General features: G+C 43.6%; 2 protein-coding genes and 1 non-coding gene across 3 annotated transcripts; 2 read left to right on the forward strand and 1 right to left on the reverse strand.

Moving 5' to 3' along the window:
- Nucleotides 1-2994: 2994 nt before the first annotated feature.
- Nucleotides 2995-23892, forward strand: OVCH2 (ovochymase 2). The gene is made up of 14 exons (XM_068987987.1): nucleotides 2995-3082; nucleotides 5936-6045; nucleotides 7711-7802; nucleotides 9988-10160; nucleotides 10518-10613; nucleotides 10845-10996; nucleotides 12139-12336; nucleotides 13468-13483; nucleotides 15165-15255; nucleotides 15904-16028; nucleotides 16792-16932; nucleotides 17307-17437; nucleotides 22889-22982; nucleotides 23711-23892. Exons 1-14 carry the CDS (start codon nucleotides 2995-2997, stop codon nucleotides 23890-23892), a joined length of 1689 nt encoding a protein of 562 aa, XP_068844088.1.
- Nucleotides 23893-23916: 24 nt separating this feature from the next.
- CYB5R2 (cytochrome b5 reductase 2) lies at nucleotides 23917-57667 on the forward strand. Its single transcript, XM_068987988.1, has 11 exons — nucleotides 23917-23920; nucleotides 33814-33866; nucleotides 34389-34469; nucleotides 50116-50259; nucleotides 50505-50577; nucleotides 53582-53688; nucleotides 53962-54091; nucleotides 54617-54700; nucleotides 55397-55482; nucleotides 56508-56607; nucleotides 57495-57667. The coding sequence occupies exons 1-11, from the start codon at nucleotides 23917-23919 to the stop codon at nucleotides 57665-57667; spliced, it is 1035 nt and encodes a 344-aa protein (XP_068844089.1).
- Nucleotides 33673-33779, reverse strand: LOC138093330 (U6 spliceosomal RNA). The gene has a single exon (XR_011146063.1). It is a non-coding gene; the product is annotated as a U6 spliceosomal RNA (small nuclear RNA).
- Nucleotides 57668-60948: the final 3281 nt, after the last annotated feature.

The raw sequence follows: 60948 nt of genomic DNA on the forward strand, positions 1-60948 counted from the left end.
TTAGAGGATATTATGCTTAGTGAAATAAACCAGACAGAGAAAGACAAATACTGTGTTATCACTTATATGTGGAATCTAAAAAATAAGACAAATGAATATAACAAAACAGAAACAGACTCACAGATACAAAGAATAAACTAATGGTTACTAGTGGGGAAAGGGAAAATAGAAGGGACATGATAGGGAATTTGGGGGTACAGCTACTACATATAAAATAAATAAACTACTAGAAGGATATATTATACAGCACAAGTAATATAACCCATATTTTATAGTAACTTTGAAGGCAATGGCACTCCACTCCAGTACTCTTGCCTGGAAAATCCCATGGATGGAGGAGCCTGGTAGGCTGCAGTCCATGGGGTCGCCAAGAGTTGGACACGACTGAATGACTTCACTTTCACTTTTCACTTTCATACATTGGAGAAGGAAACGGCAGCCCACTCCAGTGTTCTTGCTTGGAGAATCCCAGGGACGGGGGAGCCTGGTGGGCTGCCGTCTGTGGGGTCGCACAGAGTCGGACACGACTGAAGTGACTTAGCTGCAGCAGCAGTTAAATGGAGTATAATCTATAAAAATTTTGAATCACTGTGTTGTACATCTGAAACTAATATAGAGAGTCAACTATACTTCAAAAATATATATAAGATTATAGAGTTGTAAAAGATATAAAATGGGCCAAATATAAGTTATTGTTGAAAAAGAGTGACGGGTATATGGAGGTTTATTACACTATTTTCTCTTCTTTTAAAAGAGATTTTAAATTTACCACCATAAAAAGTTAAAATGATAAACATCCAAGTAGAAATATGAGCAAGGGATACAATAATTGGAAAAATAAATACTAATTACCACTAAATACATCTGAAATATTTGATGTCACCAATAATTAGGCAAACTAAAAATTAACAACAGTGACTTACGGTACAGGTTATATCTTTGCACATAATGAGAAAGTTGATACATCAGTTCTACAATGTATTAGGTACCTAGACTTCTATCTTTCCACTCAGTGATCCTTACCTTGCTTTGGGGCCACAGAATGATTGCTCCAGCTTTGACCATTTTGTTCATTTTTCAGGAAGGAGGAAGGGGGAAAGTCTAGAGCCAAAAGATTTACGTCAGCTAAGTTCATCTAAAGTTTTTTAGAGTATCCGTTGAACCCTAAATCAACAAAAAGAACTCAGTAACAAGGCCTGTTCATATACAGAGGAAGCTGGAAAATGTCATTTGTTTTGTGTTTAAATTAGGCACTTTGAAGAACCCAACAAAATCAGGGGTCTGTTACCAAGAAAAAAGGGGTAAATATACATAGGATATACAACCAGAAAACTTCACCCTATAATTTCAGATTAGTCATTACTATTGCTACTTTATGCTTGGTTATATTTTTATATTTATATTTTAATATTTTTCTTTATTTTATATTTTTTATATTTTATATATATTATATATTTTTTTTCTTTATTCATCATGGCCTCTTATATCTCTCTCCTTCCTTCTGGACTTAGTTTCTTCTGATGTACTTTCTTCATTTATTGGCTCTCTTATCAATGATTGCCGATATTAAATCCTCTTAAGTGTTTTTTTTTTCCCAAAAATATCTTTGCTGCTGCTGCTAAGTCGCTTCAGTCATGTCCAACCCTGTGCAACCCCACCGATGGCAGCCCACCAGGCTCCCCCGACCCTGGGAGAACACTGGAGTGGGTTGCCATTTCCTTCTCCAATGCATGAAAGTGAAAGTGAAGTTGCTCAGTCGTGTCCGACTCTTAGCAGCCCCATGGACTGCAGCCTACCAGGCTCCTCCGTCCATGGGAGTTTCCAGGCAAGAGTACTGGAGTGGGGTACCTTTGCCTTCTCTGAAAAAAATATCTTTATTTTACTCTTATTCTTAAAGGATCACTTAGTTGGGCATAAGACTTTAGGTTAATAGTCATTTTCCTCAGCTCTTTGAAAATATTATTTTCTTACTGTTTGTGGATAAAGCCTCAAATGATGTTCCAGTGTCCTTCTTTTCATAAGGAAGTCTTGACTCTTCCCTAAATTTGCAGTTCTCACATACTTTCAGTTTTAAAACGTCTTTGTTTGCATGTGTATTAGTTGTCTGTGTTATATTTTTATAGACTTATTTTGTAGAGGGGTATAAGTTGCCACATGAAAGAGAATTCTAGTTTGAAATTGCTGTTTGGGGCAGGTAATTTGTAGGAGTTGATAGAAAATTTTTCATATTGCTATGTGGTCATATAGGGCATTGGCCAATCCACAGGTGCCTCTTACATAGTGACTGCCTCCCAAAAACTCAGCCAAGGAAAAGGAAGACAGATAAAATCAGAGCTGCCTCCCCATGCCACATCATCTACCAGGTATAGAAACCAAGGTAGTTTAATTTTGCCTTCCACAAATACAAAAAATGGTGAAAGAATGCAGTTCACAAATACCTCAATGAATAGTATCTTAAATTGATTTCCTGAGTGTGCTACCAGATTATCTTTTTTCTAACACATGGCTATAAACACCCATTTACATTTGGAAAACAAGAGAAAGACAGATGCTGCAGGATATTCTGATGGGATATTTGCAAGCATGTAGGTGAGTCTATCATTGCAAATGAAGACAACTTTGATATTCAATCCTTTTGTAGAACATGGTAACCTGTCCCAAGAAGCAAGTACTGTTTGCAAATGGAATCCTTAAGTCACCAACCTCTTGGCTTGCCAGATAAACTCTGGGGGAAGCAATGAATTGATGTGGGTGTAAAGGGACATGTACTATTGCTTGATCAAGACTATGCTTCTGTGGTTGACTCCCCACATCTTTCAAAGATCTTTGCAAGAAACCACATTCAGAAACATCATTTGGACATGGTTGAATGCCTCATGTTTTGGTTAATAAGTAACCTTCTTTTAAGCTGGTATATTTCTGCTCTCACAAGGCTTTCTATTTTGGTTCTCTTCAGTCTCTCTAAAATTTCAGGGAAAAATTCTGAGTTTCAAAATGCATATAAGCAAGAAGAAGCTCATTTTACTATTTGGAATAGTCTTTTTGGAACAGAGTAAATCTGCAACTCTCTCTCTCCCCAAAGGTAAGTTCTAGGAAGTCTATCAGTATCTTTGAAGAAATGACCTTTGCTGGCAGTGGATATCACAGTTTCACTCCATATTCCTTTGGGAGAACAGAAGAAGCAAATATATTCTGGAGATTTAGTTAGATTTCATGTAATTAATTTGGACTTCTCTCCTGCAATCATCATATTAAACTGAATAGAAAATTTATGGAATACAAAATACAACCTGGATAAGTTGCACAGATCTGGAAAAGACTGGTATTATTCATTTATTTGAACACATTCCACAATCCCATCTCCTTTAATGGAACAAATTTGAGAAATCAGCATAAATTGGGGAGCATTTGTAATCTTTTAAAAAATTATACTTTTTACTGTAGTTTGGTCTTCCCTGGGGTTGATAAAGAATCCACCTGCAATGCAGGAGACCTGGGTTCAATCCCTGGATTGGGAAGATCCCTTGGAGAAGGGAAAGGCTACCCACTCCAGTATTCTGGCCTGGAGAATTCCACGGAGTGTATAGTCCATGGGGTCGCAAAGAGTCGGACACGACTGAGCAACTTTTACTTACTGTAGCTTACTGTATACAGGATACTGCTATAAATAGTAGATGTGAAGTCTGTTTACTGCAGTATATTTTGTATATAAATGATGTTTTTTTCTTCAAGTAACATAAGCTGAGAACAGTTCTTGGCAGTCTTCTTCATAGACAGATTTGTACCTCAAGAATCATTGTATTTTCTACTTTTCCTTCAGTGAGTTCAGGAAATACTAAATTTTATGTATACAAAGGTATTTATGATTCAGTTAACTGAAACAGCTAGAATATAAGCTTTTGATTCAGTGTTATGCCTGCTCTGGATTCAGAATCAAAAGACAGTGTTACATCCGTGTTTTGTCATTAATTAACTGTGCATCTCTTTGATTCTTCATTTTCCCATCTGTACTGTGGGGATAATAGTGCTTGATTTATAGTCAGAGAATGGAAATTAAATGAGAAGCTATTTGAAAAACTTTTGTATATTTTAACATATTTATCTAAATAGCTATGCTTTCATGGGTATTTTCTCAAGAAAAATCATTTGTCCATCCTTCCAACTTTTCTAAGTGTTCACTGTATGCTAGGAATGTGCTAAATCTTGGAAATACAGAGATGAATAAAACAGATTTTTTTCATTTTCTTAGTAAATGAGGGATACAGGCAAAGAATTTTCTATCCCACTATTTCACGGTGAAAACTATAAAAAGGGAGAGGAAAGGGTTTTACACAAGAGAGACACTTAACACAGTTTGAGGAAATCAAGGAAGACGTCTCAATTGAAGTGATCTCCAAGCTGAAGAATAGGGATTAGAGGATTCAACTAGGTAAAAAAGTGGGGCAAATATGAGGCTGGGCATTCTAGGCCTTCCGAGAGAACATGTAGAAAAGAGGGACCTGCAGTAGGGACAGAAGGTGGATCTTCCCTGATTACCAAGCAGAATGATAAGTATATGGAGGTTCATTTATACTGTTCTCTCTACTTGTGGAGAGATTTTAAGTTTTCCATTACAAAAAGGTAAAAGCATAAACCAAGTAGAAATATGAGTAAAGGATACAAAACTTCAATACATGAAAAAATAAACACTAGTTACTAGCAAATAAATTTGAAAAATTTGATGTCACTGATAATTAGGCAAACTAAAAATTAACAATGCATTTTAAGCATCTTAATCTTGCCCATCTCTTAGCTGAGGAGTCCAAAATTAAAAAAAAAAAAAAAGGCAGAACAAACATTGAGAGTAACTAAGTAAATGCAGCTTTTCAAGGATAAAATTCTTTTCCATAAAAAGGAAAGGGTTCTTTTTCCCATTACCTAGCAACCCTTCTACCCTAACACCATTCTGGTATGTGAATTAGGACACTGTCTCCTTTCCAGTCCACTATCATTAAACAATCTGTTACTTTCCACTCTTAGAGAGCATTAAATCTAATATTTGACTGTGCCGGGCACTGCTGACCATCATCTCCTGGGTCAAGCAGAGGACAAGATGCTGACACAGATGCAATCAAAGGCAGACTACAGGGGCTTCCCTGGTGGCTCAGTGGTAAAGAATCTGCCTGCCAGTGCAGGAGACATGGATTTGATCCCTGATCCAGGAAGATCCCACGCACCACGGAGCAACTAAGCCCATGCGCCACAACCACTGAGCCCCTGCTCTAGAGTCTGGACGACACAACCACTAAGCCCGTGTGCCCCAACTACTGAGGCCTGCATGGCCTAGAGCCCGGGCTCTACAACAAGAGAAGCACAGCAATAAGTCTGTGCACTGCAACCAGAGATACAGTGCCCCCGCTTGTCGCAACTAGAGAAAAGCCCACAGGGCAACAAAGACCCAGCACAGACAAAGAAATATGTAAATAAATAAGTAACATTACTTTTTAAAAAAGTTTAAGGCAAATTATAGTATTACCCATTCAACCAATTAATTGAGCAAGATCTGGGCATCAGTCTAGTGGGTTTGAAAGAATAACCACAATGGAATGTAATAAATGACACAGAAGCACAGAGCGCTCTGAGGAGCCTAGAAGGGGCCAGATGGCTTAGAATCAAAAGGGGACTGTATTCGTGCTAACCCAGCAGAGATCTACCTCTGAGGCCCTAAATCTTCATATCAGAAAAGTAGATCTTCACGATATGCAGGTTCCATGTGAAAAAGCTGAACAATTGCTTATACTGCAAATCACAGTAAATCCCACAATTAATTTAAAGTCATTTTGTACTATTTCTACATGCTCTATGTCTTACAGTATTTCTTGCTCCGAAGAGTTTCCTGTATACCTCAGAACTAAGAACTATCTAATCTCCAAATTTTTGTCTTTCCCCTCCCCAGTTCCCACTTGTGGGCAGAGTCCAGTGAAATCACAGTCTTTGAATTACCTAAACATTTTCAGTCGCATCGTTGGGGGAAGGCAAGTGGCAAAGGGTTCCTACCCTTGGCAGGTGAGTCTCAGGAAACCTTCTCTGGTGGGATTATGAGCTGCCTCAAGATTGGATCTCTCAGCATCCCATGCTACTCATCAGTATGCTCCATTCTGCTTAGTTCATCAGTAGAGATCTCATGAGTGTGTACAAGGATCCAAGAGCCTCCTGATTTTCATTAGTTGACTTCTAGAAAAGATGTGTTCAGAATAGTTACAAGCGCTGTTGGCTCACTCCAAAATTTAGAAATGCCATCCCAAACTTTCAGTCCCTAAGACAAAACTCCCACTTCAAATTTATAAGTTAAAAAATAATTTTCTGATTCAATAAACATATTTAAAATATACCTATCTTGTTATAGTTAAAGATGATGAGGGAAGTCAAAGGTGTCATATCCATGGGTCTACTTTATGTTTGGGATGTAAGGTTCACACCTATTTCATAGGGCCTTTCAGGGAACAATCAAGAGTTTATAGTATATAGTTAGTCTCCTTAGTATACAGTTGGTGTCCTAAGAATTCTGTGTCAATGTAATTTCCTGGTCCTTCTGTGCCTATAGAAATGAGTTTGTGCTTCTGCCCCTAGACTATGGTTTTCTCATTTATCCTCTTTGAAAGTCTCCCAATTTTCTTGACCCTGGGACCCATCTTGTCTCTTGATTTTGTAAGTAGAGTGATAGTTTTTTGTTTTCACTTCTCTTGAGTCAGTCATATTAACTTTTAGATCAGTGGCTATTTAGCAACGATTTGTTGATTGAATTTTTGTTCAGTGGGTTGATGGAATGGCTGAATCATTGTTATTTGATTAACTGATGAATTAATTATTTGGTTGAAGAGTTGGTTTATCAGTTTCTTACTTGGTCAATTAGTTGGCCAGTCAATTCAGAAGTTCACATTTAAATCATAGTCAGGGATGATTCACTGACTTTTACTTACTTGTACTTTATTCTATTTTAGCCTTTTCTCTGTATTATTTTTTTATTTGCTCATAGAAAAATTTTTGATCAAAAAGGAGACAATTCAAAAAAATTGCTTTTTTCTAATTCCAACAATGGAAGTAAAAGTATTTATTGTACCCTCTAAGTCATGTTGGAGTCAAGCCAAGTATCATGAGCAGGATAGGACATGGGACAGGATAGGACATCTATTTAGAAATAGATCTAAAAATAAGATTGAAGAAATTGTAAAGGTTAAATAGTTAAAGACTGTTAAGAAAGCAGTAACTCCAAACTATTTTTCTGGGATGCCTAGAGGAATTGGAACAGACTTTGGAAGACTCCCTTAGCCCTCACCTGTCTTTATCCCAGACTTTTTCATCTGGTCTATGCTGTATCTTATGTCTCTCTCCCTCTCTCTCCCTCTCCCCATTCACAGATATCATTCATATTGTTAGAGTAACAGACTGGCTGAGCATTATCATATAAATAAGTACCCACAGTTTTTGCTACCAACTTGCTAAAGCCTCAAGTTAACTAACTCTCTTGTGGACCAGGGGTGGGAATATTCTGAGTCCAGCTTTGCCCTTCTTTCTGAACTATAGTGTGATTGGTCTACCACTTCACAGTTCATGATTTCTGATATTTATGAGTAAGATATCTGGGTCTCTTTTTCAGAAGATGCTCAGTCTCCAGGTCTGGGGGGATCCCAGGGCATTAACTTGCTCCCATTTAAGGTCTTTGCAACTCAGGTGTCTCTGAAACGAAGGCAGAAGCATGTCTGTGGTGGGACCATCATCTCCCCACAGTGGGTGATCACGGCTGCTCACTGCGTTGCCAACAGGTAAGGAAAGTCCAGCCGATTGATAAAGGTCAGATTACATTTCTTCTTCCTGGGAATCAGCAGCAATAACTCTATTAAAATATGGGATGGTGCAATGTATGCTTTAGGGGAAGACATGCTGGTTGCATAAAATAAATACGGCTCAAAGACATTGTCAAGGGCTCTTAACTTGATAGAAAACATGCATTCCTTATAGGAGTGAATACTTTGATATTTAAAATGATTGGATTAATAAAGAATAATATCCAAGTGAGAAAAAAAAGCATCACAAAGATAGATTTGTGAAAGTTCTCCCGTAGTTTTCTTAAATTCCAGTGAAAAAATCATCCAGCTCATTATGCATCTTAATAAATGAATAAAAGAAAACAAAAGAAGGCCAATAAAACATGAAGAAGGCTTCTGTGGCTTCCTTCCTATTGATCCTGGCTCTCTGAACTTTAACAATTTCCATCTTTTATCCATTCTCTTGTGTGCTCCAAATGTTCTATTGTTGCCAGTGTTCTTGATACGCATAAAGCAGCAGTCAAGATCATGTCCCCCTATTTTCCCTCTTTCATTTCATGTCTGCAAACATCTCCTGGGTATTTCCTTAAAGCTGTACACTAATAGCTGTCAAAGATACAAAGATGACTCAGAGGTGAACCCTGCCCTTCGAGAGTTGATAGTTTAAAGAAGAGTCAACTGATAATTTCACTGTAGTGTGGCATGTGGTTAGGCTAGAGAGATGCTAGGGAAGTATGCCAAGAGAAAATGATGCCTTTTCCAATGTTGTATTAAATCCTCTCTTCTGGATCCCCAGAGATCCCCTTCTAGATCCCTAAGGTCTTAATCCACCTCAACGCCTGCTATCAAGTTCCTTTCAGATAACTTTGCAGCAGGTAGAAGTAATATAGGTCTTCAGTCTTCCCCATGTTAGATCTCTAAAATACAACCAATACAGTATACTAATGCATATATATGGAATTTAGAAAGATGGTAACAATAACCCTGTATGAGAGACAGCAAAAGAGACACAGATGTATAAAACAGTCTTTTGGACTCTGTGGGAGAGGAAGAAGATGGGATGATTTGGGAGAATGGCATTGAAACATGTATAATATCATATATGAAATGAGTCGCCAGTCCAGGTTCAATGCATGATACTGGATGCTTAGGGCTGGTGCACTGAGACGACCCAGAGGGATGGTACTGGGAGGGAGGAGGGAGGGAGGTTCAGGAAGGGGAACACGTGTATACCTGTGGCGGATTCATGTTGATGTATGGCAAAACCAATACAATATTGTAAAGTAATTAACCTCCAATTAAAATAAATAAATTTATATAAAAAAAACACGAAGGAAGTAAGGAAAGATGCCCTCTTCCCAGTATGGTAATCAGTCCCAAAGTTCTGAGTGTGCATACTCTCTGGGATATCACAGTTATGATGCTACTATGTCTTTCATGGTATGCATTAGGTATTAGATCTCTGACATTAAAGCAGGCTGTCTTCATAAGAATCACCAAATACTCCCAAAGGATATCAGTGATACCCTGTATGCGAGACAGCAAAAGAGACACAGATGTATAGAACAGTCTTTTGGACTCTGTGGGAGAGGGCGAGGGTGGGATGGTTTGGGAGAATGGCATTGAAACATGTATATTATCATATGTGAAATGAATCACCAGTCCAGGTTCAATGCATAAGACAGGGTGCTTGGGGCTGGTGCACTGGGATGACCCAGAGGGATGGTATGGGGAGGGAGGTGGGAGGAGAGTTCAGGATGGGGAACACATGTACACCTGTGGCGGATTCATGTCAATGTATGGCAAAACCACTACAACATTGTAATGTAATTAGCCTCCAATTGAAATGAATAAATTTATATTTTAAAAAAGAGACCAAATTAACCATCTGGGGTAGCTTTAGATCTCTGAATTACAGTGTATACACAAACCCTTGGACACTTAACAAATAACATTGCAAAGTATTCAGTTTATCTTATTATTAGTTCCACATGAGGCCACTTTCACTAGTCCCCCACTCACACTGGGAACCTCTACATTTGGAATCATTCTTACTTTTTTGTTCAGTAGCTGTACACGTGCATTCTCCATCCATCTCATTTTGAAGAGGTCAGTTTGTCAACCATTACAACTGTACTCAGCTTCAGTGAAATCCATCCCTTTTACTCTTTCCTCCTCATAGAAATACTGTATCAACTTTCAACGTTACTGCTGGTGAATATGACTTGAGACATGTGGAGCCAGGGGAGCAAACCCTCGCCATTGAAACCGTCATCATACACCCACACTTCTCTACCAAGAAACCAATGGATTATGATATCGCTCTTTTGAAGATGGCTGGAGCTTTCCATTTTGGTAAACATTTGAAGTTTACTCTGAATTGTCCACCCCATGTTCTCCAGAACTTCTGTTCCGTAGCACAGTTCCTAAAGTATAAATTATGTAGCTTGTGCCCAAGATCTCTGGATCATGGACTTTGAGACAGAAAATCAAGGTGGGGTTCCCCTACCTGAAACTTATTTTGCTTGTGACTTTAGAGATACAATTAAGTGGAGTCAAGAAAAGGTCTGTCTTTCTTTGATAAGAGACCCCTGGAGGTACCAGAGACATCGCAAGGCCTTGGGGGATCCACCTAGATGCCCATTGGTGAGTGGCTTGTGGTGTCTCTCCTACATGAATGAAACAAACCCTGCCTTGCTCTTTTTTTTTCAGATCAGTTTGTGGGGCCCATGTGTCTTCCAGAGCCAGGGGAACGATTTAAGCCTGGATTTATTTGTACAACAGCAGGCTGGGGCCGCTTGAATGAAAGTAAGAACTTCCATGTTCTGCTCTTAATCTGATATCAGAACTTTCTGGTAGGTAATCAGAAAATAGAATTTTTAATCTATTTGTAAAACACCGTGTGTAAACATTTTTAAAAATAGAGAATGCCACATTGTACTTAAAAATTCAAATCTTTCCAAAAGACACAAGCCTGAATGAGGCATCTTCAATGCAGGGAGGTGAAAGAGTACCTTGCCGGGGTTTTGTGTTTTCTAGATGGCATCTCTCCACAAGTCTTGCAGGAAGTGAACCTGCCCATTTTGACCCAGGATGAGTGTATTACAGCTCTGTTGACCCTAGAGAAACCCATCAGTGGGCGGACCTTTCTCTGCACAGGCTTCCCAGATGGTGGAAGAGATGCATGTCAGGTAGGCGGGGGTGGTGGGGCTGACAGGTCCCAGACAGAACTTCCCTCAGCTTTGCCATCAGATGAGAGGCTGAAATAAGGCTATAGGAAAGAGTAGACTCTGGGAAGAAGGATCAGGAGTGAGAAGGGAGGTCAAGTCAAAATAAAGGGACAGTTTCCTTCACTGTTCACCTGAAATTATCATAGCATGTTTAATCAGTGACCTGGGTTTGATCCCTGGGTTGGGAAGATCCCCTGGAGAAGGGAAAGTCTACCCACTCCAGTACTCTAGCCTGGAGAATTCCATGGATTGTATAGTCCATAGGGTCCAAAGAGACAGACCCGGCTGAGTGACTTTCACTTTCATACCTCAATACAAGATAAAAAGTTCAAAAAAAGAAAAAGCCTCGGGCTCCAGAAAGATTATAAATCTGTTTAAAATATCGAAAGTATTCATAACTATTAGTGACATCATAATGATATTTCCAATGTGTATATGTTATCAAATACCTAGTTTCTAAACTTTTTGATGACTGTCAGTGATATCTCTTGGTTATTTATTACCAATAAATAGCTGCGATTGATGGGGTCACAAAGAGTTGGACACGACTGAGTGACTGAACTGAACTGAACTGAACTGATTTGAAAAGACAAAAAAAAATTAAAGGGACAGTTTAAACAACCTGTTTTTAGCAAAGACTGATTTCAGAGGAGGTCTTTCCAAAAGACCAAACACTGAAGATGATGCCAACAATGAACTCAGAGTTCCCCAGCCTGAAGGACAGGTGGCTCCTTCCTACTTAAGAGATTTCCGGTTTGTGTATAATGGGAGCTTTTCTTTCTCTCCATCCCTCCTGCTGACCAGGAACTAAGGTCAATATGACTACTGGACAAAACTTCTCTGAGTCTGTAGGATGAGACGGGAGAAGGAAACAATGTGATGTCTGATGAAAGCCCCAGATGGGGAAGAAGGAGGTGGATTTGGTGGACTCCAGTGGTATTTCTGGAGCGAATGGGAATTGTGCTTGCCTGTTCTCTCAGGTCCTTGAGTCCAAAGTATTAGAAGTGAAGAAATTCATTGATCAATTCACTGATCCTTGTCTAGCATCTTTGTGGGGCACAGACACTGACAACGATGGTAACAGAGATCTTTTCTCCCTACAGGGAGACTCAGGAGGTTCCCTCATGTGCCGGAATAAGAAAGGGACTTGGACTATGGCTGGTGTGACTTCCTGGGGTTTGGGCTGTGGTCGAGGCTGGAAAGACAATCTGCAGAAAAATGATCAAGGATCCCCTGGGATCTTCACAGATCTTACTAAAGTGCTTTCATGGATCCACAAACACATCCGAATTGGTAATCAAGCCAAAACATAAGGTCAAGAAGCTAGGGAAAAAGAGAACATCAGCAGAGTCTAGGCAAGTCAAGACCGTTGAGCAGACAGACTCTGCCTTCATTCTTAGTGTCTCACATAGGGATTGTGGTATTCACTGAGTCTAAAAAAAGGGCAAATGATGATTCGCACAGCATACAACTATTCAATGAAACATGATACATCCATCCTAGACTTTGTCAAATTTGCATTTAATTGAAACTGTCTCAGCTGGTGGTATGTTTCCACCACTTACTTCTCACTAACTGTGCTAGCAAGATTCAGCAAGCTATAGCATGGGTCAGTGGTTATCAACCAGGGGGAGTTTTGCCCCTTCGGGTAACGGTGACTGGAGACATTTTTGGTTGTCACAACAGGAGAGAGAGGAACCACTGGCATCTAGTGGGTAGGGGGCCATGGATGCTGCTAAGCACCCCACAGTGCACAGGACAGCACCCCCACTCCCACCCAGCAAAGAAGGGTTCAGCCCCAGATGTTAATAATGCTGTGGCTGAGACGGCCTGACATAGAGCCAGGTATTATAAATCTGAAAAGGCCATGGTCTATATACATCCTTCTACTAGACTGACCAATTAGTTAATTGAAACTTCATTTTTTGCTTCCAAATCCAACTTAACTGGTGGCTTCCAACCTCACTAGGACGTCTATTTCTTTCTAAAGGGGTTAATTCAAACTAGATCAGGAAAAACTTGTGATTGTGTTCAAGTATATGGAACACTGGCAGGTATTTGAGTCCTCAGTTCAGGTCGTAGCTATCTCAGCAACTCTTTTGTGATTGTGGGTACATTATTTCCATCTCTACCCTCTCTTGTCATGAAAAATTAGAAGAGTACCCCAGATGACCTCTTCTTGCTTTGCGTAATCCCCAAGCCAATGAACCCACTTAATAAAGACAGTGAATCATTTTCTTAAAACACAAAGGCCCCTCTGCTGCTTTGTCAATCTATCCCTTCTGTTCTTTCCATAGATTATATTTTCATTAGTTGCAAACTGACTTAAAAACCTCTGCACTTTTGCCAGGGAGATGCTAACTTCTTGAAATATTGTTCAAGATACCACAAACCTTGAATCCCATCTTTCTTTTTCTTTCCCAGGGAAGCAGAGAAAGAGCTCCAGAGGTGGGTATTTTTCATCGCCTGCTCTTCTGGGAGCATGAATTAATCTCTACTATTTCTGAAGATTGGTTCCCTTTATAATCAAAAGTCTTCCTCTGCAAGAGTTCTCCATACTCACTATGTATAAAAACATCACTTGGAGCACTCAGTCATTCATCCCCAGCCAGTGAGGGCCCACCCTCACCAGCAGGAGCCCCACATTCCCTCCCAGTTCACTTCTTGTCAATCCAGAGCTCCAGCTCAATTCAACAAACAGTTGTCAAATTCTCAACTTGCATCTCAGACATGAGGGAGGAGGTGAAGTGGATAGTGGTCAGGTTTCTGAGCTCAGCTTGTTCAAAAAGCACAGGAAACCCACCCCAGGGTTACATTGCAAGTCTTCAGTGAATTCACTCTATGACTGGGGGCAAGCTCCTTTCTACCTCTGAACCTGAGTCTCCTTATCCAAAAAGGAAGCAGTTTGGACCAGATGGTCTCAAAGGCATCTTTAGCTCAGCAGTTCTGTGAGTCTGTGGAACTAACTCCAAAGAGCAAAGTCGGAAAAGAGTACCCTGAGAGCTCAGTGGAGAGAATGGCTGTTTCTAGCTGGAAAAAAAAAAAAAAAGACAAAAAGACAAGGGAGGCTTTGGAGCACAGACATCTTTTAACCTGAACCTTAGAGAATAAAGGATGAACAGAATTTTGTCAGGTGGGGATGGGATACAGGTAAAGAAAAATATTCCAGCTCAAGGAATCATTATTATGAGAAGATGGATACTAAAAGATGAAGATAGGAAAATTTAGGGTGTAATAGAGACCCAGTAAGTCAAAGCAGCTAAAGTGTAGGATATGTGAGGGGTTTTATGAGAAAGAAGATTAAACATATAACTAGAGACCAAATTATGGAAACTTTGAACACCAGTCAAAAAAACTTAGACTTTATTGAGTAATAGGAGTTGACTAGATAAGTAGATTAGAGCTATAGTGAAGTCCTGTAAGAACTGTACATAGGGAATAAACTGGAGGAGAAATAATGCATAGTAGAATTATGAGATTATGCATTAGTTCAAGAGATAAGAAAATCAGGCTTGATTTAGGGCAATGGCCAGAGAATGAAAAGGAGGGCATAGAAATAGGATGAACTAGGACTGGATAGTCACTAAAGTTAAGGTGGTGAGAAAAAAGGAGTGGAGGATGACACCAAATCTCTGAGCATGAAGAGCTAAGAACACAAAAAGTATTCAAATCAGAAGCGGAAGCAGTTTTGCAGAAAAGGAATTGTATTTGTAGCACATTAAGTTTAAGGAGAAGAGACCTAGGAGGGGGCTGAAAAATCAGAAGCTTAGGTAGAGATATAATTAAACCTGAGAGTGTGAATGAACTAGGTCAGAAGGCTCACGGAGAGAGAAATGAAAACTCAGAACAAAACCTAGTAAATACCTGCATCCATAGAGTGGATCTATGGGGTCAGAGAAAGAAGAGTAAAGGAGAAGAAATCATAGAATCTCAAAGTTAAGCAAGATCTACAAGGAACCAAAAAGAATAAAGCATCACAGAAGCCAAGACAGGAAAAGATTTCATGGAGAAAGGAAGGGCGCATGAGGAAGAGTCAAGAGGTGCCAGTGTCTGTGTGTATTCTGGAGGGAGAGGGCTGCTGTGGCTAGCCATCGCTGTTAGTCCTAATTTTCATGGCTTTCCCTCCCAGCCACGTGCAGTGAGCAGGATCGCGTGGTCAGAGCATCGGAGGGGGAGCTGCACTTCCCAGAAAGCCCATTCCTATATTATGAGAGCAAGCAGTGAGTAGTCCCCACTGCCACCCCTGCTCCAACTCCCACCTCCATTTTTTTTAACTTGTTTTATATCGGAATAGAGCCGATTACTAATGTTGTGATCACTTCAGGTGGACAGCAAATGGACTCAGCCATATGTATACATGTATCCATTCTCCCCCAACTCCCTTCTCATCTAGGCTGCCACATAATATTGAGCAGAGTTCCCTGTGCTTATATAGTAAGACCTTGTTGGTTATTCATTTTAAACATCTCAGTGTGTACAAGTCCATCCCAAACTCCCTAACTATCCCTCTCCTCCATTCTCCCCCCACCACCCAGTAACCATAAGTTTGTTCTCTAAGTCTGTGAATCTGTTTTGTAAATAAGTTCATCTGTATCATTTCTTTTTAGATTCCACATATAAGGGATGTCATACACTATTCTTCTTCTCTGACTTCACTCAGTATGACAATCTCTGGGTCCATCCATGTTGCTGCAAATGGCATTATTTCATTCTTTTCCATGGCTGAGAAATATTCCGTCATAAATATGTACCGTATCTTCTTTATCCATTCCTTTGTCCCACCTGCAGTTTGACTCTGCCCCACTCATTGGACTGTGACAGCCACTTTCTATCTGAAAATAACACCCTCTCAATGTGTCTACCTGCAGACGCTGTGCCTGGACCCTGTTGGTACCAGAGGGAATGCACGTGCTCCTCAGTTTTTCCCACTTTGATGCAGAGTCTTGTGACCATAATTACCTGTCGATATATTCTTTAGAAGACACACTTATTGGTGAGTGGATTTGCACATTGTCAAAGGGACACTATTCCAGGAAGATTTAACGGGGCCTGGTTATAATATGTCTAGCCCCAAGGCATTTATAAACAGCACATTTCCTGTCTCCACTGTTGAGACTTAGAAATGATGGTGGAAAGGAACGAAATCTGAGCCTGTGTGAGCGCTGGAAGGCCACAGTGCATTTCACTTACTGCCTTTGCTTCCCATGGAACCAGGCTTCCTAGACTCATTTGCCAGACCTGGAGCCCATCGGGAGTAAAATGCAGGTCTACAGCTGTGCGTCTCAGGGCCTCTTGGGCAGAATGCTGCTCTCCTGAGCATAAAAATAACCTTTACCTGCCTCATCCAGCTCAGAAGGAAGACAGCAACAGATAACCACAAGTAGGAGACAAAAGTTACTTATGTAAGAAACAGAAATGGAGGCGCATTCCTATGGTTCTAAACTGGAGATAATATGGCCTGTCCCTACTTTCCCCCAGGAGACCTTTAACAACGTCTCAGGAGCAATTTTTGGCTGTCACAACTAGAGGGAATTTTGCAAAACAATTTTGCAGCCAGGATGTTGTGAAACATCCTACAATGTGCAAAATGGCCTGAACACACAGAACATTCCAGTTCAGAACATCAGCAGTACCAAAGTTGAGAAGCCCTGATTCAGACAAGCCTGCACTATCATGAATGTTCAGGTCTCTGTAAGTCTTTTAATGGGTGCTGTTTTCTAGGCTCTGAGCAAAGACTCTTCTTTCTTATGTTGCAGCGAAATTCTGTGGAGAGAGACTGGCTTCATCAGTTCTTGTTGGCTCCAGCGCTATAAGGCTGAGCTTCATCTCTGATAACACAGATTATGCCGTTGGGTTCAATCTCACCTATAAAGCTGTTAAACCAAACTACCTTCCTGGTAAAACTGTTTACTCTTATCATACACTATGCTGACCTTTTGCAGAAGTTGAGGCCCCATAGGAATTAGATGATGGGTAGGGAAACCACCCAAGGCCCACTGAGCTCCACAGCAAAGAAGAGCCCAAGGTCAGTGAGACACGGGGTACAGGGGCTGTTCGTGAAGTCTTGAAAATGCATGCTTGTTGCCCACCCACATTAGCCAAGAGAGCTTGATGACTTCTCCAGAACCAGTGCACAGACCTCCTCTTTCTTAATGGCTCTGCCTGAAGAGTTAGTTCAGGCATCTTTCGTGAGGGGCACAAGGGTGAGAACAAAGAGGTCCCCTCTGTCCATGGTGATGTCACTGCTTAGACCTTCTCCTTTGTATTGCAGATTCTGGCTGCGACTCCTTAACGATCCTGTTTGAAGAAGGCCTCATACAGAGTCCTCACTATCCTGAAGACTACACCGACATGGCTATCTGCAATTGGGTCTTTCAAGCCCCCAAACATTACCTAGTTAAGGTACCGTTACTTGGCTGTGGATCTCCACAGAATCGCTTACATGAACACCATGAGGGCAGAGGTTTTTATCTGATGCGTTTACTGCTGTATCCTTTGTACCTAGAACCTAGTACCTGGCACACAAATCTCTTGATAAATACTTGATATCAGACCGATGTATTCTGTCCTGCAACTATCCACACTTGCCACTAGATGGCAGCTGTGCGCTTTCAGTTCAGTTCAGTCTCTCAGCCGTGTCCGACTCCGTGCGACCTCATAAATTGCAGCACAGCTGCTTCCCTGTCCATCACCAACTCCTGGAGCTGACTCAAACTCGTGTCCAGACAGTCGGTGATGCCATCCAATCATCTCGTCCTCTGTCACCCTCTTCTCCTCTTGCCTGCAATCTTTCCCATCATCAGGGTCTTTTCAAATGAGTCAGTTCTTCACATCAGGTGACCAGAGTATTGAAGTTTCAGCTTCAGCATCAGTCCTTCCAAAGAATATTCAGGACTGATTTCCGTTAGGATTGACTTGTTGGATCTCCTTGCAGTCCAAGGGACTCTCAAGAGTCTTCTCCAACACCACAGTTCAAAAGCATCAATTCTTTGGTGCTCAACTTTACAGTCCAACTCTCACATCCATACATGACTACTGGAAAAACCATAGCTTTGACTAAACGGACCTTTGTTGGCAAAGTAATGTCTCCCCTTTTTAATATGCTATCTAGGTTGGTCATAGCTTTTCTTCCAAGGAGCAACGTCTTTCAATTTCATGGCTGCGGTCACCACTTGCAGTGATTTTGGAACCCCCCAAAATAGTTTCTCACTGTATCCTTTGTTTCCCCATCTATTTGCCATGAAGTGATGGGACTGGATGCCATGATCTTAGTTTTCTGAATGTTGAATTTTAAGCCAACTTTTTCACTCTCCTCTTTCACTTTCATCAAGAGGCTCTTTAGTTCTTCACTTTCTGCCATAAGCATGGTATCATCTGCATATCTGAGGTTACTGATATTTCTTGTGGCAATCTTGATTCCAGCTTGTGCTTCATGCAGCTCAGCATTTCCCGTGATGTAATTTGCAAAAAAGTTAAATAAGCAGGGTGACAATATACAGACTTGACGTACTCCTTTCCTGATTTGAAACCAGCTTGGTGTTCCATTTTCAGTTCTAACTGTTGCTTCTTGATCTGCATACCGATTTCTCAGGAGGCAGGTCAAGTGGTCTGGTATTGCCATCTCTTCAAGGAATTTCCAGTTTGTTGTGATCCACACAGTCAAAGGCTTTGGCATAGTCAATAAAGCAGAAATAGATGTTTTTCCGGAACTCTCTTGCTTTTTCCATGATCCAGCGGATGTTGGCAATTTGATCTCTGGTTCCTCTGCCTTTTCTAAAACCAGCTTGAACATCTGGAAGTTCATGATTCATGTACTGTTGAAGCCTGGCTTGGAGAATTTTGAGCATTACTTTGCTAGCATGTGAGATGAGTGCCATTGTGCAGTAGTTTGAGCATTCTTTGGCATTCCCTTTCTTTGGGATTGAAATGAAAACTGACCTTTTCCAGTCCTGTGGCCACTGCTGAGTTTTCCAGATTTCCTTGGTTTATTGAGTGCAGCACTTTCACAGCATCATCTTTTAGATTTGAAATACAACTGGAATTCCATCATCTTCACTAGCTCTGTTCGTAGTGATGCTTTCTAAGGCCCACTTGACTTCACATTCCAGGATGTCTGGCTCTAGATGAGTGATCACACCATCGTGGTTATCTGGGTCATAAAAATCTTTTTTGTATAGTTCTTCTATGTATTCTTGCCACCTCTTCTTAGTATCTTCTGCTTCTGTTAGGTCCATACCATTTTTGTCCTTTATTGTGCCATCTTTGCATAAAATGTTCCCTTGGTATCTCTAATTTTCTTGAAAAGATCTCTAGTCTTTCCCATTCTATTGTTTTCCTCTATTTCTTTGCACTGATCACTGAGGAAGGCTTTCTTATCTCTCCTTGCTATTCTTTGGAACTCTGTATTCAAATGGGTATTTTTTTTCCTTTTCTCCTTTGCCTTTCACGTCTCTCCTCTTCACAGCTATTTGTAAGCCCTCCTTAGACAGCAATTTTTCCTTTTTCTTTTCTTTTTCTTGGGGATGGCCTTGATCGCTGTCTCCTGTACAATGTCACAAATCTCTGTCCATAGTTCTTCAGGCACTCTATCATATCTAATCCCTTGAATCTATTTGTCACTTCCACTGTAAAATCATAAGGGATTTGATTTAGGTCATACCTGAATGGTCTAGTGGTTTTCCCCACTTTCTTCAATATAAATCTGAATTTTGCAATAAGGAGTTCATGATCTGAGCCAAAGTCATCTCCTGATCTTGTTTTTGTTGACTGTCTAGAGTGTCTCCATCTTTGGCTGCAAAGAATATAATCAATCTGATTTTGGTGTTGGCCATCTGGTGATGTCCATGTGTAGAGTCTTCTCTTGCGTTTTTGGAAAAGAGTGTTTGCCGTGACCAGTGTGTTCTCTTGGCAAAACCCTGTTAGCCTTTTCCCTGGTTCATTTTGTACTCCAAGGCCAAATTTGCCTGTTACCCCAGGTATCTCTTGACTTCCTACTTTTGCATTCCAGTCCCCTGTAATGAGAAGGACATCTTTTTTGGGTGTTAGCTCTAAAAGGTCTTCATAGAAACATTCAACTTCACCTTCTTCAGCATTACTGGTTGGGGCATAGACTTGGATTACTGTGATATTGAATGTTCGCCTTGGAAACGAACAGAGATCATTCTTTCATTTTTGAGATCAGAGGCAACTGTGTTCTTTACTTTTTGCCATTTTGTCCAACTGTGCACTTTACTTTTTGTTGAAAAGTTGCCTTTACCTTTGTACCAGGTTAACTTGTTCCATCAATGTCTAGTCCTTTCAAGAAATAAGCATTTCTTCCTTATGAATTAAACTGTTACCAAAACACGTTGTGGGACGTAGATAACAAAAGTGCAGTGCAGAACGGTTTCAGGGACTAGCATAATGTGTAGCAGGAGGGGTGACAGAAGGCGAGGCTGAGATCAAAGCAGGGAGGGCTTTAAGTGTCAGGATACAGAATCTATCAGCCTTCGACTGCGGTGTTTTGGACATCTGTTTGTATGCTTGTTCACTTAACACTAGCGTGCTGTCTGCAGACGTGCCTTCAGGTAGATGGTACTGCAGTCAGGGTAAGGTTGGAATTAAGCATTTACTTAGAACATTTTCTCTTTAATTATTGAAAGCAAGAAAGTATATGAAGGAGAGAAAGTCGATTATAAAACAATGGGGAAGGAGCAAGGGTGAACAAGACTCAAAGTTCTTGTATATATGAGGCCAAAAAAATAAAAGATCTGACCCAGGAAGAGCCAAATTGGTGCAGCGTTATGACAGTCCAGAGAAGAGAGCTTTTAAAACAAAAACCAAAACAAACAAAGAAGTATGGCCAGTAGCTTGAATTTCCCACGCGAAGTTAGAATTTGAAGAGGAGCAGGACTCCCCCCTTCTTTGGCTCGCCTTCCTCTCCCCCCCTCCCTCCACCACCTCTTCTCCTGATAGATCTTGATCTCCTTCCTGCTTTTCTCTCTCCTTTCCACGGAGAAACCATTGCACAGCTCTGAAACCTTTTGTTCTTCTCAAACATGCTTTTAAATGTTAACAAAGTAAAAAGACAGAACTTTTTTAAAACGTAAAGAGAACTGAGCACCTGCTAGTCCCCACCTCAACCCCTCATAACGAAGGTAGAATAATTGAGATGGACAATTGAAAGGAGGTGGAGGTGGTGGCAGCTGAAAGGTCAGGTGAGGTCAGATGTCAGTAGTAGAACAAGATCACACAGGTTTTAAATGTGAGAAGACACAGAGGAAGTAAGGCAAATGTAGCTGTTGTCTTCCTAAAAGTTCCTGAAACCCGAGCAGAGTCAGGCAGACCGTTCAAAAAGCAGTGGGATTAAGGGAAGCTATGTAGTGACAGGGCTTTCCTCGTAGCTCAGTTGGTAAAGAATCTGCCTACAATGCAGGAGACCCAGGTTTGATCCCTGGGTTGGGAAGATCCCTTGGAGAAGGGCATGGCAACCCACTCCAGTATTCTTGCCTGGAGAATCCCATGGACAGAGGAGCCTGGCAGGCTACAGTCCATGGGGTTGCAAGAGTCAGACACGACTTAGTGACTAAACCACCACCACCTTATAGTGACAGAGGAGAAAGATTAAGTATGAGCATATTTCCAAAAAGAGGAAGAAGGCAGAATTTAGCTGAAAGTCTAAACATACAAGTGTTAGAGCTAGAAGTGATTCAAAAACACCTGTGCGACCAAGTACATGAGTGCTGTGCATCAGTGAAAAGACGCACTCATATCCGGCCAGCGGCAGCATCGCCTGCAGGACCCATTTGAGACAGTCATTTGTAAGTTGGTACGACAGGTCATGACTATGTGCATACCATCTGATTCAAAGAGAAAAGAGTCTATTTTTATTATTCATCGTAAGTTTTATTGCTTTGCATGTTCTGTTCACCAACTTTGAACATTTTAAATTCTAAGTTTTAAATATTATCAATATTAAACAAAATAAGTTTGTTGTTATTGTTTAGTTGCTAAGTCAGGTCCAACTTTTTGCAGCCCCATGGACTACAGCACAGCAGTCTTCCCTGTCCTTTACTATCTCCTGAAGTTTGCTCAGACTCATGTTCACTGAGTCAGTGATGCTATCTAACCATCTCAGCCTCTGCAACCCCCTCACTTTTAGAACTATTTTGAACTCTCTTTAAGTTATTTATTATAGGGATTATAGATTCCCCTGTGTGGGAAATTTCTGGCTTAAAACAGATTTATGTAATTTTCCTCCTTTTTTTAAAACCTCTTTCAATAAGACAGAATGGTCAGAGTAACTGAAAGTATCGGTTTCCAGAAAGAATTCCAGGAAGGATTTAAGAAATGTTTGAATGAGTCCTATTTCTGACATGTCTCCTTGACCCCATGGCTTGTTACCATGAATCATCACTTGGCTCCATTTCTTGTCCCAAACATACAGGCCTCTGTGTCTTTTGCTGAGTTTAGGATCCATTGAATCCCCGTCACATGCGTGTATAAAATCTGGACTGCCAGCTCGTCATTTCTGTCTCCCACTGCTGCTCTCTTTAAGCTCAGTCGGTTAGGGATATCAGATTGCTTGAACATTGTTCTTTGAAGTTCCTTTGCCCCTCTAAGGAGGCAGCTGGGGAGCTCAAATAATTGCGCGTTTTCCCACCCTTACATTTGGCCCATAATCGGTGCATACAGAGAGGTTTGGGAGCCTGTGGTTTAGCATCTTTTCCTAAGTAATATAACTCATTCAGAAATGCCCGTTACCTTTCTCGTCTTGCTCCAGGGCAAGCTGAACAATTGAAATTCTTCTGCTTGATCAAAATCGGTTAATGTATTCATATTGTCAACTCTGAATGTAATGTGGAGCCTTCTCAGCTTTCATTTCAGGACCTAAAAATAGAAGAAAATGGAGACTGCACTTCCGACTATGTGAGCGTGCACAGGGATGTAGAAAGGAAGAAAGAAATAGGTGTGTGCAGGGGCTCTGTATCAATCTAGAGGGGTGGGATGGGGAGGGGATGGGAGGCAGTTTCAAAAGGGAGGGGATATATGCATACCTGTGGCTGATTCATGTTGAGGTTTGACATAAAACAACAAAATTCTATAAAGCAATTATCCTTCAATTAAAAAATAAATAAATTTTTAAAAACAACAAAGAAATAGGTTTGTGTTCCCTGGGAGCCTCAGCTTCCCTAGTTTGCATCTGGATCTGGTCCTTCTTGGGAATCCTTTTAGGGAATAAATGGGATGTGGCTCAGTGTTCCTTTCCCTGCACCATCTCCATCCTTCCCTGCGCTCTCATCACCTCTCCTTCTCCCCAGATGTGGAGGGAGGCATGGAGCGAGGGTGGGGAGAGCTTAGGGAAAATCAAAGAACCATTTGAATGGAAGGCCCACGTAGTCTAGGGATCAGAGGGGAAAGTGCCATTAAAATAAGCCCTGTGGCTGGAGTCAGTTCTCTTAGTGGCATTCCCAATGGGAGCATTTGGGAGATAAACAGAATTGAAATGTTAGCACGGTTAAATATGTAGTACTAAGAAGCAGTCTGCCTTTTCCATTTTGAAAATGAATGGTGACATCCACCGGAAAAGTTTATTTCTTAACAGTTACCTGAAGGACAATCTTTTTTCTTCTATCCACTGCCATGTCTATTTGCTGGGCCCTTGATCCTGTTGTGCTTGGGCTGGGCTCGAACCAGCTCGGCTGTGTGGCTTTCTTGTCCCCACCCCTGTGGTGAGCATCACCAGGGTAATGTCCATCAGCTTCCAGTCCAATGAAAACACGACCTTCAGAGGTTTCCAGGCTACAGTTTCCTTCATTCATGAAACAGGTAAGAGGACTCAGGTACCAACTCCGAGTCTCATCCTCCTGATGTGGTAAATAGAGCAACCTTTAGAGCTCGGCATGGGTACAGTCAACTCTTTATTCACTGAATCTGTGAACCCTGAACCACTGCTCCTGGGGTAATGCGGAGAAGGTAGGTTCTTATCAGCCTCTGGTTTTATTTGTATTTCTGTTTCAGGTCACCTTATTTAATATACATTGCTGATTCATTAACACTGAACTCACTCACAGCCAATACCAATGTAACTTGTGCCTGAACAAAGCTTATCTGTCACATGTATTTTCTCTGCAAGGCACGACCCAGCCTTTTTGCACTTAGCAACTCTAGATGGCACTGGAACACTATGTTTTGGGCCATTTCAACCACCCAAAAAAGCACAAAAATGCAGAGACACATACTAGCGACTATCACAGAGTGAAGCAAGTCAGAAAGAGAAAAACAAATATCATATATTAATGCATAAAAGGGGACTCTAGAGAATGGTACAGATAATCTTATTTGCAGTGCAGAAATAGCGACATAGACGGAGAAAACAAATGTATGAATACCAAGAGGGAAAGGGGGATTGGGTGGGATGAATTGGGAGATTGGGATTGACATATACACACCACTGATACTATGTATAAACTAGATAACTAGTTGAGAGCCTACTGTGTAGCACAGGGAACTCTACTCAATGTTCTGTGATGACCTAAACGGAAAGGAAATCCAAAAAAGAAGAAATATATATGTGTTCAGTTCAGTTCAGTCGCTCAGTCGTGTCTGACTCTTTGTGACCCCATGAACTGCAGCACGCCAGGCCTCCTTGTCCATCACCAACTCCTGGAGTTTATACTCAAACTCATGTCCATTGAGTCGGTGATGCCATCCAGCCATCTCATCCTCTGTCATCCCTTTCTCCTCCTGACTTCAATCTTTCCCAGCATCAGGGTCTTTTCCAATGAGTCAGCTCTTCACATCAGGTGGCCAAAGTATTGGAATTTCACCTTCAACATCAGTCCTTCCAATGCATATTCAGGACTGATCTCCTTTAGGATGGTCTGGTTGGATCTCCTTGCTGTCCAAGAGACTCTCAAGAGTCTTCTCCAACACCACAGTTCAAAAGCATCAATTCTTCGGTGCTCAGCTTTCTTCATAGTCCAACTCTCACATATATGTGTATGTATATGTATTATAGATATAGATAGCTGATTCACTTTGCTGTACAGCAGAAACGAGTACAACATTGTAAAGCAACTATAATGCAATAAAAGTTCACTTAAAAAGAACTAAAACATTTTTAAAAAGAAAATAATTAAGGTGATAAAAAACAGCATGCCTGAAAATGAAAAAATAAAAGTACGAAAATACAAAAAGCAAGACAAAACAGAAAGTGGTGCTAGCAGACCCATGAAAGGACACTTGTTTACAGTGTGAGAGCTGAAACAAGACAAGAGTGTGGCTGAGACCTCAGCCAGGACACGTGCTTCAAGTAACTCAAAATTTTCATGCTCTGCACATGTCCATGAATGACTGTGAAAATACCAGGAGGACTGGCTTTGAATTAACAAATCAATGTTAGCAAGTAGGTGAATTTGAAAGTTCGGAATCCACAAAGAATGAAGATCAGCTGTATGTCTGCATGTTGGCCTTTCCTAACTAGATGTGTGACCTAAGAGTCCTCTAAGATTCATCGTCCTCAGTCTTATTATGGGAGAGTAATAAATGCACGGTAAGAATGTAGTAAGGACTGAATCAGACAAGATATGGTTGGCCAGGAGCCAGGGTGTGTGACACACGAGGGAGGCTCAGAGACATGAAGCATTGTCACCAGCCCCTGGTCCCTGGACACCAGAAGATTCAGCTTCCTTCCAAGCTCTCTCACCCATGAGCACTCTGTCAAAATCCTAGAAAGCTAGTTACTGGCTTCTCAAGATGTTCATTCTTTTCAAGTGATAAAGAGCTGCTTATGGCAAACCCAGGTTATAGTTAAAACACTCCACTTTCCAGTTCAAATACCCATAAAATCCAACTGACAGGATGCCCCAGAATCCTAACAATAATAATTTTCTGATAAATCCTAAACGCTGACCTTGTTTGCATGATCTGAGCAATTGTATTATGCTTATACCCAGATTTTAACATCTCTGGATTAGAGAATGAATCCGTGTTTCTGGAGGCATGAAATGTACCACCTGAAGAATCCAGTGATTCTGGTAAGCTGTTTTGGAGAACGTGACCATGAGAAGCACATGCAGTGTATTAGCCCAGGGTTCAACCAAGAACCCTCAAAAGACACTATTGGAATTCTCATGTCCAGTATCTAAGGACACGTTTTGTGACCTTATTTGGAGACAGTGTATTTACAGAGGCAATCAAGTTAAAATGATATCATTAGTATGGGCCCTAATCCATGGATGTCCTTATGAAAGGGAAAATTTGGAGAGAGAGACATGCGCATACAGAGAAAACCACATGGACATGAAGGCAGAGACTGGAGTGGTGGGTCTGTTATGAACCAAAGGATGCTGAAGATGGCCAGCAAAATACCAGAAGCTAGAGGAGAGGCCTGGAGCAGGCTGTCCATCATCATCATCTTCATCCTCAGAAGGACTCAACCTTCCCAGCACCTTCATCTCAGACCTCTAAGCTCCAGAACTGTGATGCAATAAACTTTTGTCTAAGTCACCCTGTCTGTGATATTTTGTTATGGTAGATCTAGCAAGCTAAGTCGCCAGGAACTGGCTTACAGGATTTGGGGGCTGACTAAGCAAGTCTATTTATAAGGCAGGCAGGCAGGAAGGGAAGATCACAGGACTCTGGAATTTCACAGATGTGGGCTGAGGCCATTCTCCACAAGCTCTCTTCTTTTCTCTTCTGGGAAGCCTTCTGTGTTAAGGCCTTTCCAACTAATGATGTCAGGCCCACTCAGACAATCCAAGACTGTCTTCCTCACCTAAAGTCAACTGATTAGGGACTTTAATTACATCTGCAAAATCCCTTCATAGCAACATCTAGACTCATGTTTTATTGAATAACTGGAGGCTGTAGCCTGGCCAAGTTGCCATATCAAAAAAGTCATCACATAGAGCTGGATGGGATGAGGTCACTGTCCCTTTGCTCAAAGCAGCACTGAAATACTTTCAGTCACAGAATCAAATTCCCAGTTCAAGTGATTCATGCAGTAGGGTTGGGTAAATAGTTTACCAGATCTGATCTGACTTACAAGATCCATCCGCTGCAAAGAGAGTGAGTGAACTGCTATGTCTGTATGCAGGCAAGCACTGAGAAGCTGGGCTTTCTCTTTTCCTTGTTTCCTCTGTAACATCACTGACATCCACGTGTGACATCCAACTTCCTGTGGGAAACGTGATGAGGGGGCAGTAGAGGCTGAGGGTAAGGGAACTTTCAGATTGCCATTTTGATATTTCGTCAAAAGAAAAATCACCTGATTTTTAAAATCTCTTAAATTTTATAAATTATCTGACACATGGAGCACAGAAAAACAGAGTGTGCTGGGTGAGTATTCCTTTTAATGAGGAAGTATAGAAGCAGTCTGAATTTTCTGGGGGTTTTTTTTTGGCTTCTTGGACGGCATGAGTCATAGAAACCCCGGGTGGATCCTCTTTGCGATGTGTCTGCAGTGGTTCCTGCTCTTGGCCACCAGGGGGAGATATAGTCAACAAAGTCTTAGCCTGAACTACACCGGTTATCTGCCAAGGAGTCTCATTACTACTCTCGGCTAGATTTTATTCATCAGTTTATTCCCAGTGCCTATCACAATGCCCAGGACACAGGAAATGCCAAATAAATATTTGATGACTGAAAGTAAATAATCCACAAATAGCTCCAGTAAGGGAGGCTTTCCTGGTTCCCTCTCACTGAACTCCCACCTACTTTGCGGGGTTTCTTCCCTTATACAAATACACAAAAACTTACAGAGGATAAGATAAAGAGTTTACATGTGTCCTGTTTTAAATAGCACACCCAAACTGGATTGCATAAGTCATCCAATAAGCTATTTTGTCTTTCACTTTTATTTTGAAAATTTTCAGATCTACACAACAGATGGAAGAATAATGCATGAACTCCTGTATATATTCCTCAACTGTTGACACCCTGTCAGGTTGTCTTGATACGGTGCCCTGATTTGGTGTCCTCTTTGGATGAATCTCTGTACCAGAGCCCAGGGCGTGGGGGAGATGGGTACAAAGAACTACATAGGTACTAACCTAGATATCTTAAAGGGATTTATATCCTAATAATGAAAGTTACATGTACAGAGAGAGAGTGCGTATGTGCTCACTCATATCCTACTCTTTGCAACCCCATGGACTGTAGTCCACCAGGCTCCTCTGTCCATGGAATTTTCCAGCAAGCACAGTGGAGTGGGTTGCCATTTCCTACGCCACGGAATACAGTAGACTTATGTAAAACTAAAAGCATTCAAAACTAATAGATAGTGTTAGATGTCAGGATAGCAGTTATGCTTTGGAGGCATAGTGACTGGACTGTACTCCTGAAGTATCTTTAGAGATTCTAATAGTCTAAATCTTGATCTGGGTTCCAGTTGTACTTCTTAGAAATTCATTTAAAGTGTTTTATTATTTGAGTATATTTCTGTATAGATGTTACTTTAATAAAGTTGACAAAGTGAAAGAAAGTGAAGTTGCTGAGTCGTGTCTGACTCTTTGCGACCCCATGGACTGTAGCCTACCCAGCTCCTCCATCTATGGGATTTTCCAGGCAAGAGTATTGGAGTGGGATGCCATAAAGTTGACAACAAATGGGGAAATGTGCACCAAAAACCACAATACAAGAAAATCCTGAATACCAGAAAGTACAAGTAATAACTTCTGAGGTGATTAGGACACTGCTGTTTCACTAGGGCTGTTTGACAAAGAAAAATAGGATGTCAACTTTATTCCATACACTGTGCAGAACCCTTGGATGGTTGTAGTCAGGGGAGTGATGTAATCAAAGCAAGCCCTCTTCGATGGTTCATTTGGGAGTGAAAGGACAGGGAAAGATTAACCCCAGGGAGAGTAGTCCAGGTAAGCAATGCTGAAGATCCAAGCCCAAAGACAAAAGATGGATTCAAGATATATTGTGAATATAGGATCTAAAGTGTTTGGAGACTTGATACGTGGTACCAAAAAAAAAAGTCAAGAGTGAGCTTGATATTTTATTCTTGGGTAAAACATCATTTCTAGTTATATATGTTATATATATGTGTGTGTGTGTTTGTATATATATATATATATATATATATAATTTCTAGAATTCAATAAGCATTTCTCATTATTTCCAGGTATCATTAGAGTTGCTCAGACCTGGACTTGATGGTGAGGAGGTTTCATGGGTAGCTAAGTTGTATCTCGTTGGCCCCCTTCCAGGTGGGCTTTGCAGCGCCACTCTCTCTCCCCCTTTCCAGGTCCCTTCCCAGCCAGACTGTGGGAGGCAGGAGGCCATGGTCAGTTCTTGGCCATAGCAGGTCAGTGTGCAGATTGCCACCAAGCGTTGCTGGGAAGACCAGCACCCTTGCTCGCTGCTTCACCAATACGTAAGTACACCTGGAGAATGGAGCATGGTGGAAGCTGGTGGTTTAACTTGATTGATCATTAATTTTTCAGCTACCATCTCTGTCATCCACTAGGGTCTTCTGCTGCTTCCCCATTTACCACCATCACAGGCAATCTGCTTCCCCAGCAGAACTTGAGTTCCCAAGTGCTTGGGAAATTTCTGCCCCTTCACACTATTTCACACTAAAATATGCTTCTAGTATATTTTAATTAAACAGGAGGCTGGTTGTTGGACAGAGATATATTTTATTATATCTCTCTTCCTAAGATCTTTAAGTCAGAAATGAATATTGAATTTTGTGAAATATTTTTAGCATCTAATGTAATGCCTGATTCTCTCCTTTGACTTATGAGTACATTAAATCTATGTTAATAGATTTCCTAAGGGCTTCCCTTGTGGCTCTGATGGTAAAGAGCTGGCCTGCAAAGCAGGAGACTTAGGTTTGATCCCTGGATTGGGACGTTCTCCTGGAGAATGAAATGGCAATCCACTCCAGTATTCTTGCCTGGAGAATCCCATGGACAGAGAAGCCTGGCAGACTTAATGTTCCTACAGTTCTGAATCCCACTTGGACATGATACATTCATCTTTCAATGTACTGCTGGGCTCTGTTACTAATGTTTCATTCAGATTTTTGCATCAACATTCGTCATTGAAATTGACTTACAGTGGAGGTTCTCAAAATGTGGTCTGGAGACCGATGGGGATCTCCAAGATCCTTTTAGGGGGTCTGCAAGGTCAAAATGATTTTCATAGTAATTGCTGTTCAGTTGCTAAGTTGTGTCCAACTCTTTGCCACCCTATGAACTGCAGCATGCCAGGCTTCCCTGTAATTCACTATCTCCTGGAGTTTGCTCAAACTTATGTCCATTGAGTGGGTAATGCCATCCAACCATCTCATCCTCTGTCACCTTCTTCTCCAGCCCTCAATGTTTCCCAGCATTCCCTGGGGGCTCAGATGGTAAATAACCTGCCTGCAGTGCAGGAGACCTGTGTTCAATCCCTGGGCTGGGAAGATTCCCTGGAGAAGGGGATGGCTACCCACTCCAGTATTTTGCCTGGAGAATTCCATGGACAGAGAAGCCTGGCAGGCTACAGTCCGTGGCTGCACAAATAATCAGACATGACTGAGGGACTAACACTTTCATAGTAATACTAACACATATTATCCTCTTTCACTCCCACTCTCTCAGGAATGTATCATAGAGTTTTCCAGAGACTATATAATGTGTGATATCTCAACAGACTGCATGTAAAAAGCAGACGGGAAGTTCCATCTATCTTCTGTTTAGCCAGACATTAAACAGTTTTGAAGAAATGGGAAACAATGCCAGTTTAATGTAATTTTTTTTTATTTTAGAAGATTTGGTTATTTGAATACATTTTGTTAATACCTAATAGTTCTCCAAGCCAGACTTCAGCAATACGTGAACCATGAACTCCCTGATGTTCAAGCTGGTTTTAGAAAAGGCAGAGGAACCAGAAATCAAATTGCCAACATCCTCTGGGTCATGGAAAAAGCAAGAGAGTTCCAGAAAAACATCTATTTCTGCTTTATTGACTATGCCAAAGCCTTTGACTGTGTGGATCACAATCAACTGTGGAAAATTCTGAAAGAGATGGGAATACCAGACCACCTGACCTGCCTCTTGAGAAACCTATATGCAGGTCAGGAAGCAACAGTCAGAACTGGACATGGAACAACAGACTGGTTCCAAATAAGAAAAGGAGTCCGTCAAGGCTGTATATTGTCACCCTGCTTATTTAACTTCTATGCAGAGTACATCATGAGAAACGCTGGACTGGAAGAAACACAAGCTGGAATCAAGATTGCTGGGAGAAATATCAATAACCTCAGATATGCAGACGACACCACCCTTATGGCAGAAAGTGAAGAGGAGCTAAAAAGCCTCTTGATGAAAGTGAAAGAGGAGAGGGAAAAAGTTGGCTTAAAGCTCAACATTCAGAAAATGAAGATCATGGCATCTGGTCCCATCACTTCATGGGAAATAGATGGGGAAACAGTGGAAACAGTGTCAGACTTTATATTTTTGGGCTCCCAAATCACTGCAGATGGTGATTGCAGCTGTGAAATTAAAAGATGCTTACTCCTTGGAAGAAAAGTTATGACCAACCTAGATAGCATATTCAAGAGCAGAGACATTACTTTGCCGACTAAGGTCCGCCTAGTCAAGGCTATGGTTTTTCCTGTGGTCATGTATGGATGTGAGAGTTGGACTGTGAAGAAGGCTGAGAGCCGAAGAATTGATGCTTTTGAACTGTGGTGTTGGAGAAGACTCTTGAGGGTCCCTTGGACTGCAAGGAGATCCAACCAGTCCATTCTGAAGGAGATCAACCCTGGGATTTCTTTGGAAGGAATGATGCTAAAGCTGAAACTCCAGTACTTTGGCCACCTCATGCAAAGAGTTGACTCATTGGAAAAGACTCTGATGCTGGGAGAGATTGGGGGCAGGAGGAGAAGGGGATGACAGAGGATGAGATGGCTGGATGGCATCACGGACTCGATGGACATGAGTCTGAGTGAACTCCGGGAGATGGTGATGGACAGGGAGGCCTGGCGTGCTGCGATTCATGGGGTCACAAAGAATCGGACACGACTGAGCGACTGAACTGAACTGAATAGTTCTACTGTGGTTATCTTAAAAATGCATAATCTAAACAATTTCTGCTTTAATTTCTAGTGTGTTAACTATTGCTAAATATTACTTCCATAAACAAAAGCTCTTTAGAATTTTCAGTGATATTTTTCAAAGTGTAAAGGTGACTTGAGAGCAAAAGTTTTGAGAACCACTGGCTATGGTTTTCTATTATCTGCCTTTGTCAGACTTTGGTATCACCATTCTTCGTGAAAAGAACTGGAGAACACTCCTTTAATTTAACTGAGTTATAATTGACATGTAACATATTAGTTTCAGGTGTACAATATAATGGTTTGATATTTGTATTTCTGCAAAATGATCTCTGCAGTAAGTGTAGTCAATTTCTACCACCCCGCATAGTTACAATTATTTTTCCTTGTGATGAAAACTTTTAAGATCTATTCTTTTAGCAACTTTCTGTTAGAGCTTTCCTTCTAGCTCTATGCTTTGCATAAACTTACAACTGGGGAGAATAATAAATAATGATGTCACGTGATTAAATATACTAGCCATCTACTCCTTGAAGATGTTAACAATAACTTTCTGTTTCTTTCCTGATTGCTAGTTTTTAGGTTTAAAATTTTCACCTTCACTCAATTTTGATCATTTATCAGCTCCTAATAACAGCCATAACACTCATATTTTCCTACTAATTGCTCTGTGTTATACAAAATATTTCCCCATAATACCTTGTGATATTTTCTACTTTCCCAATTTTGGATATTTTCAAAATCTTTTTTAAAAAATTACACTAGCCTAGTATCTTGTCATTTTATAGAAATTTTATTTTTATTTCAGAAAACTGTTAGTTTGGTAATGAACCTATTTCCTCTGGCTGCACCCTCTTGAGTCTCTTCAGCTAACCCAGACAGGCAGGCTAACCAGGGCCTTGAGACCGTGGCTCTGAGTTATTTCCTGCAGATGATGAACATGCATAGCTATAACCGTCAGAATGAAGCTGCAAGTCTTGATTATGCTCCTGTTAGAGCTCTTAACTCATCAGGTGATGTCAAACAGACTGCTTCATGTTCCTGAGCCCTAGGATGATCTATATACTTAGAAAAGAGAGCAGCCTCTAGAGCCTCGCTGGGCTTCTGGAAGGACTGGCTGCTGCCTTTATTGCAGTGGTCAAGATGGTAGCCTTGCTTTCCCTCCGATTCTAGGGCTCCCTGGAGAGCCACCTCCTAACCTCAGATTTTCTTAATAGGTATATATTTATTTTGCTGTGCTGGGTCTTAATTGTGGCACATGAACTCAGTTGTGGCACATGAGATCTAGTTCCTTGACCAGGGAGTAACCCGGGCCCCCTGCATTGGGAGCATGGTTTCTGAGCCACTGAACCACCAGGGAAGTCCCCTCACCCCATATTTTCTTAATGAGGCCATATCTGTGATTTTTTATTATTATTTTAATTGAAGGATAATTACTTTACAATATTGTGATGGTGTTTGCCTTACATCAGCATGAGTCAGCCACGGGTATACTTGTGCCCCCCCATTCTGAACCCCCTCCCACCTCCCTCTCCACCCTATCCCTCTGGCTTTGGGTGCCCTGCTTCATGTATCCAACTTGCACTGGTCATCTATTTTACACAAAGATATGGAACGCTTCACACATTTGTGTGTCAGCCTTGCACAGAAGCAGTGCTGATCTTCTCTGTTTCGTTCCAGTTTTAGTATATATGCTGCCAAAGCAAGCACTGTATCTGTGATTTCTTTTCTTCTCACTTTCTAGTTACCTGGGTGGTGAAAGCAAGCATCCGTGACGTGGCCAACGGCTCCCATCAGGTAAGAGACCTCGGCGCCTCCCTTCTCTCCAGCCTGCCTGGCCACCAGCATCACCGTGACTGCCGCAGCCCCACAGACCTTGGGCTTCTCCCAGCATTGACCAGAGGTTGCTCGTTCATAGATGTTTCTGGCCCAGAGTACCGGATTTGGACGGAGTGTCCCTTCTCTTTACAAAAAGAGAAACAGGATTTAAGAGCCAGTTCCAGGTTTGTCGGTTGTGTCTAGCTTCACAGTCGAGGCCTCCTCCTCTCCTGGGAACCCTCTACTGCCCACAGGCCACTTTCCCTTGTTTCCCGCCCCGCAAGACTGCAGAACAAGCTAGTCATTTAGGGATCCCTCCCTGGAGCCCTTGTCTGCCTAGAGCCGTGCGGGCACTTACAAGGGGCAGTCTGACAGCATCCCACATGGTGACCAGCTACCCTCACTTCATGCTGTTTCCCCTTCAGGGGGAGTTCAAGCACTCAGGCTCCATGAGCCTCCCTTCTTCCATGGGCTTATTTAACCCTCCTTCTGTCTTATTAGAAAAGGTCCGTCACCTACCTCGCAAGCTACTCTGCCTCCTGCAGCACCCCTGCGGACTACAACTTGGCACCACCGCAGCCGGTAGCCTCGCTTCACTTGCATCACCACCTTCTTCCAGCCCGAGTGCCTGTGAGAGGCGACGGGTAGCTGCCTCCAGCGTGGGGCACAGCCACAGGATGGGGGCCCCATCCACGTCTGCAATCGGCCTCACACGAGCTTCCCGGGAACCTTCCATCACCACAGCCCTTCACAGTCTTCTGACTTGCACACCTGCTCTCAGCGTCTCTCACACTGCCCCTGACGTGTGGACAGGTGAGGACCCTTACCCTGTGTTCACGAAAAGAAACTGAGGCTCATAAAGCTGAGGTGACAGAGTCAGACAACTGCAGAGACAGAGCCTGCACTAGACTCAACTTAAGCCCAGCCATCCTTGCACAGCCCCGCTTTGGGGCTAATTCCACGCTGCTCTGGTGCCGTGCCGCCCTTCCCAGCCCACAGCTGATCCCTGTTCATATAATAGTTGACATTTATTCCTTACTCTGGGCCAAACCCTTTATGTGCATAGAATCCTCTCAGTAAACCTGAGAAACTGGTACTATTCTTAACCCTAATTTTACATATGAAGAAACTGAAGCTCAGTGATCAATTTCTTTGCTCCAGTAAGTGGCCTAATAGGGATTCCAAGCCAGGACTGTCTGAAATCAGAACTTGGTGCTCCTAACCACTATACTATACTGCCTCTGCATGTACTCTTGGCCCAAAAAAGAAATATAGCAGAAGCAGATGTGGGGAGGCTGTGAGGGGTACAGGTGAGTTAAGGTTGATACTTGTGGGATGTCCGGCTACAGATGTACAGGGACTGTGAAAACAGCCACGGGTGATGTGATTCGAGAGGTGGCAGGTATGGGTGAGGGTGAGGGTCGCAGCCTTGGAAAAGGCCATTTTCAGAAGAAAAGGAGCAAAGGGAGAGAGGAGAAGCTGAGGAGAGGCTGAAGGAGTGAGCAGAAGGGGAGGGGGAGAAGCAGGACAGAGCATGGAAGCTAGGGAGAGAGCTTAGTTTTCAAAAAGAAGGATGGCCAATAATGTAAAATGCTGGACAAAATCTAGTCCTGTAAGAATGGGGAAAGAGGTCTTTTGATTTGGCCATTGGCAGCTTGTGGGTAATCTCAGTAAGTCAAGATTCCGTGGTGTGATGGCTCAAGAAGGAGAATAAACAGGAGCTGACCAAGAAGCCACAGAGAGATAGACTTCCCTCTCTGAAGAATGGTCTCCAAGCACAGTGGCTAGTCTCTGGGCTGCGGATGCTCCTGGCTTCAGGATTCATGGATGTAGACTAAAACACTAGCATGATCCTGATAGCCACTTATTTCTCAGCCTTAGTCTTTGAAGGCACTGTATTAAAATCATGTAGTCAGCCCTCTTTCTTATTCTCACAGCCATCACTTCTTATAAATGTTTCGGGTAATATAATTTTCTTTGACAGCTTGCCAAGAAACATCACACACCTTTTAATTCACACAGTAGAATCCTCTTTCCCTTTGTCTTTACAAATAAAATGCCCAAATATCCCCTTAAAAATATATTCTGCCATTTTTTTTTCTAGACATTAATTGACCTTAACAAAGAGATTTCTTGCCTTCAAGGTGGAGAGAAAGCCAACAAGTTACTGCAGCTCAGCATCGTCATCCTTGCCTCTGAAGCCGCCAGGTGTTTGTGCGTCCCTCTGTCCATGGATGCTGTGGACAGCGCTGTGGCTTCCCTTCTCGGGAGGCATGGATTCCTGCTGATACGCTCGCCACCCATCATCTCTCTCCTCTCTCACAATGCTCATGGGAGACTGGGGAGTTAGCAGCCTGTGGGAAAGATTCTAGTTGTCACCTGGTGGCTTGGTAAGGGGGCCTCTAGTGGAGCTGCTGGAACAATGGGAGGTTAGAATCTCCAGGATGCTCAGGGACCCTCTGTAGACAGTTTTAAGGAACTTCTTTTGAGAATGGAATAGTCCTTTATAAAAGCGCTTATTTTGGATTTTCAGAAGCATCCCACTCCAGAAAGGAAATAAAGAAAAGGATCTTCCTTTTATATTTTCAGGGTTCAGTTTCCTTTCTCCTTGCTTCCAGAATTAGATCACTACTGATTGCAGCATAGAGTAGGGCAGGCAACTCTATGGCTTCAAAAGATCTATTTCATCCTATTTGGACAGGTAGAATATAGTCAATAAATCATGCATTCATTATTCCTCCTCAGTTCTCACCACTTATTATTAACATATGTAAAATTTGTATGTTAATATTTGAGGTTTCCCAGGTGGCGCAGTGGTAAAAGAATCCACCTTCCAATGCAGGAGGTGCAAGAGATGCAGGTTCTATCCCTGGGTCAGCTTACTGGAGCTGGGAGCAGGGAGGGAGGGATGGGGAGTCATTGTTTAAAAATTATATAGTTTCAGTTTTGCAAGATGAAAAAAAAGTTATGGAGAAGGATGGTGTTATTGGTTGCACAATAATAATGTATTTAATACCACTGAACTACACACTTGAAATGGTTAAGATGGTAAGTTTTATGTTGTGTATTTTACTACATTTTTTTAACTGGACACCATGATGTTCTCAGAATTGACCCCTTAAAATGATTAAGTCTTTGTCATCTCCTCAGAGTTTTTATACCTGGATCATTCTCCCTCACTATAAATTCTTTCTCAGGAATCTCTTCAGCCCTAAGCAAATAGACGTCTGCTAATTCCATCCCATCCCTGTTCAAACATCCCTGGAAGAATCTGAAACCACTTGGACTCAAGCTGAAACCCATTCCTACATAAGAAAATTAACTGTGTCCTATAGATACTCCATACACCATAATTATTGGGGTTAATTTCTATGTTACACATAAGATTCTGGGCATAAGATCAAAAAGTAAGAAGAAAGAAGCAAGAAATAAGCTTTAATGCTTGTTGAAGCTTGATTTAAAACCCAATGAAAGAAATGTTTCTGTTTCAGGGAGGATGTCTGGCTCCTCAAATGAAGTCCTGGAGGTGTCCAATGAGTCCAGGTCCTCAGCCCTGTCAGACCGGAAACTCAACTGTGTCAAGATTTTCTGTGAGGAGGCTCGTGGAAACGAGTCCCAGGATCAGCGGAAGGATATATAAACACAAAGGTGGGTGTTTTAATGCAGGGCTGGGGCAGTTCACTTCTAGTGAATGGAATATGTGATATGGGATATGTACACCCACTCTTCCCAACTTCTGCTGCCAAACTTTTTTGAAGGACAACAGAGACCAGCCATCACCCTCAGGGGCAGCCCTGTCACCCTTCCAGGAAGCAGAACGCTCTGATGCCAGGCAGGGTAGTAAACACCGGGGCTGAGCCCTGCTCTCTGACTTCCCTTCTCTCAGGCCCCGTGAATACCCGTCTCATGTTAACAGTCTGTCTTCAGGATAGACTGTAATGCGATGACTCAGAGCATATATTTCTTAACCATAGGTGCTACTCACAGTATACTGCACCCTAAACAATGTGATCAGATTCAGGTATTCCCTAATACCCACAATCATCTATGTATAAACAATGTCCTGGATTGTAATGAGAGTAGCCCAGTGCCTGCATATAGCAGACATTCAATGATGGTTAACAAAGTGCCACCTGTTACAGAAAGCTGCTGCTACTGCTGCTAAATCGCTTCAGTTGTGTCCAACTCTGTGCGACCCCACAGATGGCAGCCCACCAGGCTCCCCTGTCCCTGGGATTCTCCAGGCAAGAACACTGGACTGGGTTGCCATTTCCTTCTCCAGTGCATGAAAGTGAATTTGCTCAGTTGTGTCCAACTCCTAGCGACCCCATGGACTGCAGCCTACCAGGTTCCTCTATCCATGGGATTTTCCAGGCAAGCTAGTCTCACTCATTATGTGTCAATTCAGGTCATCCTTGGGAGTTCTAGGGCCACATGAATTTGCCCCTGTAGACAATCAACTCACATAGTAGGCATTCTAGTTTTCTTCGAATAATATTTGCTTTGAACAATATACATTAACAAATGTGGAACAGGGAAGATTTGAACTACTGTTACACGACTGTATTGTTCTCAGGTGTTTGCATCCTGAAAACCCATTCCAACAAGACTGTGGTTCCAAATTGTTTTGAATGAAATCAGATTGACTTGAAACAAGATTATGAACATGACAATGTGGCTGAAATCATGTTTTCTCAAAAATAAGTATTTTGAACCACTGCTGTTTATCAATAACTTTAATATACTCTGGAGTATTTTATATATCTTTTCACATCTTGAAAAAGTTTTGGTCTTTTTTTCCCTAACTTAAGGGGTGGAGGAGGCTGACTTGCTTTTATGCCACTAATTCCTGCCCAGCTCATAATTTAAATATCCAGAATAAGAACTCTAACATGATGTATTGCAAGGGGCTAGTAGGGCTTTTCTTTTTGATGGGATACGGGTGCTCTTTAGGCTCTTCTTAGATTTCTCTCTTCATTTAATCAACAAACATTTGTAAGTGGCTCTATCTGCATCAGGTATCTAGTCACAAGGGATACTTCAGTGAGCAAAATGGACAGAAGTCTAGTGGAGATGGGGAGGCAGATAATAAAGAAGTAAAAACTATATAGCAGTTGGTAATAAATGATAGAGTGAAATAAATCAGGGATGAGCGATAGTGAATGCAAAATAGAAGGATGTTTGCAATTTAAAAAAAACCTATGGTCCAGGGAAAACTGATAAGGACACATCTGAGAAAAGATCTGAAGGTGGTAAGGGTGAAGGCTAGGTAGATATCTGGAGACTAAAGCATTCTAGCCACCGAGGATGGCAAGTGCTAAAGACCCGAGGTGGGAGCATGTCTGAGACATACCGAAACCCACCAGAAGGTCAGTAGCCAGGAGAGGCATGAACCCAGGGAGATCAGAGACGCTGGAGGGAAGGCAGCTTGTGTGGGACCTTATGGGCTAGCGGAAAGACACTGGGTTTTCCTCCAAGTGAAAAGAGATTGGGTTTTATAGTTTTACTCCAAGTGAAAAGACATCGAGTGGAGAAGCAGGGCCTCAACCCATTTAAACAAGTTCACTCTTGCTCCTATGTTGAAACTAGACCACTGGGAGAAGGCATGGGACAAAGCAAGGGACAAAGCAAGGAAATCAGTTGGGAGACTATTGCAATAACCAGGGTAAAAAACTGACATCTGAGTAGAAGCAGTGGACATGGTGAGAAGTAGACAGACATTGAACTAAGAGCCAACACGACTTCCAGAGAAATAGAATTAAGGTATAAACGGAGAAGTAAAAAATGACCCCAGTGGTTTTGGCCGGAGCAACTGGAAGTACAATGCTGCCATTTCCTGAAACGAGATGTTTTGAACAATGTACACTAACCAACATGGCAAAGAAAGCATCTAAACTATTTACATATGACTATTTTGTTCTCGGGTATTCTCCTCCTGAGATGACTTCCTTAGATGGCTATAAGGCACAGGATTCTGGGGGAGAATTGTGACTTTATATCTGATCACGTTAAGTCTGAATTGCCTATTGCCATTCAAGAGGAAATATCAAGTGGACAGCTGAATATATGAACATGGAGTTCAGGGGAAAAGATCCAGGCTGTGTATGTAGAATAAGCATATTGTTGATATTTAAACTGTCAAAGGACAAGATCGCCAAGGAAGCTGAGATTTGAGTTCTGGAGCACTTCAATTTACAGGGGGTAGAAATGAGAAGGAATTGATGGAGAACTGATCATTAGGTTTTGGACCACTGGCATATTGAAATCTCAACAATGGTGGCAAGAGTGAAAGCTTTTTTGGAGTAGACTCAAGAGAGAATTGGATAGACAGATTTGAAGATGACCTGTACAGGTAACTCCTTCAAGAAATTTTATTGTAACTGGAAACTCAGAAATGGAATAGCATCTCAATGTAGGTATGGAAGTCAAGAGAAGGTTTTATCACTTTTTAAAAAATTGATTTACTTATTTTTGGCTATGTTGGGTCTTCATTGATGCCTATGGGTTTTCTCTAGTTTCAGAGAGTGGGAGCTACTCTCTATTGAGGTGCACAGGGTTCTCATTGCATGGCTTCTCTTGTTGCTGAGCCCGGGCTCTAGGCAAGGGCTTCAGCAATTGCAGCATGTGAACACAGTAATTGTAGCTTGAGGGCTCTAGAGGTGTGTCCCCTGCATTGGCAGGTAGATTCTCAACCACTGGACCACCAATTTTTTTAACATGAGAAAAATTTCAGAACACATGTACTCTGCCAGGAATTGTCAAGCAGAGAGAAAGAACTGATACTGAAAGGAAAAGATGGAAGAATTGCTGGGGTAATGTTCCTTAGCAGATCAGAGGGGAAGAGAACTTAGATGGGAACATGGCAGGTGACACACGGTAACAGGAGGGAAGGCAGAGAAAAAAGATGCCTTTCTACACTTCTGTACCATCTGAGTTCTCTTCCGCAATGGAATAAACTTACACTTAATCAAACTGCAGGCTCTGAAAGATTGAAATCTCAGTACTAATGACCCAATTATAGTCCTTTCTCCTAAAGCATCATTTGACATTTCTGGGCTTCAGTTTGGCAGCTGAAAAAGGGAAGGTTTCTTTAAATTTGAAGTCAGTAATTGAGTTTAAGTTTGTATGGCTCACGAACAAAATGCTTTTTATGCATTGACTGTATCATGGGTTGCCGTGGTATAGAGAAAAGACCTACATTCAGGAACATGGCCTTGTGTCTTAGCTTTGTGACCTTACACAAGACATGGAATCTCTTGGAGGTTCTTTATTCCAAACTAAAGTGGTCATAAAAGGACCACAATAATTTCAGAGGGATATCTTCCACTCTGGGAAGTGCTTTGTAAACCCTACAGTTCCATGAGAAAGAATGTGCTATCATGATTCTCAGAATGGAAGCTTTAGCCTGGTTTATTCCATCTTCACTTGTTATTGTTTTCAAAAAAAGAAAAGAAAAAAAAAAAACCCCAGAAATTGCTGATTGTATTCAACTAGGAGACGGGAATGCCTTCTTCCATATCTTTCTTTGGGACATTTTCCCCTTTTCCCTTGCTGGAGACCAGCCTTTCTCCTAATATAGGTCTGAGGCTCCCAGCCTGGGCAGGCAGCCACACCTGTCTGTGTAGGTGAAACTCCACCCCTGGAAGCTTCATTTGCTGTTCTAGTTACTCCCTATTGTCTCCACAGCCCAAGCTGTGAACTCACAATTACACACTACCTTCTGGAGGCTCTACCCCAGCCCCACCACAACAGATGCTGTTTGGGAAGAGTTGAAACAACTGCTATAAACATTGGGGGGAACTCGACTAGCATCATTCGTGAAGTTCTGCCCACAAAGCTGCTCAGGGAGGATTCTTCTGGGTGCAGGAGGGACAACAAGAAAAGGACTCCTCAAACTAGTCTCCTTTTTTGAAATGTTTTTATTTTCTCTCTCTCTATATATATATATTTTAACTGAAGTATATAGTTGATATACGATGTTGTGCTAATCTTTGCTATATAGCAAAGTGATTTGGTTTTATGCACACATTCTTTTTTATATTCTTTTCCAATTATGGTTTACCATAGGATATTGAATACAGATTTCTGTGCTATATAGTAAGACCTCGTTGTTTATCCATTTTACGTATAAACGCTTACATCTGCTAACCCCAACCTTCCACTCCATCCTACCCCCAACCCCCTCCCACTTGGCAACCACATATCTGTGCCCTGTGTCCATGATTGTTTCTATTTCATGACACTGTCTCAAGCTATTCTTTTGATTCCTCCCAAAGATAGTGTTTTTGGCAAATTCTGGTCACTCCCATGGTCTGAAGCCTTTTGCCTTTATAAAGTCTTATCCCATCAGGCCTGTGTCAGCCCCAAATTGCCAGGAGCTGGCCAAGTTTTTCATGCCACATTTCTGTTCTACAAGTCCAGGTTGAAACATTCCAGAAAGCAAAGCATTACCATTGCTTTATGTCCATTTGCAGGGCTCAGTGTTGAATTCTGATCAGGTAGCATAAATATTGTTGCTATTTGGTTGTTCAGTCATATCCAACTCTTTGGTGACTCCATGGACTACAGCCCACCAGACTCCTCTGTCCATGGGATTTCCCAGGCAAGAATACTGGAGTGGGTTGCCATTTCCTTTGCCAGGTGATCTGCCCCACCCAGTGATCGAACCCAGGCCTCCCGCTTGGCAGGTGGATTCTTTACCACAGCTCCACCAGGGAAGCCCAGCATCAACATACTTTAGTTTAAAATCCTTCAAGAGGAAAACCAACAAAACTCCAATTCAAGTAGTATTCTGCCTAGGTCATGGTTGAGTGCTTGAGTTCTCCATCTGTGTTCTCTTATAAAGTTCACCCTAATCAACTAAATTTGCCTGCCAAGGTCCTTTGTTCAGGACGACACTTGGACAATGCACAGAGGACAGGAGAGAGCCAGGGTGCAGAAGAAGTGGTGGATGGGTGAGCTGCTCACGTGGCCTGGCAGAGACAACAAGTTGAAGTTTTGGCCAGGCAGCAGGAGGCTGCTAAGATTAAAAAAAACATACCCGTAATTAGAGCAAGGAGAACATCAGGATCAGAAGCGAGTTGCCACCCCCTTCCTTCTCTTATCCAAATTACAGGAAATATATTTTTAAGTAAATCTAAGTATAAATGAACAAGTCCTAAGAGACTTGTTGACAGAGGTCCATATAGTCAAGGCTATGGTCTTTCCGGTGCTCATGTACAAAGATGAGAGCTGCACAATTAAGAAGGCAGAGCGCTGAAGAGTTGATGCTTTTGAACTGTGGTGCTGGAGAAGACTCTTCAGAGTGCTTGGAAAGCAAGGAGATCAAACCAGTTAATCTTAAATCAACCCTGAATACTCTTTGGAAGGACTGAAGCTGAAGCTTTGGCCAGCTGACTCATTGGAAAAGACCCTAATGCTGGGAAAGATTGAAGACAGAAGGAGAAGAGGGGGACAGAGGATGAGATGGTTGGATGGCATCACTGATTCAATGGACATTAACTTGGGCAAACTTTGGGAGATGGTGAGTGACAGGGAAGCCTGGAATGCTGCAGTACTGTGAAGCTGCAGAGTTGAACACAACTTGGCACCTGAATAACAAGAGACAAAACCATAGTTCATTCAGTGTATTAGTTTCCCATTGCTACTGTAACAAATTACCACAAATCTACTGGCCTTAAGCGGCACAAGTTTATCCTCCTACAGTTCTTTTTTTTTAATATTCATTTGGCCACATTGGGTCTTAGCTGCAGCACACAGGGCCTTCACTGAGGCCTGTGGGCTCAGCGGTTGCAATGTGTGGGCTCGATCACTGTGGCGTGTGGGCTCTTGAGCACGTGACCTCTCTAGCCGCAGTGCTCAGGTTTGCCCCATGGCATGTGGGATCTTAACAGTGTGCCCTGTGTTGAAAGGCAGATTCTTAACCACTCTGCTACCAGGGAAGTCCCTCCCTTACAGTTCCAGAAGCCAGAGTTATAAAATCAGTTTCACTGGGCTAAAGTCAAGATATCAGTAGAGATACTTCCTTCAAAGGGCTCAAGGGGAAAATCCTTTCCCTTTTCATCTTCTAGTGGTGCCTGTGTTCTTTGTTTTCTGGCCCATTCCTCCATCTTCAAAATATGTCACTTCAGTTGCAGCTTCTGGCATCACTTCACCTTCTTATCTGTCCCTTCCTATGTCCTTCTATTTAAAAATATGTATTTATTTACTTATTTGGCTGTGCTGGGTCTTAATTGTGACATACGAGATCTTTTAGTTGTGACATGCAGGACCCTGGTTGCAGGATGTGGGACCTAATTCCCTGACCAGGTATCAAACCCAGACCTGCATTGGAAGCATGAAGTCTTAGCCACTGAACCACCAGGGAATTCTCTCCTGTGTCCTTCTTATAAAGAATATCATGATTGTGTGGGCCCATGAGACAGTCCAGGAAAGTCTTAACCCAAAATCTTTAACTTCACTGCAGCTATAAGGAAGCATTAGGCAGGATTGGGATGTGGTACATTTCGGTGACTCTTACTGAGCCTACCACAGTTTAAGCTTAAAATGGCCAGAGTTGCTCATTTGTTCAAAGGATAAAATAGAAATAAATCATTTTCAAAGTTAAAAGCTAATGAAAACCCCACAAAAGCTGGTGATTTAAGAAGCACATACTCCAAACGTCAACTTAGTCAGAGCACTGGTTTACCCCAGGGAATTCTCAGCAATGAGAGAGGCTCGGTACCATTACACAGGCTCAGATAGTGACAACAGATGTTCATTCTTTCTTTTTTTTCCAGCTAACACTTGCTGAGGGGCTTCTCTTTGCTGGGCTCTCTTACCAAGCTGGGGATGTGGGGAGTGAGACATGTGCTCATGGTCTATTTCAGGAAATGAGTAGAAGATGAACCAAAATCTGGCCGCACAGGAGCATCTGAGGGACCCATAAAAAGCATGTAGAAGAGCTGAGGAGATAGGGGAATCATCACCCTCTTGAAATTACTGGGAGCCCAGATAAATGCCTGCCTTTGTGGCTCAGACAATAAAGAATTTGCCTGCAATGGAGGAGACCCGGGTTCGATCCCTGGGTCTGGAAGATCCCCTGGAGAAGGGAATAGCTACCAACTCAAGTATTCTTGCCTGGAGAGGAGCTTGGCGGGCTATAGTCCATAGAGTTGCAAACAGTCAGACATGACTGAGTGACTAACACTTTCATGTTCATTCTGCCCCAAGATTAAGGAAAGCAAGATGTGCCATCTGCCCCTCTGGTCACACAGAGGGACCATGCTATGCAGGGAACATGAGAAGAGAGACTAGAGGGTAAAGGCAAAACACTAAGAAAGCCATAAAACAAAGTGAGGCATCTTTAGATTCCAAAGCCAATAAAGACTTTTAATTGAATCAAAGGAAAAAATGAAGTTCATTCATTCATTCATGCAATAAATCCTAGGCACTGTTCTAGGAGTTAAAGCAAAGTAAATCCTGTCCTCATGGAGCTTATATCCTGGCAGGAAGAGAGAGACAGTAGGCTAGTAGGTAAGATATGTAGTTTATCACCTGGTGATACATCTTACAGAGACAAATTAAGCAAGCAAGGCATACAGAGTACTTTCGGAAAGGATTGGTTCTTTCTTCAGTATTTTTGGAGCATCTACTGTGCATTGTATTTAAAAGTATCTACTCTGTGTCAGGCAGTGTGCTAAATGCTACATAGCAAAGATGGATGCATTCACTCCTTTGTTAAATATTTATTAAATGTTATCTACATGACAGTCACTGTACTAAGCCCTGGGGACACAAAATCTCTGCCATAGTGGGATTTCCAGACTAATGTGAGTCAGACATTTAACAAATACTCAGAAATAGCAGCTACAAACCAAAGTAACAGCTATGAATAGAATGTAATATGTACATATCCTTAAATTGGGGCATTGGAACAGGCATCTCTAAGGAAGTAATATTTGAACTGAAACCCAAATAAGAGTAAAAGATATAAACAGTTGTTATAAACTATTGAAATTAGAGAACTATGGCACTGTCACAGGAGATGGGCAACCAGATCAATGTAAGAGAACAGGGAGGCCAGAACTGGACTCATAAATATGTAACAACTGATATTTGACAGCGGTGGCATTGCAGGTTAGTGATCAGGTGCAAGCAATACAATAAATGTTACCAAGACAATGCATAATCCATATAGAAAAAATTAAACTGGATTCTGTGTACTTCACATCGTACATAGAAATCAATTCTGGGTGATTGAAAAACTTAAAAGGAAAAAACTTTAAGTCTTGCCAGAGAAAATATAGAATATTTTGACCTTGAGTAGGAATAGATAAGTCACAAAAAGCACTAACCATAAGGGGAAAAAGATTGAAGATTGATACATTTGACCATGTTATGATTACAAACTTCTATCCAAAGATGGAGGGAGAAAGAAAAAACACTATGGAAGAAAAGAAGGAAGAGTAGCTGTCGACCAGGAGGAAACATCTGTAACTGATATAATTGTCAAAGAAGCAATCTCTAAAATATATGTGACTCCTAAAAATCAGTGAGAAAAAGACAACTCAATACAAAGATGGGCAAAAGTCATAAGCAGGCATCATTTTTTTTTTCAAAGAAAGAAACTCCATGAGAAAAAAAAGTAAGATGTTCAACCTCCTTAGTAATTAGGTAATGAAACTAGTTCACAAGCCATCATTTTACAATTAATAAGTGAAAGTGAAGTCACTCAGTTGTGTCCGACTCTTTGCGACCCATGGACTGTAGCCCACCAAGCTCCTCCATCCATGGGATTCTCCAGGCAAGAATACTGGAGTGGGTTGCCATTTCCTTCTCCAGGGGATCTTCCTGATCCAGGGATCAAACCCAGGTCTCCCACATTGCAGGCAGATGCTTTAACCTCTGCACCACCAGGGAAGCCCTTAAATACAAAATACAGTCTCTCAGAAAACCTCCTATAGAGACACAGAACTTCAGATCCATGTACTAACATCAAAGATTTCAAGGGAGGAAAGGAAGCCATGTTGAAAGAAGAAAGGGGAGGAGGCCGGGGTGGGAGGGCGCGAAAGGGGTGGCCTTATAGTCTCCTGCCACCTACAGATACCCAGGCGTTATGGGACTTTTCCCTGGGCCTCCAGGGAAGGGAGGACTGGAACTCGGCCCTACCAGAAACCAGAACAGACCAGAACCAGAATTCGAGTTCTCTGCCAAGAGGAGGTGATCTGTCTCCAATCCTCAGCTCAGGCTGAGGGCCGTTCAACCAGATTCCTGCATCCAGGACTGGGGGACTAGAAAAACAGGGAAGGATAGGAAGGGTTAAGGAGAGGAAAGAGAGAGGGAAGGGGAGAGAGGTCAATAAAGTCTCTTGTTCCTTACCGGTCGGGGCACTCTGGCCAGTTGTCCGCGTCAGGAGGAGACCAGGGACAAAAGGGTCTCAGTTGCAGCCGCTGGGTCTGGTCCATTGGCAGGCAAGCTGGCCCCTGAGTACCCCGAGTGGTCAGGATGTCAGCCTCAGCGAAGAAGAATCCCACCAGAGTCGCCATTTGTTGCAGGAAGGCGGACCCCTTCCAGGGCCCAAAACTGGGCTCTTGTCTAATAGATTGCCAAAAATTAAAGTGTCTGACAATGAAATGCTGGCACCTGCAGGTGTTGGGGTGGAGAGGCTTCCATTATGCATGTGCCTGGTGGTGTGTGGGGCTGGGAGTGGAGTCCATTTCTTGGCTTCTCTGTCTTACTCGGGCCCTGGAGGCAAGGATTCACCCTTGCCACTGGTGATGGGAGAATTGACGGGGGGAGGGGACCACCAAGGTTCTGAAATTTGCTGTGAAGTCCCCCTCAAGGTATCTACCCCTGCCATTCTGTACCCTCTTTGGGCTTGCGTTGGGTACCAATCATCTCTCCCAACAGAGAACGAATGAATGCTTTGTCCTCTTCAACTCAATCACCGCCTGCCCCCTCCAAACAGCTGGTCAAGGACTAGGCTCAGAGTAGGAGCTCATTATGGATGTCTGCCGTATATATTTCTGTGCTTTCTGAATTGGAGTGGATTCCCATTTCTTTGACCAGCAGAGACTTCCTCCAGCCTTGCCTTGTGTAAACAAGCAAGTAGAGGAAGTTCTCCACCAGAGCTGCTCAGCGTGTCCGGCGAGAGGACCAGGATGGAGAGGCAGCCCCGTAATAAACAGGGATGTTAAACGAGGAGCCAGGCAGGCCCCAGCTCCCAGGGAGGGGCCTCAGCTCCGGCCTGGAAGCCCCTGGATTGGGGTCCTGGGGACAGGGCTGGAGCAGAGCCGGAATCCCGCGAGAAGGAAGCTTCGGAACACTGGCCCTCAGGGTGGGGACGACAGAGCGGCCCACCCACCGTCCTGGGTGCCCGTTTCCAGGCCTAGCTCCTGTCCCCGGAGTCCTCCCCGCCTCCCAGACAGCGCCCCTCCGGCATGTTCAGCGGCTGGTTCCGGGTGGGTTCCCAGCAGCAGGGGGCCTGGCGGGAAGCGGCCAGAGAAGCCAGGGCGGGAGCCGGGCAGAGTCCCCCGGACCCGCAGGCCTTGAGCCGAGAGACGGTGTCACCCCGCCGGCCTGGGAGGGGCCGGCACTGGGCGGGGCGGAGCCTGAGAAGGCCCGGTGCGGGGCGGGGATCTCCCAGCGTGAGAAGAGGGCCGGGAGGACCTTTCCCAAATCCACCTGCCGGCGGGCCTCTCGCTGGAGGGGTGGCAGGGTGGGGGGCGGATGCGGGAGCCCCGCGGAGTCCCTGGCAGGTGAGTGCCAAGGCCTCACTGGCTTGCCTCGACGGGTGTGGGTGTATCCTGGGTGCTAAGGTAACGGAGTATCCCAAATCAGCTGTTAGGGAATTCAGCTGGGGCCCTCGCTTGGTGGCAGGGAGTGCCTCTTCCACTCGGGTTTGCGTAGGCGAGTATAAGGCACAAGCTTGATTCAGTGGCCAAAGAATGGAGAAGAGGGAACTAAGTTCACAGATCAACTCCTTGCCCACCTGGCAGTGTGTATTTAAAGGGTAACAAGGATAAAATGCATTAGTCTATGGGGAAGGGGCAGAGCTTTTTATGAGGGAGTGGGGTGCTACCCCCTTTTTATCCATTTTTGGCCCTTAATGTCTGGTCCTGGCTACCAGTGCTGTGCTGTGCTTAGTCGCTCAGTCATGTCCTACTCTTTGTGAGCCCACTAGGCTCCTCTGTCCTTGGGATTCTCCAGGCAAGAATACTGGAGTGGGTTGCCATGCACTCCTCCAGGGGAACTTCCCATCCCAGGGATCAAACCCAGTCTCTTGCATTGCAGGCAGATTCTTTACTCTTTGAGCCACAAGGGAAGCCCAAGAATACTGGAGTGGGCAGCCTATCCCTTCTCCAGGGGATCTTCCTGACCCAGGAATCAAACAGTGATCTCCTGCATCGCAGGTGGATTCTTTACCAGCTGAGCTACCAGGGAAGCCCAGCTACTAATAGGTGTATCATTTAATATGCTCATATAGCAAAATGAGGACTCAGGGTCTGCTGGAGGTCAGATTCATTGCCATTGTGGTCTCAACTGGTTCCATCTGTTTTTTTCTTTTTTTCCTTTTGTGTGTGCATATAACTTCCTTTATCTCTGAACCCTTCAACTTAAAGATTTATGTCCACTCCTGCTAAGGGTGGGTAGGGTGGGGGTTGGCAGGTTGTGAGCAAGGACACTCTTGCTAAGGGTGGGAGTTGGTGGATTCTGAGCAAAGACCTGGAGCAGCTCTGGCACCGGGGGTACTCACCCCACCCCTACCTCTGCCTTTGCCGGACCTGGAAGGAGGGAGTAGGGGAGGGGAGCCCTATACCTCTTAGATATCAACAGCTAATCCCCCCTCTTAGGCTCTGTCCCTGAGGATTGAGGCCTTCATTCCAAATTGTGTATTAGAAGCACCCCCTCCACCTCAAGGGAGAGACTTCCAGGGCTTGCACCCTAGACTGTAGACAAAATAGAGATAGATGGGCTTGAAAGGTCTGGTGACATTAGCACTCCTGGGCCATCTGGCTGGGAGTTTAACACCTCCCAGCTAGTCTGATCTGCAGCTGGCCCCTCCCCACACTCAGGTCCGCCGGAGGCTCAGCCCGCCTTCCATTCTGGCACCTTTACTTCTGCCTAGTTTCAGGCACAGTCCAGCTTCACACATGCCTTTGGTGTGGAGAGGGTTCCGCCGAGCCTGAGGGCTGTGCTGCCCAAGGCAGGCAGGACCTGAGGGGCCTGCTCACATTGTGTCCGGTAGGACCCGTCCCTGCTCTTTGCTGTCACTGTTATTGGGATCACTGTGCTCCTGCTTGCCCTGAAGAGCAAGAACGTGATGAAGACTCGTCACATCACCTTACAGAACTCTGATACCAAGTACCCACTGCCTTTGATTGAGAAAGAGGTGATGGGGCAGCCCTCCCCCTCTGCTGTCAGGGATGGGGATGGGGTGATGTGAGAGGAAGACAAGGTGTGGGGCATGTGGTGGCTGGGGAGGCCAGGGCAGTGGGGTGGGCATTCGTGGCCCCTGGTTTGCTCTCCAGAGTATACACATGTCTGTGTATGTGTGTGGAGAGCTCCTTTCCTAGGCATCTGAGCTGCCCAGCAAGACTTCCAGAAAGCTGACAGAGCCTGTCTCTGCTTTATCAGCAAATCAGCCACAACACTCGGAGGTTTCGCTTTGGACTGCCCTCCTTGGACCAAGCCTTAGGGCTTCCTGTAGGTGAGTGGGGTTTTGTCACCACCGGGACCTGGGTGCTGCAGGCACTCTGCTCCCATCAGAAACTCGGCTGAGGTGCAGAGGTTACCCTGCTACCTTGCTTGAGCCACGTAAGCTCAGAGAGCTGGGGAGATGGGCTTGGGGACAGTCCATTCCCCTTCTCATTGTTCCATGTGGGCTGACACAGCACTGATACTGTGATGAGCATTGAAAAGAAGCAACTCTAGAGTCAGAATGTCTAAGATCCCATTGTCAGCTCCTTGCTGGGCAAGTGTAGGCAAGTCCCTCACCTCTCTGAGCCTCTGTCTATAAAATGGGGCTTCCCAGGCCTGTCTGCCACTGGTGGTATTGTGAGAAGTGGCAGATGGATGTGAAATTCAAACTGTAAAGTGCTGTGCACTTGGGAGGGATGGGAGGAATTGATGTTCCCCTACTGTAGGGAGAAAGGCCCTGAATGTTTGGAGAGGCAGGAGGAAATTGGTGTCCTCCCCCGACCCCACTACATGGATTCTCAGCGGGGACTTCAGACCCATCCACACACACAGGTACCCGTTGTGGGTACGAGCCTGAACAGTCCTAGGGTTCCGAGTTAATACGATTTCTAATCTGTACCACCAGGCTTCCCAGGGGGCACAGTGGTAAAGAAGCCGCCTGCCAATGCAGGAGATGCAGGTTTGATCCCTGGGTCAGGAAGATCCCTTGGAGTAGGAAATGGCAACCCACTCCAGTATTCTTGCCTGGAAAATCCCATGGACGGAAGAGCTTGGCAGGCTACAGTCCATAGGGTCACACAGAATCGGACATGACCGAGCAACTGAGCACAGCAACGCCAATCTGTACCACCACCAGCTGGCTGAGTCCGTCTTAGTGTCTGCCAGGCCCAGAGCCTGAAACTTTGTACGAACTGCTAGTGCTGTTTGCCTTCCTGGTGGAGATCCTCATCCAGAGCCTGCTTGTCCTGTGCGCAGGGGACAGAACCTTGACGTCACCTCTTCAAGTGAGGGAATGACCCACCAGGCAGTCAGCCTGGCCCCTGAGCCTCCTTGCTTCTTCCTCTCTTCTTCAGCCCTAAGAGCTGAGTGTCAGCTTGCTTTCCAGCCCTCTGCCTGGCCTCTGAGGTCAGTCCTATTGGCAAGAAAGCTAAAGAATGAAAACCTTTGAGAAGTAGAATTTCTTAGAAACTGCCATGACCCACTCTCCTCAGTCCTGGTGTGGGCAGTGCACAGTTAGTGGGAAACGTAGTTTAGAGGCTTCTGGGAGAGTCGGCTACGAAGACTCAAGGAGTGCTCATGCATCCCAGCTCTGCTGAAATGAAGCTGGTCAGAGATGGGGGGTCGGGACCAGTTGTGGACCCATTTTCTTTGAGGTTGCTGCCATGCCAGGCCCAGGTTGTCTGCATCTGAAAGAGCCTTTCTGAGCTTTCCAGCATCAAATGAGTTCTCAGCAAGAAGCTGCTGCAGGTGTTTATTCCTGGGTATCCCTGGTGAGCAACCAGGCCATAGCCGGAGACATTGAGCTAGTCCTTTTTTAAATTTTATTGAAGTAAAGTTGATTTACAATGTTCTGTTAATTTCAAAGTGACAGTTTTATATCTTCTTCTTCATATTCTTTCGCATGATGGTTTATCACAGGATATTAAGTATAGTTTGCTGTGCTATACAGTAAGTCCTTGTTGTCTATCCATCCTAAGCCTGTTCTTTCTTAACCCATAGTCAGGCTTTAGGGCCCCTCAAAGATGTTGGTTTATGCCCCCTCCATCCTTTTCCTCCTTCCCTTCTCCTCCTTCTCCCTGGATCTTTGCTTCTGTCTGCATATTCTCTGTTGTCCTGTGCACACACGGCTTCTCCTCCCTCAGATACTCTCGCACAGAACTTCCTCTTGCCCTTGCCTCTTGCCATCTCTTGATTGCAGCTTTTGACCTCACCACTATTGCCTTAGTCACTTAAGTCTCCCAGGTTGGATCCAACAGAAACCTGAGTGGCCCAGCTCATCATGTGTTGCTGAATCCATAGGACTCTGGCCACCGTGGTCTGCTCATGTCTACCTCGGAGAGGCAGAATTACGTGGTTCAAAACTTCACTCTGCCCTTCAGCAGAGCCATGGGCCAGGGAGACAGTGCTTCTGCTGGAACTCATGGTCTATGGATATCTAAATCCTGAGGCTCCACATACCTGTGAGCCCAGGCCTGCTCCATCCCAGGCAGCAGGATACAGATGAGGGGGCTGTGATTCATTCTTAGACCCCAGGGATACATCCAGTCTAGGAAGAAATGACTTTATGAAGGCAGCATGTTTTGCTTTAAAAACGAAACACTTTTCTATAATTTTTAATACTCAGCCTCCAACTTTAGTTAGCTCTTCCTGCTCCACAGAGTATTTGGACACAGTAAGCACAATGACAGAGTCAGGGCAGGTGTATGGGGTGAAGTGACTTGTTCAGGGTTGCACATGTGGTGATAAGGGCAGGCCTAGGATCCAGGCATCCTGGACTTGGACTCCTTCCCTTCTTGGTCCTCCTCCCATGCACCCTGCCACACTGTGCACCCCCTCACCCCTGTAAGCTCAACCCTTTAGAGCAGGAGTCCCCAGCCATGATCAGGTACTGGTCCGTGGCCTGTTAGGACCCAGGCTGCACAGCAGGAGGTGAGCGGTAGGCCAGCGAGTGGAGCTTTGTCTATTTACAGCCGCTCCCCATCGCTCACATTATTGCCTGAGCTCTGCCTCCTGTCAGATCAGCAGCGGCATTAGATTCCCATAGGAACCCAAATCCTAGCCCTAAAGTCACGGTGGAATATCCTGAGATTGCCACAAAATGGAAATAAAGTGCACAATAAATGCAATGTGCTTGAACCATCCCCAGACCACTCTTCTGCCCTGGTCTGTGGAAAATTTGTCTTCCACAAAACCAGTCCCTGGTGCCAAACACGTTGGGGACCGCTGCTTTAGAGAAACTCTGGGTCCTGTTTAGGCTGGCCCTGCTGTCTTAACATGTGGTGTCTTTTCTGTAGGTAACTATGTTCATCTCTTGGCCAAAATTGACGGTGTTCTGGTGGTCAGGGCTTACACGCCTGTGTCCAGTGATGATGACCTAGGCTTTGTGGACTTCGTCATCAAGGTAATGGATGCCTGCCATGTCCAGCTGCCTCACTGTCGCAAGCCTGTTCAGGGCAGTGGGTGGAGAAGGGGTGCATGCGCTGGACAGGGCTTCCTGGCAGTGGCATTTAACAGTGAAGCTGTCGCCCTAGCGAAGTCTTCAGGGGTTGCTCAGAGCAACCGTGAGCACAGTGGATTTGCTCTGACAGTTTCTGGTAGCAAATATATTCCTGAGTTGTATGTGGCTGCAGTCTCGGGTCTAAAGGTGTGAAAACTGTGCTGCTTTATTTTTCAGATCTACTTCAAAAATGTGCATCCTAATCACCCAGAAGGGGGGAAGATGACTCAGTACTTGGAGAACATGAAAACTGGGGACACCATCCTTTTTCAAGGGCCATCTGGGAGCCTGTTCTATCATGGGTCAGGTACTGGGAGCTTCACACTAGGCCTCCAAACTGGGAGGAATATCCCCACTCTTGTTGCATCATTCTAGAAAACGCCTAAGGTTTGAGTCACATGCTCTTGTCCTTGAAGTCTTCATACATTCATTCACATACCCACTTTATGAGATTATAAGGTTCATGAAGGTAAAGGGGTGATTTGGTATTTCCTCATAACTGTATCTCCAGCACAATGCCTGATGCACAAAAGGCACTTGGCTGTTGCTGAAAAGTGGATCAAGGGTTGATGGGTAGAAGGAATGCACACCCATCCATTTACTCACACACTCGTCACTTACTCATTCACTAGCTTGGGTGAGAGTGCTCTGTGAGGCTCCATGTTATCTTCAGCATGCCTTCCTCCTTCCTCAGGAGAAAAGATAGTTACTCCCCAAGAATGCCCCAGCTCTATTCCCGCTTTGGGCCCTGGTGGACCAGGGCTGGCTGAGGAGGCCCATGATGATGTTCGTGCAAGTTGTAGACATGAGAAGCACCCTCTTGTGATTTCAGGGAAGTTTGTATTCAAACCATACAAAACAAGTGAGCCTGAAACTAAACTGGTGCATCAGCTGGGAATGATTGCTGGGGGCACAGGTAAGGGGCTACTGGGGGCTTCAGCCACAGGGTGAACCCTGAGACCTTTCTCACTTTGGAGTCATGGTCCTGGAAGAGGCGATGTAAGAGATTCTTTCCCTGGCTGTTTGAAATGGGGATGCAAAGTCAATGGCAGTTCTTGACTCTGACCTTGGATGTCCTGCTCCCCTCAACCAACATGAGGGCTACACCAGGAGCCCCTGGAGCTTCTAAGGTGAGTTTGGGGGGCAGACTGGGCTGGCCCACACATGGGCTCCCAAGGGCTCCTGGATCCTATTCAGGCCTGACACTCCCTATCCCTTGAAAATGAATGCCTGACAGATGAGAACAATCGTGTAATGTGAACTACTACGCGCCAGGCACCATAATGGGCATTAAAAAAAACTATCACATTTACTTGTCATTGGTTCTGTTTTACAAACGAGGACACTAAAAAGCTCAGACAGTGAGGGAGCGGGACGTAAAATGCAGTCCAGTTTCAAAGCCGATGCTGCTGTGTGAAAGTGAGAAGGGCTTTTGATGGACTGTTGCGTTAGAAGAGAAACCAAGATGAAGGGCAGTTCTGCATGTTGAGTTCTGGGCACAGAAGTGAGAAAAGTAATCGAGATCAAGGGAACCTGTGAAGCTGCTGCTGAGCAGGGATGGTGGGCATCAGAGGGGGAAGGGAAGCCGGCCTGCGTGCTCACTGTGTTCCAGGGATCACGCCCATGCTGCAGCTCATCCGCTGCGTCACCAGGAGGCCCAGTGACAAGACCGTGATGTCCCTCATCTTCGCCAAGCAGGTCAGTTCTGCTGAGTCAGCCCTGAACAGGGAAATAATGTTCCACTGTTTGCAGCCCCTGCCTGCTCACTGAGCTCCTGCTAATCTGTGCCTGCGGCTGTGGAAGGGCTTCTGGGCTCAAGCAGGGCCGCTGGCAGCCAGAGAAACTGAGTCTAGGCCTGTTTTTCCATTTGTTTATGTGTTTGTTTTTTTAACTCTGTCTCCCCAACCAACCATAAGCACTAGCTTTCCTTCTTTAATACATAGTTCTGTGCTTTTCCCCAATATAAAATCATAGATGCCTTTAGTGGAAATTTCAGGAAATACAGAAGCATATGAATAATTTACTTCATTTTTTTGTCTTTGTCCTATACGTGCTGTATAGTCACAATTATAGTTTTTCATTTTTTTCCACTCAATATTACCTCACAGGCATTTTCTTCTCATTATTACTTTGTAAATACTTTTATCAGTCTATATCAAGTTGTACCATCATTTACTAAATTTCCTTTTCCAGGCTACTCTCAGTTTTCATGGTTATAAATGACACAGTGATGAGTAAGTGTGCCTAGGCATGATCACAGATTATTTTCTTAAACAGAATCCTAGATGTGAAACTGTTAGGACAAGGATTGTGACGAGTTTTAAGGTCCAGGACTCGTGTGCAGCAAATCTCTGAGCCTGCAACAGATCTTTTGGCTTTGCTCACTTTCCCTAGTGGAGGCTACAGCCTCTGCCTTCCTCTGCGGTAGCTCTCCTGGCTTTGCCTTGCCTGGCACTCAAGGTGGATGCAGGAGCTGGGCCGGGATGCCCAGTGCTCAGACACAGCCTTCCAGGTGGAGGGCAGTCACCCACCGCTTCCCTCCACCAGAGGGTGTTTGTTGTGCCGGAGCCTCAGCAGAACTTGTTGCCCCAGAGTCTGCAGGTAGCACTCAAGCTAGTACTGGATGACTGGCACAGGAATGTGCGGACCCACGTGCGTAGTGTGGGGAACAAGTAGGATGCCCTGGAGGAGCTCGGCTCATGCTGCCTTTTTTTTTTCCCTAGACAGAGGAGGATATCTTGATGAGAAATGAGCTTGAAGAAGTTGCCAGAACTCATCCAACGCAGTTCAACCTGTGGTACACACTGGACAGGCCTCCTGTTGGTATGGTCCCCTTTTGTCCCCACCATGGGTCAGCTCCAACCTTGGACCCAACCAGTCCCTGGGTTGGTTGATTGGTTGTGAGCTTCGTGGCTGAGGCCTTGGGCTATGTCCCTACTGGGAAATGCAGGAATTTGAGAGAGAGATGATTTGGGCTGACTTGTTTGTAAGGGCAGGAGAGGGTAGGTGTCCAGCATCTCAGCGGCACTCCACACACTGCCCCGTGACATCAGAGGGATCCCTGGGTTACGCTGAGCACCCACTCCACACAGCATCCCAGAGTCATCACTCACTGCATCCAGGATGGAGACTTACCCCTTTACCTGGCACCGTTCACCTCACCTAGGACAGCAGTCGTTGCAAGTTGAACCGCAGACAGCGGCTGCAGCCCCAGCCAGCACCCAGCGGCCGCAGTGTACACCGCACCCTGCAGAGACCTCACACTGCTGGCAGGCTGCCTCTCCCACACAGCACTTAGGCCTGCCTTGTCATAGAGCTCTCTGGCCAGCAGAGAGTGCCATGCAACTGAGCCGGCCCCCAGACACCACAGGCCCTCTGCCAGGCACAGTTCCCTCTCCCTGCCTGGATTCACACTACACGTGGGTGCATCTGTCTCACTGTGCTGTTCACCCTCGTCAGTGCTTACAGCCGGCAGACACCAGCCAGGGACTCAGAATCCCAGCAGTGAGCCTGGGATCTGGGGTAAATACTTAAGAGGGCTGCCTGGACCCACCCACATCCTCTACTCTCATGTTTCTGCAGAAAACAGCAGCACAGATGCCTAAGCTTTGGCCAACAAAGCTCCCAGGCTTAAGGGAGGGAGGGTAGGAGGCCTGGGGTCAAGGATGCAAACTGGCTCCGCCAACAGCTTTTTTATGCTTAAACCTCAGACTGGAAGTACAGCTCAGGCTTCATTACCAAGGACATGATCAAGGAGCACCTCCCTCCCCCTGGGGAGTCCACGCTCATCCTGGTGTGTGGCCCACCACCCCTGATCCAGACAGCTGCTCACCCTAACCTGAAGAAACTGGGTTATACCAAGGACATGATTTTCACCTACTAAAGCCTCTCTTGCTCTTTCCTGATTTGCCTGGTCCTGTTCATGGTTCACGGTGAGCTCAGCTTTACCACGTTAACCTGGGAAGTATCCAAAGACCCTTGTCATGTACCCTCGGGTAAGCTCTCTTTTGGTGTGGGCCTAAGAAAAAGGTTCGAGAGGCAGGAGATAAAGGGGCTTCTGGGGCCTCTTTGCCTGGTGAGGTTTGAAGGAACTCCCTTTCAGTATCTTTTCCCATAGTTCAGTGAGATAAAAGTCAGGGCAAGGCAGATAGCCCATGAGTATGGGTCTGAGGATGACCCGCTGGACAGGTAGAAGGCCTTGGCTTGCTCCACATGTGAACTGGCATCTTGTGTCCTTGGGAGGTCAGAACTGTCAAAAATGCTGGGGCAGAACTCCAGGAGAATCCACATGGGGTCACGTCAACTTGTGATAATTTCTCTTGACCCCATTCTTCCTAGAGTGCGGTTTTTAAGGCCAGACCTATTAGAGTGCTCAGGCACCCTCCGCATGCACGCTCCCTTCTCTTGTAGGAGACCCTGAAATGTGAATGGTGTTTAAAATACACATCAGGGCAGTAGTCAAGGTGGGCCCCAGGAATCCTAGATTCCTTGTACTTGGCACAACAAATGGAGGTAAGAGGTGCGTCTTTGTTAGCATTCTCTAAATGCCAAGTCCTATTCTGGAGTGGTGGGTGGGTTAGGGGTGGTTATTACAAACACCTATGTATTAACTTTGTATCCTGCAACTTTACCGAATTCACTGATGACCTCCAGTAACGCGGTCCTGCCTTTAGTACTTTCTATATAGAGTCATCTGCAACAGTGACAGTTTTAATTCTTTTTCAGTTTGGATTCCTTTTATTTCCTTTTTCTTTGATTGCTGCAGCTGGGACTTCCAAAACACTTGGATAAAAGAGGTGAGAATGGATATCTTTGTTTTGTTCCTGATCTTAGAGGGAATGCTGTCAGCTTTTCACTGTTGACTATGACGTTAGCTATACCTAGCCATGAAAAGCTATGTATAGCCTTTATTATGTTTATGTATATTCCTTCTATGCCCACTTTCTGGAGAATTTTTATCAAATGGATGTTCAGTTTTATCAAAAGCTTTTTGTGCATCTATTGAGATGATCCTGTGGTTTTTATTCTTCAGTTTGTGAATGTGGTGTATCTCACTGATTGATTTGTAGATACTGAAAAAAATCTCTGCAGCCCTTGGATAGTTCCCACTTCATCATGGTGTACAATCCTTTTAACGTATTGTTGGGGGTAGGTTTGCTAGTATTTTGCTGAGAACTTTTGCAGCTATGCTCATCAGTGATAAGTGTTTTTAATTTTCTTTTTTTGTGATAATTTTGTCTGATTTTCATTATCAGGATAACAATTGCCTCATAGAATGAGTTCAGATGTGTTCCTTTGTCTCCGATTTTTTGGAATAGTTTCAGAAGGGTAAGTGTTATCTCTTCTCTAATGTTTGATAGAATTCATGTGTGACTTTTGTTTGTTGGGGGAAATTTAAAGTTACTGATTCAAATTTCATAACTGGTAATTGGTCTGTTCATATTTTCTTTCTTCCTGGTTCAGTCTTGAGAGATCATACCTTTCTAACTTTGTTCATTCCTTCCAGATTGTCCTTTTTGTTGGCTCATAGTTGCTTGAAATAGCCTCTTGCAATCCTTCGCATTTCCATGGTGTCAGTTGTTAACTTTCATTTCTGACTTTACTGATTTAGGCTTCTTTTTTTTTTTCTTGATGAGTCTTGGCAAAGGTTTAGCAATTTTTGTGTATCTTTTCAAAGAACCAGCTTTTCGTTTCACTGATATTTTCTATTGTTTTGTAGCCTCCATTTCATTTATTCCCGCTCCCATCTTTATGATTTCTTTCCTTCTGCTAACTTTGTGTTTTGTTCATTCTTCTTTAGTTGCTTTAGGTGCAACGTTAGGTTGTTTGAGAACTTTTGTTTCCTGAGGTAAGCTTGTATCACTATAAACTTCCCTCTTAAAACTGCTTTTGCTGCATCGCAGGGTTTTGGAACATTGTGTTTTCATATTTGTGCCTAGGTATTTATTTCCTCTTTGATTTCTTCAGTGATCCATTGGTCGTCTCTTTTAACAGTCTTTAAGTCTATTTCGTCTATAAGTATTGCTACTCCAGCTTTCTTTTGATTTCCATTTGCATGGTATGTCTTTTCTCCTCCTCTCGCTTTCAGTCTGTGAGTGACCCTAGATTTGAAAGGAACCTCTTGTAGGCAGCAAACACACGAATCATCTTTTTGTGTCCATTCAGCCCGTCTGTCTTTTCTTTAGACCATTTGCACTTAAAAGTAATTATCAACATGCATTTTCTTACTGCCATTGTGTTGCTTTGGATCTGTCTTTGAAGGTCTTTTTTCCCCCCTTCTTTTGTTCTCTCGTGACTTGATGACTATCTTAAGTGTTATATTTGGAGTCCTTTGTGTGTATTTATTGGAGAAGGAAATGGCAGCCCACTCCAGTATTCTTGCCTGGAGAATCCCAGAGACAGAGGAGCCTAGTGGGCTGCCGTCTATGGGGTCGCACAGGGTCGGACACGGCTGAAGCGACTTAGCAGCAGCCGTGTGTATTTATATTATAGATTTTTGGTTTGCAGTTCCCTTGAGAGTTTTGTACAGCAGTCTGTATGTATATATGATTAAGCTGTTGATCTCTTTCAACTGCATTTTAAATACCCTGCATCTGTACTTTCCCCACCCTTACAATTACTCTTGGTATTTTACATCTAGTTGTTTGGTTTATCCCTTAATTGCTTATTGTGGATAGAGATGACTTTACTACTTTTTGTTTCTTATCATCCCTACTAGCTTTGTGGGAGGCTGATTTCATACCTTTACTGTATGTTTGCCTTTACTGGTGAGTTTTTCATTCCATAATTTTCTTATTTACACTGGCAGCCTTTTCTTTTTCCACTAGACACGTTCCTTTAATATTTCTTATAAAGCTAGTTTGGTGATGAATTCGTTTAGCTTTTGCTTGTCTTTAAAGTTTTTGACTTCTTCAAATCTGAATGACAGCTTTGGTGGGTAGAGTATTCTTGGTTGCGTTTTCCCTTTCACGCTTTAAATGTATCATGCCACTCCCTTCTGACCTGCAGAGTTTCTGCTGAAAAATTAGCTAATAGTTTTATGGGAGTTCCCTTTAATGCTATTTGCTGCTTTTAGTATTCTCTCTTTAGCTTTAATTTTTGTCATTTTGACGTGTCTTGCTATGTTTCTCTTTGGGGGGCTCTGCATTTCCTGGACTTGGGTGA

The sequence above is a fragment of the Capricornis sumatraensis genome, chromosome 16 (genome assembly GCF_032405125.1).
Source record: "Capricornis sumatraensis isolate serow.1 chromosome 16, serow.2, whole genome shotgun sequence".
NCBI classification, from domain to species: domain Eukaryota; kingdom Metazoa; phylum Chordata; class Mammalia; order Artiodactyla; family Bovidae; genus Capricornis; species Capricornis sumatraensis.

Coding starts and splice junctions, on each gene's coding strand:
- CYB5R2 (XM_068987988.1), top strand. Junction 54,092..54,616: donor CCTGTTCTATCATGGGTCAG/GTACTGGGAGCT, acceptor TTGTGATTTCAG/GGAAGTTTGTATTCAAACCA. Junction 56,608..57,494: donor ACTGGACAGGCCTCCTGTTG/GTATGGTCCCCT, acceptor CTTAAACCTCAG/ACTGGAAGTACAGCTCAGGC.
- OVCH2 (XM_068987987.1), top strand. CDS start 2,995: ATGCATATAAGCAAGAAGAAGCTCATTTTACTATTTGGAATAGTCTTT. Junction 3,083..5,935: donor AACTCTCTCTCTCCCCAAAG/GTAAGTTCTAGG, acceptor TCCCCTCCCCAG/TTCCCACTTGTGGGCAGAGT. Junction 17,438..22,888: donor CCAAACATTACCTAGTTAAG/GTACCGTTACTT, acceptor GAGCCTTCTCAG/CTTTCATTTCAGGACCTAAA.